We start from the raw sequence: 72,089 nt of genomic DNA, 5'->3' as shown, positions 1-72,089 counted from the left end.
TGGTCAGAGACACTGCTACCAAGGAAGAAACCTGGATGGTCTCCTCCACCATCTAAATGAAATTGGCATGCGCATATCCAGTCATATATCACAAGGATGAGTGCAAGCTCATACTTTGATGCGTGCTTTCCAATCACATCTGAGAAAGGAAATTACAAAAGTGATAAATAAGTGTGCACACACAGAGTATCTCCCATGGCAAATATAAATTCAGCAGTAAAGCTGACCTAGGTAGCTGGCACCTGGGAAAAACCTTTCCAAACTGTTTGCATGGTTTAAGGGTTTGACATGACCTAAGTTTCTACTTATAGTACTTTAGCTGTCATTTTTCTGCCTCTTAATTAGTAATGGAAGTTTTTAACAGATTGGAATGTGTAAGAACAAACACATTAATTATTGGAGGGTTATTTTATTTTAGTAGAATGTTGCATATATATGCTTAAGTAAATGTAAATCTCATGATGCAAGATGTTTTTTGTTATCATATGGGATATTAACTTTCAGCATTTTACATTTAAACACTAAAAATCAAAATTATGTATGACACCAGTGTGATCTTCAGATGGGTATTTTTATGAGATAGTCGGTTTTGCCACACCCTATGTGTTTTTGAGAAGTAAAGTTCATTGAAGCAAAGCCAAATAGGAGTAAAATATGCTGAGACAAAGGTTGTCAGGAAAGTAAACATCCTCTCCTTGAATAACTGGTAGCTGATGCAATTATAATAGCACTTACAATTACCAGAGATGTCCATTAACTTTTGCAACGAAGAGTGATCACTCCCCAAAATATTTAGGTATCCTTGTATACACAAACAAATAACCTCATGTCTCTGTTTGGATGTAGAAAATCAAATTTTTTTCAAATTTTATCTCTATATCAACCCTGACAATGTTGTTTTGGGGATGTTTGTTGTGAGAACGTAGACTCAGCTATCTGGTGAAAATGTCTGTTATTCTGAAAAACTGAGATAACTATATAGTAGTGATTTATGATTCAGGATAATTTCTTTTCCACTATGATATCAAGAAAAAAAATGCTATATATAAAGTGTAGTTGGGGAAAAGAAACATGGCTTTTTATAAAATAAGTGGTTTTGCACAACTCTTGAGCTTTCTAGAATGCATATCAAACATATGAGTAAGGATAATATGGTTTAAAAAGTCTTGGTTTCCAGGAAGATTTTGAAAAGGTATATAAATACATACCTTTAAATTATAGAAAGGTCACTAAAGGTATTTGAGAAAGCATTCAAGGCATAAGAGTAATGGCAATAGATTGCTCAAATAGTTGATTTACAAAAGGAGAATCTCATTAATGGTCAGTTTTTGCTGTGAAAGGAGATCACCCATTGAGATCTGCAGCAAACTGGGTTGCATTCTGTATCATTCAACGTGTAAATGACCAGAAAATTGAAGTGAAAAGATTGTTGATGACAGACAGGGATGAACCACTTCAGAAGGACTAAAAACTGAGTAGTTGAGGGATAGAATTGTGTCTAGACTAATATAAAGTGACACTTCCAAAAAATAATATTAACTTAAAAAATATTATGAAGGACTTTAAGTTCTGCTGTTAAGAATGAAAACCTTAGTATTATGAAACTGTTAACTAATTATGCAGTATTAGTAAAAAATTTCAAAATATTAAGAAATGCGTTCTGTAAAAAATTAAAAACACTGTGATGCAGATTAATGTATCCTTGGTTTATTCATGTCTTGAATACTGACTTTATTCCTGCCTTTGCACATTAAAAATGTATAACAGAATTAGAAAAAAATAGATAAACATAATTATGATATTCAGAGATATGAAATGTCTTATATTTAAGAAAAAAATGTGTAATATTCTTACCATAAAGTTGTCTTTAATCTGGGAAAAAAGTCAATAAAGTATGATTATTAAGAGGCCTGCATAGTCAGACATGGTAGGAAAGAATAGATATGGATTAAATATTCTCTATTTCTAACAGTGCAGGAACAAGAAGTGTTAAGTGAAGATAGTGGGACCTTGGTTTATGAAAGAAAAAAAACAGCCAATACTTCACAATATAGGTAGATGTCTGAGGAATTCTTAGCCCTCTGAGTGCTTAAGTATGGGTTAAAAGATCTCAAAGACCAGAGTTTTCCCTAGTCATCCATTTATAACTACTTTTCTTAATAGTTGTCACCTTAGACATAATTCTGTCCTTAACATAATTGAAGGATCTACCTGATGGGAGCAGGCATAAAGGTGACTTGGTTATAGTGCAAAAATCATTGACAGAAAATGTCTTCTAAAACACTGATAGGAGAAGATGTCTGCCAGCCTGGAAACTGCTAGAAAGATGTTAGACTGGGAAACTGGCCTGTGAACCAGATGCACCATTAAGAACCATAGCTCATTGCTTTGAAAACAAGGTACCATCATTAAGAGAAAATACAAAAAATTGTACCATGAAGGTATAGAATCCTAGAATACTCTGGATTGGAAAGGATATTTAAAGGCCATCTAGTCCAATTTCTTTCAAAATGAGCAGGGGCATCTTCAATAAACAGATCTGGTTATTCAGAGCCCCATCCAACATGGCTTTGACTGCTTCCAGGAATGAGGCATTCAACGCTCCTCTGAGAAACCTGTTCCTGTGTTTCGCCATCCTCATTGTGAACATTTTTTCCTTATATCTAGTTTGAATGCGTCCTTTTTGAGTTTAAAACTATTACCTCTTTCCTTATCGCCACAGACGTTGTTATCATCTGAAAAGGGGATCAATTGATAAGGTGAACAATAAAATAAAAGGTGATAAAAATAGGTGATAAAATAAAGGTGCTCAATATAATATATCAATATATCAATAGAATATAGTGACATCTCGGAATAGAACAAATGACACATACAGAAGGCAATAAAACTGATCTCTCATTGTCAGATGATATATTAGATTTTTTTTAATGCTGAGTTAATTTTTGTTTGACACAAATTTCTGGTATTGTTAAGACTTTTCACTGGAATATAATAATGATTTTAAGTGAGTTCATATGGCTCCAAAAGCCAGCAATAATACCTCTATCTAGACTGTCACTCGGCCTGTTCCTTTTGGCTGGATAATCATGAAATCTATTCTATCTCCATTCTCATGCCTACTTTCAGTTTTATCTGTTCAGTTATTTCTAATTATTTTCTTCAATGTTCTTGTAATGTCTTTTTACCCATGATCCTCCTTTCCCCTTTTCATTTTTTTTTTCATTACTGTTTTATCTATCTATCATGATTGTTTCTAGAAGCAGTACTTTGAAATGCTGATTTATCTCAGCAGATGAAAATAATGTTAACTTTTCAGATTCAATAGCACTTAAACAGTAGTATAAATTTCTTCAGGAATACTATGCTTTGTTCTTAATTCAATTTCAAGCTGCCACCTATCTTTCTGAAAATTAGATGTGTGCAATCACCCTGTCTACAAATAATTTTTGTATCTAATGGAATAAATTTGAAATTCTATGAAAAATGGTGTACCTCTATTCCTCAAAATTCAAGAAGGTAAAATATTTTATGTTAGGTTATGTGACAAAAGCTCATCCACAAAAGAGCACACAGAAACAATGACAGATGGAGGAGTTCCGATTGTAGGGCCATCAGAGGGACTCATTTAAGGCCCATCTCCACAAAACCAGGAAAGCACAGGAGCAAAAACAAAGGTAGAAAACACAAACTGAGGACTCAGACAAAAGGATATCCTACTCAGATTCCAACCAAAACAGTGTCAAAGGAAGAGTCAGGAGTATTGATTGATTTGAAAAATGCAAAGAGTGAATACTTTTATAACTGAGTAAAGAATTCATTTATTTCAGTATAAACTGGAAGAAAAAAAAATTAAGGGCTGTGTGCTTCTACTTTGAATCATATGTATATCTCATTACAAGAAAAAATCTTGTAAAATCACAGCCTCTGTTCAGCTTCTTAGACCATTAATCAATAGTTTAGACAATTCAGTGATTCAGCATTTGTGTGAAGTTTCAAGAACAGATTAATATAAGATGCACTAAAACTTGTAGAGCAAAACTTTCACTGAAAAATTATTCTAAGTCAAGAAATCCTGCAAATGACATAACTGAAACTTTAAAATAAATTTGGTTTCTCTCTGACTCAGGACAGAGAATGAAGTATAAGGTCCTTTTCAAAACTTATTGCATCTTAGTACATTTTACAAAGAAGTTGAACTATTTTCTCATTTAATTAATGAAAACAGTTATTTGTTAGTTCCTTGAAAATTATACCTGAGTTGAAGCATAAATCTGAAGAGATCATAGCACTATGAATGTTTATAAAATTATGTATGTTCTCTTTTGCTCCCCAATTTAGAATCTCCACAAAAAAGAATCATTAGCAATTCTAACCTTGTTACAAAAAGTGGGAGACAAATGATCCTTCTGCAGCCTGATTAGGTACAGCACTTCATGTACATCTTGGAAAACTCTTAATTTTCACAGGCTCTTCAACTAATTTGTCTGATGGAAATAGATTGGATATCCTTTGCTATACTTCTGCACTTCTTGTTATTTATATCATTAATCAGATGCCTATCACATTAAAATGATCATTCAAAAAAATATAAAGCTTTTTCTCCTATTTAATTTCCTTTTCTTGTGTGGTTTCAGATGCATACTTCTAAATTTCTTTAACTTTTTCTTATCAAAAGAAAATTTTAGGTTTATGACTGTTCTGACAATATTGTGTACTGTCATTATTCTGCTGTTATATATGGATAGATAGGAATAGTCCACTCTTTTTCATTAATAGAGATTTATGCTGGACTGGAACTTATTGCTAGAATAGCTAATATTCTTTATTCCTCATACAAGACTCTTCCAGGCTTCTGATGGCCTCTTATTTTAGCAAACAAACAGACAAACAAACAAACTAAAAATGACAAAACAGTCTTATTTTTTCCAGGATTTCACCATCTAAAATACTACTGAATACAACTGTGAGGGGAAAAAAAAAGGCAAGAAGGAAGCAAAGTGTTTTGATGCTTGGAATGGAACATTAAATCTGTACTTAATCAGAAATACAATTTATCTTTGTTATAACCTAGTTGAACATTAATGGCTTAATCCATATTCTATTGCTTCCACCTTCAGTATAAATGTCGTGGAGGACACAGAGGGTACATGTCTCTCTAGCAACCAGAAACGTATGATGCAGGACAGGTAGAACACCCATCTTCTTTTCTAAACACAGGAAATATATTGGATTATAAAATCCAGGATATGAAGCATTTGTAAGCTTAAAAAATATTTCCTTTTTCATATCAGTACTTCTCATTATACTATTGTAATTGTTTCTTTTAGGTTTTGAAGAAGGGTAGGTACTAATGTGCATTAGACAAATTCATTCTATCATCTCTTTTACAAAGATCTGCCCACAGCAAAACAACTGAGTTACCATTTGCATAATTCTGTAACTAGCTACTTTTTCTACTCAATGGAACACATCCCTGCCATTGTCAAAATCCCATTACTCCTGGGTCACCTAATCCATACTTTAAAAAGTCTCTCTGAAGTTGAGAGGCTTTCATTCCCATCTTATCTTCTTTTCTTCATGTCACATTCACAGGTATTGATGCATTCTCACAAAGTATTGACAGGGAAACATAGCAAACAACTATGTTCATGCCCACTTAGAATTTAAACCCTGAGGTGATACCATACTGTTTTAATGAATATGCATATGCATATGAATATTTATTTATTGTTTGTTTTCCAAAATTAAAATAAATAACAGATACTTTAAGTTAATGTATAATAAATGCCTGCTCACTGTGTTAAAATATGAGCAAGGGATATACAGCTGTAAAGTTACTTACAGGATTATAAGTAAGTTTTGTGCACTCTTCTAATCTTAATAGAATTATTAAATTTCTCACACAGTTTTTTAGCAATAAGAATATATTTTTAAAGCTATAAGATAAAGCAGCAATACTCATCAACAGAGTTGTCAAGACCAAGCTATGTTATTTTTTTTCCTGCCAGACTGGATACCATGGCAACATCTGGTTAGGAGAAGCTGAAGATATATTTGAAGGTTTGCAATTGTTAAAGTCATTGGTCTGTAACAGACATGGATTAATTGCAAGTGAATATGACAGCCCAGACCAGATTTCTGAACAGGAAGAATACATCAGCTTCATTCGATACTAAGGAACTGAACAAGAGATGAATAAAATGCTGTGGTGTCTGACTTCAAACCTGGTGTCATGCTTGTGTACTCATCATTTACAAGAGGAAAAGGTGGAATTTTATTACCATAGAAATATTTCCCGACAGAATTTTTAAGGCATTGACAAACCCCATTGCTTGACAGCTCTAAGAGGGTAAAAATTATACTTTTCAAAATATCTCTAAAACCAGTTGAGAGTTCCAATCAAGTGCAATCACAGTGGTTTCATATGAAAAAAAAAAAAAAAAAAAAAAAAAAAAAAAAAGTGGCATCATGAAAGTTTTCCTTGGATACTGCTGTCAAATTAGCTTCCAGAAATAATCATTACTTAAACCTGCTATGTACTTTTAGGGGAATTATGAGAGAAAGCTTTTTTTTTCTATGCATATGCAATCAGAAAAGCTGTTAAATATGCTCAAATGGACAGCAGACATTTTAATACAGATCTTAAATTCTGTACCTATCATAAATGCAAGCTGCAAACTACAATCTTCAGACATGTAAGAATGCTTCCTGCTGCCTTTGTGTCAGTATTTCAAAGAGAAAATGTTTTCATGCTTTATTGAAATGACAGTATGCAGGAAGCAGGCATCATTGACAACAGTTTGACTGCTTTTTCAAGTCAAAGAAAAATGCTTTTGGTTCTCAGAGCAAGCTGTTTATGCTATGCCATGCCTTCTGTTATATGAAAAATGCCAATTTTACTTCTGTTTACATAATAAACAGAATATGAACTGAATTTGATAAAGTTAATTCTGGTGAAGAGGACCTGTGAATAACTTCTATTCTCCCTAATTCTATGTTAAGGGGAAATGTGGCTGCTTGAAGGCATTGTGGTTTAACCACAGCTGTCAACTGTGCAGCACACAGCTGTCCACTCCCTCCACCCCTTCCACTGTGGTATGGGGATGAGAGCCCAAAAAAACCTGAGAAGGTAAAACCTATGGGTTGAGATAAGAGTTTAATAATTGAAATAAAATGAAAGTATAAAATTATCAATAATAGTAATAAAAAGGAAGACAAAGAAAGAGAAAATCACAAACCAAGACAGATGAATGATGAACAATACTGTGCTCACCACCCATTGACTGATGTCCAACCCTTTCCCAAGTAGGGATCAACACCTCCTAGCCAAGTCCTCCCAGTTTATACACAGAACATGCCATTCATTATATGGAATCTCCTTCTGTCCAGTTCAGGTTAGGTGTCCTAGTCATGCTCCCCCCCAGCTTCTCATGCACCTGCTTGCTGGGATAGGACAAGATACTGAAAAGTCTTTGATTGAGAGCAAGCACTACTTAGCAACAACTAAACCATCAGTGTTTTATCAACATTAATACAAAACACAGACCCATATCAGTTACCAGGAAGAAGATTAGCTCTACGCCAACCACTGTATTACAGGGCACTGTAATAGGAGAAAAGGTCAGTGTAACAGCGAAAGGGAAGCTAGGTTGGAATTTGAGAAACAGGTAGAGGTCCTGTGAGAAATGCAAAAAATTATCTAATGTTATGTTTGCTAGTGCCAAGACCTATGAGTAGGGTCCTGCCCATCACAACACAATCCACAGCCCTAGGAAGTTCAGTCCATAGACAGAGTGAGGTCTGAAGAATTTATTACAAGATATCTGAGCAGTTGTTCAGAGGATCTAAATATAATGGCTAACAATGATTCCAGATCACAGGTCCATTTTAAGTGAATTTAAATTTCTGATGCATTTTTTAAAAAAATATATTTGTATTCTTTATAAAAGCCAGACCAGAAAAAGGTTTCCTGGTATATTACTTAAGATATAACTCCTACAAATGTGATGTTTTAAAAGGCATTTCCAGTTCTGAAGTAAAATTGGGTTTTCAGGGCTAGGGATCCTAGATGCAGGCCTCATGTATTTGAATAGCCTTTACAGTGGAATTAAATGGCCAGAATAAGGTTGCATAAGAAGCATGAACTGCAAGTTTTCTGTTTCTTTAAAATGGATGTTTAATACCAGACATTTTAGGCAAAGAAAATTACAGCAAGTTTTTATTTAAATAGAAAACAAACTACTCGATTTCAAATCTAAGGAGAAAAATAAGGCAATAATAACAGTTCCAGATTATAATTAGTTCTGAAACTTTCCTGCCTAAGTGTTACATGTGTCCATTCCTTTAATAGTATTTACTACCTGATATTATAATGATATATGGATTTCTTTCTTTCCTGTTATTTCAAATGCATTCCTCCTTTCAATGTCAATGCAGTTCATCAGTATGGTAAAAACAGATGTTCAGGGACTACTTAGCAGCAGCCAGGTGCTGTTACTGATCCTCTTCTGTGGCTGCTTCTTCCGAAATCTTTACCTGGGCAAGCAGTATACATATGCATTCAGAGTATGAAGCAAGTGCCTCTTGGCCTAGGCAGACAAAAAGAAGCTGGAGCTGAGCTGCCAGGAACCTGCACAGCCACCAGTCCTGACCCTCTCTCTCAGAGAGTCATGGTTGGACAGGAAAGATGAATCAACAGGATGGGGATCAGGCTCTGTGCCCTGGCGGAGGAATCTCCACCTTGCAGAGCTGCCTTTGTGACAGCTCTATTGACACTTTTGGCTGATGCAATAACGCTGAACCAAAGAGTCAGAGTAGTATACATTGAGGATTGAGTAATTTGCAAAGGATCTGAGTCAATTAAATTGCAATTGCATCACATGAAATTGAGGTGGATAGAATTCAGATACACATCCTGGAATAGGACTTACTCATTACCCTCGAATGTCTGATGTACAGAGCTGTTTGCTTTTTTACAGAAGTAAGTGGGTATACCAAAAAACATTCTGAATATTTGATTTGCTGATGTTACAAGAAAAAGATCATTGTTGTTCTTTTAATGGCAGATATAGCTGAGGATAAGATTTCCCAGTTTCAGAGATGATAATGGGAATAATTTTGTCACAGACAAATGTAAAAAGTTTAAATTGGTTTTGGAATGCAGTACAACTTCTTTGTATTTTCATGTTATTCATCTTATTTATGAGACAAAGTTTGCTTTCCAGTGATGCTGAGTTTCCATATGCATGAAATCTAATAGGAATGCCACTTTAAATTGAAATAAATTTTTAAAAAGTGAAACAAGAATAGATATTTTAAAATGTCACTAAATCTATTTGAAACACCACAGCTGGGTTTATTTTTACCATTTTTTCAAACTATCAAACACTCACATTTGTGAATTCTTCCACTGGTCCTCTTCCATTTTATAACATTCATGTTTGTTTCAGGTACTTGTAGATTGAAATACATCTAATAATTAAAACTTCAATGAAACTTTAACTTCAAGGGAAACGAAATTATAATCTATGCCTTCTTGTAATATTGTGAAGAAAAACCCCAAAACACAACAAATCATCATGTATACCTGGTAAGAATAATATTCCAATCTCAACATCCACTAAAACCCAGCAGAGAAGGAGCAGAGAAAGTGAGAGAGTGAGAGAGCTTCGCCCTTACAGAAGAATTACCTAAAAGCTTTGTAAATGAGATAAATGAGAGCAAGATTTGGAAGGTCTTTGTGGCTTTATAAAACATTTGCCAGATGGTTTTACAACACATTTTAATAAAAATGTATATAAATTACTCTGGGAACTCCTAACCAACATATAAAAGGTCTCTGTACAATAAGCTTCCTCCTCATTATACTTTAATCTCTCCCAGATTTAACTAATAAGTGCTGCAGAAATTAAGTCCACAAAAGTGTTCTTAAGAAGGTTGATAGTTATGCCTAATGATGACCTTTATAAGTAGTGAAAACAAGTTAATAAATTAATTTATCATTGGTCCTTTAAAAACGTATTTCCACTCAAAGGTCTTTATCTCCTAAAGGATCAGAATCTTATCCCAAATGTTTCTTGAGGTTCAGGCCTACTATTTTCTGATGAATGGAATATATATCTAACTGTGCTGTACTTTCTGTTACTAAATACCCGTAAATTTCTGCCACCAGAGCTGCAATATTTATGAAATAAAGATCATAACAGAAACTGCACACCATCCAAAAAACAGGTGTATTCATACTGATCTGATTTTTTTTTCCTTCAAAAACAAAAAATATGTTATTTCAATAAATTGTTAATTCTAAAAGTAATTTTTAGTCATTAATTCACACTCCCATTTTTGGCTTTTGTGTTAGTTCTGTAACTTTAACAAACAAACAAACAAAAAACTGGTAAAGTATCAGCTTTCTCATCTGTAAGGAAAAGAAAAACAAACAAAAAAATACAACCAATTCATGACATGTATGCTCTGACCATAACTCTAAGAACCCTAAACCACATGAATATTCTCAAGGGTTTTCCTAAGCTCAGCCAGCACTCTTTGTTAATATCCTTGTAATAAGGATCTTAATGATATGCATTACATAGGTAAGCATCACAAAATAAATTAATCTGGTTTGAAAATCAAAAACAAAAGTTTTGTGAATATCTCTATTAAGACTTCATAAAAAACCTGGCCTTTCACCTGAGTTTTTCTATAGTTCCCAGTCAATCTTAGTCTAAATACCCTTTTGTATCTTGTTACTAATTATCCATGTAAACAACCACTTTAAACTAACAATATTATTTCAAATCTTACTCATACAATGAGCAAGTTCCATTTTGAGCAATGTAACACATAACTTTAAACTAAGATATATTATAAGATATATATTATATATATATATAGTATATATATATATATATATGTGCTCAAAGAAGCCACAATTGATTAAGTGTTCTGAACACAGAAAAAGAACTACAAAAATAGCATATTTGCTATGCTGATATGATTTAAGATAGATTGGAATCTTAATACAACAGAGTATTTTAAGAAAAATAATGAAGACATTTGGGACAGGAAGGGTTGACATTCAAAATCTCTGAGTAATAAATATGAAACAGTCAAAGGCAATAACTCAGAAATGTATTTAGGAAAGAGTGAGAAAAAATAGCTCCGAGTAGAGAACAATTCTAAAAAAATGTAATGCAATTCCTTTGTGTGTGTATGCATAATATACTCACATACATCTGTAATACACAACAACACAGTTTGGTACAGGATGTCTGTCTGAATGCTATGGTCCAATCTAGGATAGGCTTCAACACAGGTCTGATACCTCTCGTTGAGCAAGACAAGGAAGGTGGATATTAAGCTGGAATTCGTTGTGAGATAAATCCTGCTGAGAGGGCATCTTGCATATAATGAATTTGGTCCTTCATAGAGAAAAAAAAAAAAAAAAAAAGAATAAAGAAAACAAAAAACATCATTGTAATACATGCAGAGGAAGAGTTATCTTTTTTTTTTTTTTTTTTTTTTTTTTTTTTTTTTTTTTTTAGGAAGGCACTATAATAGGAATAAAAAGAGGAATGGAGAAAGAACAAATGGAAGTAGAAGCCAAAGCAAAATAAAAGAGACAGAGATGTCTGCAGAAGGACTTTCTTTTTCCATGGAAAATAAACTTGTCCATTAAAGTTCATCTGCTTATTCTTCAACCTGCCAGTGGAGTTACTTAGGTCAGATCCCAGTCACTAATCACAATTAAAAAACTTTATCCTTTTCTATGACTGGCAAAATGCTGCACAACCAAAGCTTTGCCTGTGGCTTACCCTGCTTTACCAACACAGCAAAGACTTGTCAGAAAAGGAATGCAGGAGACTACTTGTCAAGTTCTGTAATGGCATTGTTTCCCTAGAATATGCCATAGCATGGTTCTAGACAAATTTTAAAAATTATAAAATTATCTTAGAGAAATAATAAGAATTTTGGCAGTATATTTCATGGCTGAAATCACATCATTTTTTCCCTTCACTTACTCTGAAGATCTCTTTGCTCAGTTTTAACACGTATATAACTATACTGTCTCACAGTGATAGCACCTATATTGCCAAATATGACTCTATGACTATATGACCAATATGACTAGCAATGACCTTGCTAGTCAGAATGAAGCTGTAATATTTCTTTCTTATGTGGGAAAACAAATTAGGCCCGATTTTGAAATGACAATATATTTCTAAAGGCCTCAATATCTGCTTTCAGATGGTGCTTCCAACACATCCTTCTAACCCAATATAATTCCTGATTTGTCACTTCCTTTGGTTTGCTTTTCCTCTCCTTTTATAATGTGCTCTGGCTTTCACTTGCTTTTTTCTTGACGTATTTAAAAGTTATTTTTGCCACTTTATGTAGGAAAAAAATGTGTAGGAAGACGAAAGAGTGCAAATATTTCCACTAAATTCAAGTACAGAAGCAGTCCAGTGGAGGACAAAGTTGGTGCAAGGAAGATAGTGTTGACAAGAGACATATTGTACCTGATGATGATGAACCACAAAAGCACAAATAGGGTGCAGAATTTATTGCAATGTTTCTAATACGTAAGATTTCTATAATATTTTATAAAAACTATTTTAAATAATATTTTTTACAGAATTGTGCACTTTCATTCTTCAATATACATATCAGCTTCTTACAGATTTGGACTCGGAAGGCCACTTTTTTTCCTAATTTCTGATTTCACAGGTGTGCTCATCATTGTTTAATGGCAATTTTTTATGCTCCTTCTGAAGAAATGAGCAATGATCTTTGACAGAGTATTCATCTCATTTGACTTGCTATATGATCCATTAAAACTGCCTCTCCTTCCTTGTCTTTTTTTCCCAAATCCCAGAGGAGTTTTTCTAGATATTGAGAAAAAAACAAATGCAATTTCTGAGATGTTTCAAGGCAGACATATTTCTTCATATTTCTATTTTTTTCTCATATTAATCACATAAGTGACCATGAAATAAAAAGATTCACTTTACCTTTCTGAACACTTTTGATTTGCAGCTTCTGCAATATTTTCATAAATTGCAGTCAATCATTTTTGTCTCAATCAAAATTTATACTGAACTCAGAACAGAAAATCACTTTTATATATGGAATATATTATAAGGGAGTTATTAGTTTCTAAATATAATATTTCAAGCTCATAACCTATTTCAGCAAGCTGGCCCTTAATATTATGTTTTGAATTAAATTTAAGGAAAAATAGTGAGTTAAATGGTGTCTGGAGTTCTTCAGGTAGCATTTGCCACAGAAAAACAACAGATACATTGCATTGTTTCATTTGATGAATGCCTTCAGTACTGGATTCATCTATCATAAAGTCAGAACTGTTTCCAGTGAGCACGTATTCTGATTTTGTGTTTCATGGCTTGAATGAACTTTTCAATACAACAGTAGTTTTCTGCATTTAATCTATCAACTGTAAAATATTTCCATTAGAGGGGAGATGCCTTTAGAAATATTATATTCATAAATTATTATACAACATTTATAAACTTAGTCATATCACTTTTTGCACCCCCAGAAATGTGTTACTAAATTCCCAGACTTTTAGTGATCTGTTAACCCTAGTTCCAATGGTTACAATGAATAATTATAATATTCTATTGATCAATATTGTTTGTTTTTTTAACCAATTAGAATAAAACTAATTTTGAAATATAAATGCTAATAAAGATCAAAGAAGTGTCTTAATGCATTTGAAATTCTGGATGAATTAAATAATACTTCAAATTTAATGGAAATGAAAAAAAAAAAACATTTTATGTGCCCTAATAATGCAATGTGTTATGCACTTATTCTTATATGCCCACAGATCCACTATGCCATTTCTAAATTGCTTTTCACTTCTGGAACACAACCAATATATTAGGCTAAGCTCTTAAGAAAATCTTGGTAAATAAAAGACACAGCTCTTAGTTAGCAGGGTGGTTGTTTTATAATTTCTGGTTGTGATTCTTATCTGTTTATAAATAATACAAATAAATCAGACGTGTAAGACACTCATCTCTGCACCTTGAAAATACATCACAACCAGCTCAGTTTTATCTCTATAATGTTTACCTTACTTTAGAAATTACAGTCTGCATCTTATATCAGTGAAAATCAAATTTTTGGGTTTCAGTTTTTGTTTTGCTTGTTTGTTTAGTTTTTTGTTTTGGTTTGGTTTGGTTTTTTGTTTTTTGTTTTGTTTTTTTTTTTAAGTAAGCTAAAATCTAAAGCAACCAAAAATTAAATCAGAGAAAAACACTTTGTGTACAAATGTAAGTTGATTAAAAACCTGTAAATACCAGCAAAAAACATGAAAAATACCCATCCAGTGAATAAAATGGTGTGATACATGAGAAAATGCATTAGGAAACCATAAGATTAAGTATTTTCTTTTTGAAACATGGAACAGTAAAAAAGAGGAGAGAAATTAACAGGAAAGATACACACAGAAATCTAACACAAATACTCCAAATATGAAACTAGCATGAGGAAGAGAAATGGCAAGAAGGCATGTTGAAAAGGAATTGTTTATAATGGATATGTCTACGTCTAGATACCAACAACTAGTCTAATTAATAGAATTTATGTGTCAATTCTAGCGTGTTATGAAGTTTCAGGTACAGTGGAATATATATTTTTACAGAAAACAAAATAAAATAAAATCCCCACAGCAAAGACACTAGGTGTTATCTTCCAAAAAACGACACAGCTTTGTTTATGAGTATTTTTTCCTCAGAGTGTGGTTTGTATGTGTGCAGTTCTCAGAGAAATTCTGAATTTTCTATTCTAAAGATGAGATTTTTTTTTTTTTTCTGCACGAAGAGTAGAGAATAACAAGACTGAATGATATCACTGATAATTATTTAGGATACATTAACACAGATTCTGCCTCAAAATCGAAAGAGACTGGAACATCAACCTATACTTCTATTACATATACCAGGAAGGAACAGCAAAAATTAGGTGCTTTTGGAGACATGTTTACCAAACCCTCTAAATGTATACTTGGTCATATCTTAGTCAGTCAGAATACTCAAATATCTATATAATTCAAATGACTTAAAAATAAACAAGTGCTTAAGTGCATTGCTTAATTGAGGCTGCAGGACTAAATTTATTCCCTGGGAATTATTATTCAGGGAATTGATTTGGTAAAATATTACTAATTACTTTGAACTTCTGTAACCTGACAGACTCATGAGGTGCATTGTAATCTTTGTTAGATAGATGAGAAAATGTCTTTTACCTCAGTAAACACCAACTGCTTGACTGACCAAGATCATATCATGAATTTGCAAATATGACCTCACAAAAAAACATTAGCCCTATTCTGGATGTTAAACTTTCATCTACTGCTGCTTATTTGTTCTCACGTGGAGTTATAAACATTGTCTTGTGGGTTTTGCACTTTTAGATGATAACATGGCAACCATCACAAAGTGATATACTGTAAGATACAATGTATTAACATTAATGTTTATTTTTGTTGAACATGATTTGAATATACGAAGTTGGTTGAAAAATATTGTCTGCACAACAGCCCAAATATAGAGGCTGATTTCTTCATACATGTATCCATCTTACACTATTTGCAGTATCAGATCTTTACTTAATAGACACTGTGGTGACCTCAGCCAGTGGTCAAACATCCTGTTCACATCTCTGTCCCATGGGATGAGGACAAAAATGGAAGGCAAAGAGGCTCATGGATAGAGGTAATGACAATTTAATAAGGAGAGCAAAGGCTGTGTATACAAGTCAAAAAGAAAAATTCATTCATTGCTTCCTGTGAGCAGAGTAGATATTTCCTGATTTTAGGAAAGCAGGGCCTCAGTACATATTGCAATTTCTTGCAATGACAAACACCATAACTACAACCACTCCACTATTCCTAGAAAACAACCCCACAGCCTCTCTGGGAATCAGTTTTAGTCCTCTTTCAACTTCAAAGCAAAAAATCTTTTCCCTATTTAGATGGAATTTTCTGTGGTTTTCAGTTTATATCCATTTCCTCTTGCCCTGAGAGAGGGTATCACTGTAAGGAATCTGTTCCCACTTTCTTTCCACCTGCCCTTATGACACTAGAATGCAGTGATAAGTTTCCAGTCTGCTCATCTAATCAGGGCCACATCCCTCAGCCACTGCTCATGAGAGAGATGCTCCAGTCCCTTGATCATCTTTGTAGCCCTTTGGACCCACTCCAGCTGTCTTTTTTGATCTGGGGAGTGCAGAGGCTGCCACAGTGCTCCACATACAGCCACACCAGGGCTGAGTGGAAGGGCTGGCAATGAATGACCTGCTGGCATTAACAGATTTGGTGGCTTCGTGTACACAATGACGCTTAAAGAAAGAGACCGAGACATTTTTCTCAGAAGCTGGATTATTGAGTTTTTTTAAATATAATTGTCATTTTAGAAAAAATAGAAAATGTCCCAAACAAAGTAGTGGAATACAAACATATTTTTTAAATTTTTCATTTTAATCAAACACAATTTTTTCAAGAAACACAGAAAGGGGAAAAATATTTGGGCGTTATAGGAGTTACCTTGACAACTAAAAACAAAGGGTCAATTTTTTTTCAAAATTTTGCACTGTCTTTAGCATATATATATTTAGTACTGAGTCTTTCCACTTCTTGGTAGACAGCATCTAATCATTTTTTAACACTGTCAAATCATAGTTTAATAAATGACTTCTCTAAAATATAAAAATCATAGGTGGCATTATCAACTTTTTTTAAAATTTTTACTAGTAAGCTATTTTAAATTAAAAAAAAAAAAATCTCAGTCCATTGCAATATAAAAATCTATTTTCTGAAATGTCTGTATTTTGATAAGACATGCGTAGGGTTTTGGCTTTTCCTCATTGGATTTTATATTTTTTATATTTTTTTACTATATTAAGGTGAGATGATGGGACAGAACTAGAGGCAGAGAGAAACAAAGAAAGAGCCTAATGATCCAGAAAATGTGTATGGAATATATGTGAGTGGAGCTTTGATATTTTAAATCAAATAGGGTAGGGTACTAAATAATGCATTTATGCTCCTGATTTATTTGAGAAGGAGAAAATCCAACAAAACCAAACCACCACTGTTTCTGAAAACACCACACCCCCACAAAAAAAAGTCTAAAATCATGTTTTCTTTTTTTCTTTTAGTCAATTCAAGTAATTATTTAAAGGTGTCTAGATAAAATAAGTTAATATAGCAAATAAAGCTTCATAGTTTTCAATACAAAACATCTAAAAATGGTAAAAACTGATTTTGAATTAATTGCAATAAACCTCTTAGCTGAAACAGTTCAGTTCTTGAGTGTCACAGAACATTCTTTCTCTTGCTAGTCACCTGAGCTGATGAGATCAAAGGGGACAGACCTGTTTATTTTGGTATTTGTGAATACTCTGTGATAATGATCTACCCTACTGCTTGTCATTAGGGAATGGTTAATCTCTTCCTGTTTGCTCAGAGTTTAATGCATGCATCAGTTGTGTACACAACTCTGCAACTTCTGTGCTTTAGATCAGGAAGACCAAATGAAATAGGTTTGAATTGAATATGAGAAAATTTCTCTCCACATAATGCTCTCTATACTGTACCAACAAGGGAGTAGTAGTTGAAGCAAACATGATAAAAATTTTTCAGTACCCTAATTAGGAAGATATTTTTGTATGAAGTTTTTAAAAGTGAATTCTTCTACTTAATAAAAATAGGGATCTCGAAAGTGATATACTGACAATGTGCAGTATAAGACTAATACTGTTAATCAGTACTGAGATCACAGAATCATAGAATATGCTGAGCTGGAAGGGACCCATCAGGATCATGGGTGTAAAATTCCTGGCCCTGCATAGGGCACCTCAAGAGTCACACCATGTGCCTGAGAGTGTTGTCCAAACTCTTCTTGAACTCTGTCACTCCCATTGCTGGGGCTACCTCCCTGGGAAGCCACTTCCAGTGCCCAAGCACCCCCTGGGTAAAAAACCTTTTTGCTAATATTAAACTTCAATGTCCTCTAACTCAGCTTCACGTTATTTCCTTGAGTCCTGGCACTGGTAAAGAGAGTGAAGGGACAAGTACCTGTTCCTCCACCTCTTGATGGTGTTGAAGGCCATGAGATCTCCCTTCAGTCTCTTCTTCTGTAGGCTGAGCAGTCCAAGTGACAGTAAGAAATTTGGTCAGCAATGGCAATAAAAGATAGATAAAGAATGAATAGAGTTTAAAGTGACTCACCAGCTAAGCTAAGAAAGACAAAACATAATTCTAGGTGAAGTCATGTTAAGAGGAATCAAAGAAATGCTCAACAAAGGACAGAGCGAGGGATGTAAGTAATAACCAAAAAATTGAATAATTCATAATATTTTAACTGAAACAGTGATCACAGTGAATATATTACAGGTGATGATATGATGCACAGTAATGTTACCAGTATTTTAAAGTCACAAAATAGTGTTAGGTTCCTAAACCGATTGCAAGTGTCTGAAAATAGCAGCAATTCCTTTTGCAGAGGAGAAAAAGAAACAAAATAAAACCCCCAAACCCCAAACAAATCCCCGTATTAAGAGCAGAATGCCATGTATGACACAAGGAAACATTTTAAATGCTTGATGCTGATTTACCAACTCTATAAACATGGCTCATGAACAAGAGAATTTAAATTAATCAACACTGTTTTCACCTACTTGTAGTGTTTACACGAAATAAAGAATTATGCGTTTTGAATGTCCAATTTTAATATAAAATTCAGTGTGATCTTTGCAATTAGCAGTAGAATCAGTCTGTTTGGACACAGCAGAGACATTTCAGCCATGATCATCTTGATAAGAATAATTTATTGTCTAAGATTGTCATAATTTGGCAAATTAACAAAATCCCTTTGAGGCAACAGGACAAAATAGAGGAATAATTTTTTCTGAGGAGAAAAAGAAAGAACAGGTTAAGACCATAAAAAAAGGTTGCTGTGGTGAAGATGGCCACTAATATCCTGAGCACTGAGATTAGATAAAGGTTACCTCTTAAGGAATGGTTTGGGCTTTTTTTCCCAGTCATCTCAAACTTTTTTACCTTAGAACAACATATATGCAATATAAATCTCTGCTAAATTTGAGTATTTTGCCTTTCCATCTCTCTATACTTAAGGATTATATGAGAAAAAGTAAAATCCTATATGGATGTGAGCTCAAGAGGAAAGAGCTCCAAGAAATTTCAGCAGAAGAAACAAAACCAAAAATATATATTTTTTCTTTACAAAGCAAGGGATACTGCTAATAAAAAATATGTTCCATCTAGAAGCTGCTATGGCATTGTTCCTAATATAATCATCACTGGCAATTGTTACAAAAACTTTAAATTAAAATAATGAGGTGTCTATTGTGCTTGGACATCCAGATTATTCATATTGGTGTTCACTTACAGAAGGGTTTCGTTTAGGATGAAACACGTTCATAGCAGTAACAGTTTTGCTATAATATAGAGGGTGCAGATGATTTAAAGAATGCTGTTGTAATAAAATCAACTACAATTCTTCGAGTAAACCCAGAAGTAAGATTTTAATTTTAGGTTTATTCAGACAAAAATATTAAATTTTGTCTCCAAGAATGTACAACAGAAAGCTTTGCTGCAGGAAGAAAGCCAGAATACTGTGTAAAAATTATGGTTTTTTGGCCTGGTGGGTATTGTAGTGAGTGGGGGTCATGTTGTTTCCTCAGAATACAAATCTACTGAAAAGAATTTCAACACACAGAAAGGAACTCATAGGCTAAGTCATTTACTGTTAGAACCTGGTGGACAGATGCAAGAAAAAACCTTTAAAATATTGTTTTTATGATCCATCTTGAGAAGTAGCCATTCAATCAGAAAAGCATTAATAACTCCTGTAAAAATAATATTATTTATTTTTATTGTTTCTTAAAAACACCTGTCAAATCATAATTTTGTTATTGACCAAATATTTTCAGCTACTGTAGGTGGAAATGAAAAAGATTCTTGCCCATTCTTATCTAAGAAATTTTTTGGTTGGCATAGAAAATATGGGGCTAGAATTTAAAAGCTGGAATTTTTTTATTTTATTAATTCTCTTATTTTATTAATTCCATAATTTACAATATGAAGCCTTGAAGTGTGATTATTTATGGGATGGAAACATTTAAGTTAATGAGTTTATGGCAGTTTGCAGATATTAATGTATGTTTTTCTGCCATAAAATAATTTTATATAACTTTTTTAAATACACAGTGAACTGAATGTTATGAAGATAGAAATTTATTAATGGCTCCAATGAAATAGTGATAGTTACACTGATGGATGTTTTAAAATTATTATAAAAAACAAATTAGATGTCTGACAAATACATTTAGAAGATTTTCCAACATATTTTTTTCTATAGCATCTGATTTTTAGTTTCCCAGGACAGAGACTGGCATTATAATTAAGAGATAATAGTAGCTAGAATACTATTATAGTCATAAAAGATGTTAGTGTTATTTAATGATTTTGCTTCGGTAACTCTATGAGTTTTAATAATTTAAGTATGATTGCCTAGTGAGAAAAAGAAAACCACAACATTGCATTATTATTAAATGTTAATCTAATATCACTCTAATCTAAATATTAACAATAGTTGATATATAAAAACTGATGTTTCTGCAAATCGTAAAATGGTATACAGATACTCTTTCAAGGAGTATAGTAGAGAACATAAAAGTACCCTTAATGAACTTATGTCATTTATATTAATGAATACTGTTTTGTCTGTACTGAAAATAATTATGAATGTTGTAACTGAATTCATAGTTCAGTGTAATAAAATTTTTATATGTATTGGACTCTGGTATTACTCATAAGGTTTACATTAGATCTTAAGATATTGTTGGGAAAAGCATAAAATTTCACATGACAACAGAGTGGTATGTAGCAGGTAAAAACTAGGCTCTAACCACCTGCAATATATGGAGCTAAGAGTACAAAGCAATTGAAAAAATCCTTTAATTTAAGGAGAAACTGTTTCCATCCTGATTAAAAATGGCCAAAATATTTTGAGTTAGACAGCAATAGTTATAAGTTAATTGCAGAATGCAGATCAAATATGATCTTACTATTGAATCAAATTTTTCATATTGTTGGGGAAAAAAATAAAATAGAGATTAATGAACAATGAGACAAGAGAACATGGGCTGTTTGTGAAAAACCAAAATTAAAACTCCAAATTAATAATCAATTCAAAGTTCTTTTCTTAGCCTTAATATTCCTGAACTCAGAAATATTCTGAATTTTGCAGTTTATTTTGTGATAAATTTGAGTAAGTGTAAATATCTCATTGGCTTATTTACTAAGGAGAAGCAGTTTTTCCAGTTATTTTGACTACTAAATATATGTTTTAAACAACTTCATGAAACTCGTAGATCCTCAGGGTTTTGGGAAATTTAAAAAAAAATCCATGTTCTTAATTGGCTTGAAAAGGAAAATACACCACCCCACCCTCACTCCCCCAAAAGCAACTAATCAAACTAAAATTCCAACTAAAACCAAATAAATCCCTCCAAAAAATCAAGTTGAAAAAATACCCTCATAAAACTCCATTGTCTCTGCACACAGGCCAGTTTTGAACTGTCAGCGCTTGAATGTGTCTGTCATAAAGTATGCTAAAGATTTCCTGACTTAGATTCTCATATTCAACTCAAAAGAATTTCTTATAAGTCCTAACCCTGGCAAATGAAAATGGGCTGACTTCTCTGTCAGGATCTATGTGTGACTGAATACAACAGGACTGCATTTTTATATACAATCAGAATAACAAAACACTGTGCTGGTATTCCAAAAGGAAGAGCTTTATAGAAGTGGAGGTAAATATGATCAGAGGTAACATGTAAACATGTAAAGAATGTCAGTGCCAGATAGGAATTTATTAAACTACATTTCCACCATTGTCTTTACACAGATATTAGCCAGGGGTCTGTATCTTCCTCATTAGCAGTAGTACAAAAAGCACATATCCACACCCAAGAGAGCTCATCTCAGTTTAATTATGTTTTGAGCCCCAAACTAGCCACCTGGTTCTTCAAGACAGAAAGAATCTCCTTGGACATTTGACCAGTCTGCAACAGCTTCATCATTATCACAGCTCAAATTGCTGCTCAATGCAGTTTATAACAATAGTATCCTAAAAGAAATAGTTCTTTACAATGCCTTTCTTCTCATCTTACATATCAGCTGCAGAAGAGTCTAGAGAAGAAGTCCTATGAGGAGCATTTGAGTGAACTTGGGCTGTTTATTCTGGAGAGAACAAGGGTCAGGGGAGAGCCTTGAACTTTTTACAGCCCCCTGAAAGGAGGCTGGAGTCAGGTGGGTGTCAGGATTTTCTCCTAAGTAGAAAGTCATAGGATGAGGGGAAACAGCCCCAGCTCGTACCAGGAGAGGTTGAGATTGCATGTTAGGAAAAATCCTTCACAAAAAGGGTCCAAGCTTTGGATCTGTCCTGGGAAGCGTTGAGTCACCATCCCAGGAGGTATTTAGAAGTCATGTGGATGTGGCACTAGGGACATTTGTTAATGGTGGAGTTAACAATGTTAGATTTGAATGCAATGATTTTAAAGATCTTTTCTAACCTAAATGATTTTATGATTCTATGATCTGAAATAGTTAGGGAGACATGTAATAGTTGTTTCTCTGCAGACTGGGAAAGTAGTTGCAGGCAATTAATTTACATGTAGATAGATTTGTCTGACATTCCTGAAGTTAAGCAGAATGAACAATACTCTTCAGGGCAGTAATTAATCTCTTTCAAAATAGTTGCCTGGGAAGTAAAATGACTCTCTGAAGATACCTCTTTCTCTCCTGGTCCTTGGAATAATGTCGGTGTCTGCACAATTGCATAGTTTGATATGTTCACCTTGTAGCCGCACATGCAAATACTGCCACAGCTTCACAGTACTTAAAAGCCATCAAAGAAGTTGTAAGTTTAAATAGTAATAAAATTCAGGTAAAGAAAGAAAAAGTAAATTTTTGAATAATATGAGAAGGAAAAAGTGAGAATGTTTTGCTTGTCTATTGACTGATCAGAATTACAGTGATCTGGAAATGAAGGATTAAATCTCTAAGGAGTAGAAAGTGTTTTTTAGTGGAAGCAGATTCTTTGAAAACTTAATTCTCTAGGTTCTGGAGATGCAAATATAGCTAAAGAGCACTCAGTATCATGATTATAAAGTATCAGCTACAGTTTTCTAAAGTATTGGTCAGTGGAAATTCAGAAATTAATCTAAACATCATTGCCCATTTCAGCAGAGACAACTTCAGGAATTTTGTCTAAAGTACTTCCCTGGAAGGATTTGTTTAACAAAAATTATAGCTTCATCTCAGAAAGCTCTAGAGAAGCTAAACCCAAAATGTTTAAAGCGTGAAACACATTAATTTTTTGATATGTCAACCAGACAAGACCACTTTTGTGGCTTGTGTAAAATGCTTCAGACACTATGTTGGAAGAACTTTGGATAAGGCATTTGTGATAGTCAAGACCAAAACTACTAGCAAGGCACAAAACACATTGACAATGGAAAATAAATTATGAGAGAATATTGACTTGAATATGGCTATGTTAGAACTTAAAATCATTCTTAAAAAGCTATACAATTGCAGCACTGTCAGTGTGCAAAATTATCAGAAAATAGGGAAAGTTTCACCTATTTTAGCTCCATACCTGTCCATTTGAACTCACACTCAGAGGCATTAAAAAGAAATGGACATTCTCCAAGCATGAGTAATCTGACCTATTTTAAATGTTTGCTTTAGAATACAATGAATCAGCTTCTAAATGTACATTAATAATGAATACTTGTTCAAATTAATCTTTCATCTAGTGTCGGTGAAAAGAAGAATACGGGAACAGTCCCTTAAGAATCCATGAGTAAGATACTTCTAAATATTAATAATAAATCCAGTGTAGCAGGTGTCTCAGGAAAGCAGTTGGCATTTTTATAATTATCCCAAAGAATGAAAAGGCCTTCATGAGCTCCTGAAAAGAGGAAGCTTGTCCATCATGGGACATTTGTTGGAGAGAAAGAAAAGGAAACTTAACTAAAAGGAAAAGGAAACAGAACTGAGAAATGCTGTATCTAAAGAAATACTTCAGGAAGCACAAGGAATATTTTCATCAGATTGAGGTTGTGACGATATTATACCCTGAACACACAACAAAACCAAATGCAAGATAATGATTTTTCCACAATATTCTAAGGCAAGACAGCTGTGCTGTTGAGACAAGTTTCTCTGTGGGTTTCTGCGGTTTAGTATTTTTTGCTTAAAAATCTAATTTTTAAGAAATCAGTAATTTCATAAAAAATAATAAACAAATAACTATTTTATTTACCAAGATTCCAATAAAACTGAATTTGATTATAAATATAAATCAGAAACTGGGAATTCTCCACAATAAAATAGCAAATGGTAAAACAATCCTAGAGCTTATATTTATCTATTCATGTAAGAAAACCACATAACTATGACATTAATAATGCATAAGAAGCATAAATCTATTCATGACTTTCCTTGTAGTTAGAAAAAATCAAAGAGGTAAATTCATGTCAGGTGATGATGATGATGATGATGATGATGATGGTGATGAAATATCTCCCACTCCCACAATAACTCTGGAGGTTGTTAAGCAGCAACTACTAAAACTAGGCAGTTTAAAATTTGTCTGGCATTCAATAATTTTAAAAGAGCTGGCTGGAGAGCTCCCTAGACAATTGACATTGATTTTTCAATAAGTCTTGGAAAACTAGGGAAGCTCCAGATGACTGGAAGAAATCTAACGGGTCAATACTTCAAAAAGACAAGCAGGATGAGCTACATAATTAATTGTCCATAAACTAGCTTTGATCCCAGGAATACCTTGAAACATTTCATGAGGACTCCAAGAATAAAGGATTCAAAACAGGTAACACAGAAAATGTAAATCAATACTGATTCATTGAAAACAGAAGTTTTCAAATTTCTACACTTTTTCATCAGAATACATGACTGATATGTCACAGGTCTGAGTCAATTCTTAGCAGTATGTAAATATTCTGTTTCATATATAAAAAAAAAATTAAGAAACAAAACACTAGAAGAGATTTCCTGTGTTGCTGAAATCATTCAACACATTCTTTTATGTATGACCTCCAAGAAAGAAAGTAGTGTCAAAAGTACCTTTTTTTGCCCCTTTTTCCTAGAAGTCTACATATAATAGTACTAAACTATTTAATTTCTTCACAGAAAGTACTGGTTTTTGATTATATGAACCTTTAAAAAATTAATTTAAATGCTGTCCTTTGTATTTAAAAGGGGTTTGACTTGGGATTTTTTATGGTATTTTTTAATGAGTTTTTGATAAGGCATACAAAACCTTTATTTTTCCAAAGCTGTTACCTCATTTAACAAGTTCTTCAGTCACTTTTCCTACAGAGGGCTTACATTTTCACAAACAGCTTTAAATGACATATTTATAAACACTTTTTATTCATAATTCATGCTCTACTTGGGGGACTAGATCGACACAAAACTCATGGAATGAATAATATATACAGTAGGCATAGAAAAGCTAAAAAATAGCCCTTTATTTTAACTTGTATGTAAACCTTTCAATGTCAAATTATTGCTCAACCTTTCAAGGTCATCCAAATCTTTCCATTTGCTATTTTAGTCTTCACCATTAATAGCATCTCACATCACCATATAATTAGAATATATCTTTGAGCTAGTTGCTAATATCAGTCACCTTAAAATGATCAAAGACAAATTCTTAAGGAACTCTATAAACAAATTCTATCAAGTCTCACAGTCCTCTTTTAGAAGAATTTTCTTCTCTCTCATTTATTCATTTACACAATTTACAGTTCTCTGGCCCATCTTCTTCATCATCATTAATAATTTCCCATGTGGTGTTAAAATAAATACTTTACTGAAATCTGGGTAGATTAAATATATCACAGTTCTCTTTACTATAGAAAATTATCTGATCATCCTAGTAGAAACAGCCTTTGAAAACCATTTAAATTTATTCCTAGTGTTCCTATGTCTTTAATTGCTGTTTTCTTTAAAATTAGCATAGGATGATGTGTATTTATTGGATAAGTCTAGTAAAGAATTCTTACTCTTCTTCTCATAAGTACAATATTTTTTACTTTTCTGTGAACCGATATTTTTAATTTGAAAACTTTGTCACTTGCATGATGTCATCAAGTAAAAGTTCATTTGATGTTCTGAGCAGGAAATGTGCTTCATTAGGCTGCTAGCTTTCAGTTCTGATTCCACTAAGAGTTTTTTTGTACGGTGTGTGGGTTGATGTTTTTGCTCTGTTTGTTGCAAATTTCTTCTCATTACCTGCCTTACTTTTGCTCCATATTTACTGCAGCAGAATTATAACTTTATTCTGGGTCATATCCTAGCTACAATGTGCATTCACAGGTCTGCTTTTGATTTTGTTTGTTTGTTTGTTTGTTTGTTTGTTTTGTTGGGTTCTTATGTTGCTGTGGCTTTGGGGGAAGTTTTTTGGTTTTGTTTTTTGGGATTTTTATTTAAGAAGTTTTGATACTTTGTTTATTAATTTTGTTTTTTGAAATATAACTTGATTTATGCTTTCTGCTAATCACTAAGACAAGTTTCTCTGACAATCAACAATTTTTCCACTTTTTGTGGAATTTCTTAACTTATTTTTTACTGCGAGATTTACAGACCTTTTTTACAAGCTACTTCAGTAAAAGTACTTACATGCTCCCTTAGGAAACAGCATGAAGATTTTGCCTACTGTGAGTTATATAAATTTTGAACTTGCAAGTCTTCAGGTTATGAATAAATTGCTTCAGTAAATTGTTTTGCTAGCTTTTCAGAGTATCCTTCTTTGATAGAAGCAACAAATAAATATTTTGGTTTTCATTTAAATTTCCAGAAAGGAAAGATGTATCAGGGCTTTCTGAAATATGCAGGTGTGGTAAAGTTCCAATAGTGACATTACTTGCAGAAGTATTATCTCTGTAACTATTTAATGGGTACTGCAGAAAACTCCACAGAGCCTTTGCTTCACATAACACGAAGGAACTTCATGATATGAAACATGTTATGTCAATATATTGTAAAGAAAGAGGCAATACTTATCAGTTATGTTGTCATTATTATTACTGATTCCAATTTTCAAATCAATTTATTTGCTAAAGAAATTAATAGAAAATCAAAATCTGTATTGTACTCTTAATGGGAAATTATCTTCAAGCAGTTCTGTTTTCAGAAACTTCCAATGGACAAATCCACTTTTTAATCCTGAATCATGTTAACCATGACCTTAGGGTAAAAATACTTTTACCTGAATTTCTGGAATTCTTCATCTACTGAATTATACAAACGGGCCTGTCTTTTTGAAAATTCAAATGTATCCCAAAAAGAAAGGCACATTTAAAATATGGAGTCTTCCTTCTTTACCTACTATTTTGCCCTGAAAAACTTGGTAATCTTGATGATTAATTTACTAGGGATAAGACACTCCTTCAGTGTTGTGGTCAAAAAGGCTAAGCAAAGCTTAAGTGATGAAAACTAACCTAACAGAAACGTGGATTTCGTATTACCTCTGTAGATGTTGGTAATACTCCTTAATTTCCAGTAATTGACCTTTAGTTGCATTTCACTTACCATATAATTGTAATGCAGCATTCATTTTCAGTGGTCACTGAAACAAAAAAAAATGCTGAAATATTTAAATTATTAGAAAGAGTTTGACATGAAATAAAAAAAAAAAAAGATGTTGTGAAGTAAAATCAATCCATTTAATTTGACAAGAGAAGAATGGGAAATTATTTAAACACTATATAAAATTTGTATGTACAGTAGAATTTTTTCAGGTGGCAATGGAAATGTTTATGACTACAAGAAAAACAATGTAGGTTGTAGGTACAAAACATACTAAGCATTCCATGTGTAACTGATTTATGTATACTTTCACACTGAAATACATATATAATTTATAAAATTTCATTAAGTAAGTTTGGAGCTTGACACCTGCAAATTAATGCCAATGTAATTTAATTTCATGTGGCAACTGATTATTGGAATAATTTTTGCAGCCTAATAGAATTTTCCTGTCTCTAATGAATTTAAAAAAAATCAAATTATGATATTTTGAGGTTGTGTTTAGGAATGACATTCTTAAAATCCTCTTCCAAAGCTATATTTTTCTCAGTGGACAAATTGATTGATAGGGATTGAGATGGGCAAAATAATCCTTCAGAACAGAAATATGCCAAGCACAGCTGATTGTTACTTATTCATAAGTAAACAATCATGAAAAGCTGTACGGTGCTTCTGCAGGTCATTAAAATTTGCAGAGGAATTTCTGAGGATGAAGCTCAATTCTGTCATGGATCTGTTTGCAATATTATTGGGGGGTGGCACTCCTCTGATCTTGTATTATTGATGGTATTTTAATCTGATTATCAACTGGTGTTTACATCACATCAATGGCTCTTTCTATTCATGAGCCTAAAGAAGCTGGAATTTTTGGTTGTCTTGCTTGGTTGGTTCAGGTTTTTAGTTATGGGGTGGATGTGGCTGTGGGCGTGGGTTTAAGTGTATTAAAAGTACAGAGATTAACTGTGGAATAATATTCTGTTTGGTTTGTAAAACACCAACCAATTAATATATTTTGTATTTGCCACAGCATTCTCAATTTAGGTTTCAGTCTCCCTCTGGACAAAAAACAATTATGATTCACTCTGGTTGAGAGCAAAAGCAGTCAAGGTTAATTTTGTATATTCAGTAAACTTTATTCTTAAAAAATCACTTATCTCTGCTAAAGGCTACCAATCTGCTGTCCTCTATTTTTCTTTTAATATACAGATAAAGAAATTTCCTGTGTAGCCATTTCTTTTCATTTTCTTTCGGAGAAACAGAGGGTCCAATTCACTAACATCCTGAGGATCTTTATCCTTTATAATTAGAATTCAACTCTACTAGAAGAAATATAAAATGGGAAGAGAAAAAAGCAATGCATTGTTGAAATGTACAATAAGACAGGTATGCAAGTCAGGTGAAATGGATCGGATCAATTTTTATATTCTGGTTTTTACTGCTTCCTTTTCTCTAACAATGTACAGGTATTTTGTTGGGAAGGAAATAACCTCCACAGTATTTGTCACAAACCATTTATTTCCAAACTGATTTGTGATGTATTTCATACACTGGGAGAAAATGATATTGCTATTTCAGTTGGTGTCAGGTTATATTCTACAAGGATGTAGCTGTCTCAACTATTGATGAGAAAATTTCATTGTGGAAGATGGGAAAAAATGTGACTTTGAGTTTTTTGTTAGTAAATATTACTATTGTTATCACTACTGCTATTATTTTAAGGGGAGATTTTATTATTCTTCTTCTCATAATGAGTTCTTGGACAATTGAGTGGGCAATGTTCTGTTTTTAGGAAAAGCAAGTAAAGAGGTTTGACAGTCAACATCCTGTGTACAAAATCTACTTTCTATATATTTGGTAGATCAAAGAAATCCTAGGATAGTAATTCTCATAAGCACAGAGTCTTTTCTTCATTGACCAAAGGACAGAAATAAAGAAATTTATTAATTTCTTTGGTTAGTTCAGATCTATGACCTGGAGCTCCAAAGAAACAACTACAGCCAAAAGATTAAGTAAAATGCAATCTTGAAAAGCAGTGCTGGAGGCCAGTGGAACAGAGGAACACAGCATTTTCACCCTACTGATGGGAAAAGGTAAGATTCAATCAACATTTTGAACGTCCAATTTCATGTTTGTGGGAACAAATGGGTTGTAATCGTGGCAGTCAAAGAAGCCAGTAAAGACTAAGGGAAATCTGGAATGTCATTAAGCAGAGAGAAAGGACTCAGTTCCACAGTCACAGGTGCCTAATCCCATTTGAAATACCTTGATTCACTTGTATACATATGCACAGGAGTGGCAGATATGGCAGAGGATATTGAAAGATCTCATATGACAGTGATCATTTGAGTCCAATGTAGCAAGTGAGTCGTAGATAACTGAATTGAACTGAGCATCTGCACAGGAGCAGGCAGATACCCACACATAACACTTCAGTTTACATATCTTCACACTGATCTAGAACAGACATCCACTACCAGCTGCATTGAATTGTCTTACATCACCACCATGAATATAGCATATAAAGAACCATAAGAGTTCTCTATGCATCCAAATTAAAAAAAAAAAAAAATAGGGGAAGAAAATGCTAGCTGCAATGTGAATTTTAAACAAAAAGGTAGTAATTTGAATGTTTTAGGAATATCAAAAGCCCAAATAAAACTACTGAGATTTTGCCAGTCTTTGTAATTAAAGAACTTGGACTCTCAGCAATTCTTTGTTTATAATTTGACATCTTATGGTAACCACTTTAAATCAAATACATAATTTAGTTTTCCATAGAAAAATATTAATTACAACAGGATTAATCTTGATAGATTTAGCTGCTTAATTTAAAAAAATTGTGGAATTTGGTCATGACATGCAATGAAATAATTTAAAATTAAGCTGATTTGCTGAACACACAACCACAGGAGCAGCAGCATTATAGAAGTAATTTATCTGAATTATTGTAGACTACAAAAATATTTTGAAAATTTCTCCCTTAAGGAAACAAAAATATAATAAAAAAGGAAGATGGATTTGGCTTTCGAAACAGTTTATAGAATTGTTGCAGGGGTCCAGATTAGAAGATATTGGAAAAGGCATATTGTATATTCTGAAAGTAGTAAAGAATTATTTTGTCACAAGTTTTAGACTGTGTTTTAATTTTGGGTTCTTCATTATATATTAGAGTATATAGTACTATTTTTAGTTTTTAGTACAAGTGGGGTTTGTTAAATTTGATCCCTGTAGTAACAGACAAAACATTCCACTTGGTAAAGAACAGCCTAGAACAATGATTTCAGATATTTCTATTACTTAGATATTTCTATTTATCTATTATTTTTTCTAATATTAGAAATAATTTTCCATAATTCTAGTATGCAATTTTATTCTATTAGATTTAAATTAATTCTATATAATCATGGAAATAATAATATAACATCAATAATACATAATTCAATAATAGAGATCAGTCTTCTGTAAAATCAGATGAATGAAGAAATAGGAACAAATACTCAAGTCTAAAATGCTGTATTTTGTAGGTGTGTTTTGTGATTGGAATATGAATTACAGTAGTAGTGTTTACTCTAATATTCTTTTTCTCCTTAAACATGTTTAGAATTATTCTAAAAAAAAAATTCTTTGTAAAGAATGCCAAGTTTTTAAACTTTAGGCAGAAATAAGTTTATAATGACAAATTTCATTATAAATGCTAAAATGTTTGCATGTTTAGATGTTTAGAATATGGATGCATCTAAAATAAAGAGAAATATTTTTGAAAACAGTGTGAAATAACCTTTTCTAAATTTTTGAACTGCATAAAATGTTCAAGGTAATATTTTTAAACTACCTCTAATATTAGTCCTATAACAAATAAGTAATGCCTAGGTTGAGAAAGTTAATACAGCTTTTCATTTTTTAGGAATCTTGATATTTGAAAATATTTTCCCTGTCTTAGTTGATCATCATGGATTTGAGATCTTTTACTGTGTACAAAATTATGTTGGCAGAATGCTCTGGAATAATATCTGTTTGGATGAATTACCAAGAAGCTTTTTTTATGATATGGAAGTAGGATTTCAGAACAAACAAATTCATGACATTATGGCAATGAAAATTTCTGAAATGCTGTGGGGATATATGAAAGAAAGTTACTAATGCAACTTTTTAAGACCTTTAAACATTTTCTTTAAAAATACTGAATATGTACACAAGATTTCTTTATTTACATGAGGTCTGGTCAAGTCCTTTTACTTGATGGTTAGTCTGTAAAAACACATAATTGGCAAACCTTAAGACCCTGAATAGTATTTAATGCCTTATAACTTAGAGATGCAGGCACAGCCCCAGACATATATTCATTAACATTATTAATGATTTAATTTATACAACTTGATTCTAACTTATGGAAAAATAAAAAAAAAGCAACAAACCCAAAGAAAACCCACCAACCAAACAATTATGTTGTAAAATAAAAATAATGATTTTGTGTAATTTGCAATGAGATATGTTAGAGACTTTTCTTAAAAAGGAATTCTTTATGGATCAAGATAGCAACATGTTCCTGTCAATAATTAGCTCCTGCTGTTAGGGTCTATTTTTAATCACCTGGCAAATCTAGGATACCTTCAGGATCTAGAAGTCCAAGATGATTCTTAGTCTGTACTGTTACTGTCACAATTTGCATATTCTAGCAAAGCAGCATTTACTGCTTTGTGCAAGCTACTCATTATGAGGAAATGTCTTCCAGAGAGTTGTGTTTGGAAAAGGAGCCAGACTGGGGGGTAGGACGTGTGAAGTCTTTACTGATACTGTTTAAACATGACCAGAAATTATGTACGTGGTAATTGATTGTGTGTGTCTTTCAGAATTTCAGAATACAGACATAGGCTTTTACCTTTATAATATGCTTATCAAAAAGGTAACTAGTTATATAAATTGGCATAGAACTCGGATGCACTTAGTACTGCTTGTTCCAGAATTCTTCATTCTTTGTTTTCTGCACTTTTCTCCATTCCTTAAAATACAGAGGAGTGGATAGTTGTAAAACTTACAGTAATTAAATTAATAAATTTCTAGTTTGAAAACAAGCATTTTTAGATGATAGAGGAAACACTGTAGCCCCTTGAATGGAGTTTCTGCAGCAGTTTGGTAATCAATTAACCTCAGCAGCTTCACATCTTTCAGAGCCTATTTACATCCTTTTACAGGATTAGGAATAAAAATTAACCTCACATTTTAAATTAATTTAAAACAATATTCGATATTTAGTTATAAAACCTAGTTTGAGCTATTTAACATGCAAGGGTCAGCTTGTTCAGAGACTCAGTGGATAGCCACTTTACAATTTGAATTTTCAAGATATTAAGAAAACTTAGGGGAACATGGTAAGCATGATTAAGGACAGGACATAAAGACTGCATTTTCTGTGTTGTATCCATTTTCACAGGGTGCCATGAGTCAATATTGCAGGGTGGAGCAGGAAACACGGGGAGAGAATTATTACCTAGGAGGTAGTATTAAAGGACTAAAGGAGGAAAAAAGGAAGATTCCACATACATATCTCTTAACACAGAAATTCAAGAATTGATAATCTCTTGAGGAAACAAAAGGCCAGTTCCAAAGAATTATTTTATTTCAAATTGATAATTGGCAGCAGTAGCAAAATTTTTCACAAGCACATTAATTTATTCTGCACATAATTAAAAATATTACAGTTTCAGTTACTTCCATATTGAGTTTTTGGAATGAACCATCAGAGGCAGGAAACAGATTTAAGGCCTATAGTCATCCCAGTACAATATTGCCACTTAAAATAGTTACCTGGCAACTTGTCAAAGTTACTTGTTCCAAACAGCATAAAGCCAAGATGAACAGAGTAACTCCAATATCAGCTGCACCTTATCTGCATCTAAAAACTACTCAACTCATAACTGTCTTGGCCTGTGGAAAAGTCACTGCAAAAAAATTCTCATACTACTTTTGTTTGAAAACACCACTTTCTAAGAATAGACATTACATTTTCAAATAAATTGATCCAGAATCATCAGTGACAACTATTAGTTTCATAGTATATTATAATGTGTTTGATTTTCAGGTTATTTAAGACTATACATCATTTCCAGGCCTTAGAGATATCACAATTGGATCCATTTTCTATGTGGAACATAATCTATGGCAAGATGATACTTTGACTAGATCTCAGAAATGCTCATATGTAAGCACTATTCTAGCCATAGAGATAAAATTTCTAAATATTGTAGTATATCATATTGAAACACCTGTCCTATTTCAGAGTAGATTAGTAGAATAGAAGATGAATGTGAGTTCAAAAAAGTTATTAATAAAAAGTTAAGCATGGTCACTGGTTAAGTTTGGCCAGTCAAAGTATTGTGACTTGTTTATGTTTATGGTTAATCTTACATATTAGTCCAGCTAAATCCTTCACTTAAATCTGTATTAGCACCAGATGATTTGCTTTTAACTTCCTAGGAATAGGAATCTATTCCTAGGAATCTATCGTGATGGTATAATGTCAAGGTCCCTGTTTATAACTTCTGCTAGAACACACTCCTTACAAACAAGGATAATCCCTTATTAGATGCTTATTTACTTAGTTCCTCTTTTATCTGGAGCTTCTACACAGCGAGTTTTATAGTAAGTTGCTTTTTTTTGCAAGATAAACATATGCAATAACTGGATTTCTTAATGTACCTTACTTTACTAATCTCATTCATAAAATGCCAAAACAGATATTATTATTTTGCAATCATAATTGAATCATTTTGCAGTCATAATTGAGACATTGAAATCACCTGCATTGACTGGACATATTTTTTAAATTTTTCATATATTTTCCTAAATATCAGATTCCTTTCACTTTAAAATATCTATGCTTTGTAACTTTACTGCAAGACTATAAAATCACATAGTTTAACTTACAAATAAAGGCAAAATAATAATTTGGACCATTTTATTTTTAAATATTTTTCCCATTATTCTTCCTATAACAATTCAGCTTGTGTATTATCTCGTAATTTGGATTGCATATCTAGTGACAAGCTGCCAATGTGGATATATCTAAAATTTCTGGTTCTGAGATGGTTGTCACTTTTCATACAAAGTCAATGAAAGAGGTTGATAAGGAGTCGAGATATTTACAGCAGCCTGATTGGTGTGAAACTATGGGAGACAGTATGACATAGCTAATACACAGGAATTTTCTCTCATCTTCATCTCTTGGGATACAGATAAAATTACATCACATGTGAGTTCTGAAAAGTCTTGTTCAAGGACAAATACAGTGTAATCAATTCAGTTTCATGTTGTAGGAAGGAATCATGGCAGTCACTGGACCAAAAAAGCTATCTGTAGATGAAAACCACAGCTGAGAGTTTTGTAAAGCCAAAAAAAGTGAATCATCTTTTGACGTCTATAGAACTGCTGAGTCACCATAAAAACATTTCCTACTTTCTTTCAAATGAATGTCTCATATCACTAGATGTAAAAGTCAGGACCAATGAGGCTTTACACAAATTCAGAATACTCAGGACTTGAGACAGGACAGAACAATTTGCTGTCAGTCATTAGGCCAAGACTAGAATGCATAATATAACCAAGTAAATTAGAAGGATGAATGTAATTTTCAAATAATTGTTTTCAAATGAGACATTGACAGATAAAGTACTATATATTACTACTGTAGCTGAGAATAATTTGCATTCACAATCATGTCATTTCCCTGATTCTGCAGTTTTAAAAAGAGAACCATTCCTCTTAAATCCTCTATCAATATATACTCATGCAAAATATTGATCCTAGTTGGACAGCACCCCGCAGGCTAGAAGCAATTTCAGTGAGTGCACAGCTAAGAAAAGAGAGAGCTGTTGAAAATATTTGCAACTTACACTAAAGAGCAGAAATTTTAAGCAGCTACAGCTCTAAACACATATGGTAGGATTAGAAAAAGTGGGACAAAGCCAGTCCAGTTAATAAGCGTATCAATCTATACAGTACTGGCATCACTGCTGATAGGGAACAGGCTTTACTCAGCTTTTCAGTTTTGAGACTGGACCTGTAACTTTTGTAGCCAGAGCAGCAGCTGCCTAATGAGTAGGTATCTATGACTGGAAGCTGACAAATCTTGTCACAATTTTCAAGAAGAGGGTGAAGAATGTCCCTGGAAACTGCAGGCCTGTTAGTCTCATTTCAGTGCCTGGTAAAGTTATGGAGAAGATTGTTCTGGGAGGTATTGATAAACACCTTAAAAGACAACTCAGTCATCTGTCACAACCAGCACAGTTTCATGAGAGGAAAGGCCTGCTTATCAAATCTGATTTGTCTTTATCACTAGGTAAACCATCTAGTTGACTGAAGGAATCCAGTTGACGTCATCTTTCTGGATTTTGGTGAAGTTTTTGATACTGTCTCTCACAGCATCGTTCTGGATAAAATGCCCAGCACACAGCTGGATAAGCACATGATGTGATGGGTGAGCAGCTGTCTCATGAGTCAGCACAAGTGAGTGAGCACAAAGGGTTATAGGGAATGGGATGACTTTGGACTGGTGACATGTCACGGTAGTAGGGGCTCTGCAGGGCTCCATCCTTGGCCTTGTGCTCTTCAACAGCTTCATAAATTACTCGGATACAGGACTGGAAGGGATAAAAATTTGCAGATGATACAAAGCTGGGAGGAGCTGTTGGCAATTACCAACCATAGGAAGTTCAACAAGGGCGAGTGCCAGATCCTGCACCTGGAGTGGGGCAACCCTGGATGTACGGACAGACTGGGGAGTAAGAGGCTGGAAAGCCATGGAAAGAGACCTGAGGACCCTGGTTGATGACAAGTTGAATATGAGTCAGCAGTGCCCTGGCATCCAGGAGGGACAAAAAGTGTTCGGGGGTGCATCAAACACAACATCGCCAGCTGGGCAAGGTAGGGAATTGTTCTGCTCTGCTCTGCACTGGGGCAGCCTCACCTTGAATATTTTGTGCAATATTCAGCAAATCCTGTGTTTCTGTGGCTGAATAACCATAAGGTTGTTCTACTAGGGAAGGGAAGGCAGCAGCCAAGGTGATCACAGTACATTGCACCAACTACACACAGATAATGATCATAGCAGGTTGTCTCCACCATTTGGTGACAGCTGTACAAAGCAAAGTAACAAGTGAAGTCCATTGAGAAAACTCATGACGGTGTCCAGAAAAGCAGAAAAAACACAGCAAAATTAACTTGAATTTGTGGGATGTGGGCAGAATGAAGGAAGGTCACGGATAAGGCATTTGTAGTCCATGTTTTTATAATGATAGATATATGAATGTATAGACATATTATTTTTATTATAGATTTCTATATTGATACATTTACGTGCTGAGGCTTATTACTATTGTAAGTGAAGGGAAAATAGGAACTCATTCTATTTTAATAAAGTGAAAATTATTTCAGTTAAAATGACAATTAATTCCTGCGTCACATATAAATATATTGCCCCCTTTGTGCATAACAAATTTTTGTGTATAATGCAAGAAGGGCTGAGTTTTAGCACAAATGCATTCCTTATGATCATTCACCACCCCTCTTTTTCCATTATTTCTCACTATAGTTGCTATAATCTCAGGCACATTCACACATGAGTGTGTGCCTATCTTTTTTTTCTAATTTTTAGCATGTCTGCACTACATATGTTAGAAACAAGGTTGGAGAAGCAGTAACAATTTTCTTCAACAAGTGAAGGGGACAGGTATTCAGCTCAAAATGCTAGACCTTGAGCTACAAACAATAGCAGGAGTCTCAGCTGGTTGGGAGCATGACATAGGACCTGAAACAGTTGGTGTGGAAAAGGTTAGAAGAAATGGAAAAAGAGTTCTATGAGTTAGCATCCTGGAGAGGAAAAATATATCTGCATGAAAAAGGTAGATTGAAACAAGAATTGGATGACTAGAGAGGAAACTGGCATAGGATAGAAAACAAAAGGTTAAAGGAATCTTTGATTTCTAAGGACATCAGTTTGAGACAATTATAGTTCAAAAGAGGGAAAAGAGACAAAACCAGAAGTAAGGGTAAGGAAGAATGAGAGAAAGCAAATTTGTTACCAGCAGTAAAACTTGGCAGTTTGTGGTAAGAAGGGAACCCTGGAATTTACTCTTCAGCTCTCAGGAGAAAGTTGGAAAATCATTGGCAGGATTTTTACACGTTAGTCTTCATTTTCCAGCTTACAAACAGTTGATATCTGCTTCTATTCCTATGACCTTTATTAGCTTATGTAGTACAGACCTTTGCAATGCATCTGACCATCTTGATGAATGCCAAGAGGACAGGAAGTACATAGCTTTGTTTCTAGTTTTAAATTTAAAACCTTTTTAGGAAGACGATTATGAAGGTTTTAAAGCCAAGCACTCAGAGGTCTGAGTACTTAATGCAACACCCTTGTATATAAACATTGTCAAGACATAATTTAAATATGCAAGGTTTTTTGCATATGGCATTATTCAGTCTAGGAAATTGAGCTGCATTAGGTATCAGGGAGGATTGTGTAGGTTCTTCCTTATGCAATTTTAAAATATCAACATCTTTACCCTTCAAAACCACTGCCATTCAATTTGCACTTGTTCTTGTTTACAAACCAGTGTTGAAATTTTCTGATAATTTACTAACACACTGATCTACACATTTTTAACCCTTTCTAAAGAATTGTTGTGCTGCACACTTTGCATACATGCTGAAACACAGAATATACCATTTCTTTCTCCATTTCTGAAACTTAAAGGTACTAATTTAATATAATATATAAAATAGTTGTGTAACGAAATGGGTTAGAACTGTTTTCATAACTTCCATTGAACCATTAAATTAAATTCAGGTGTTATTTCATTATTTGATTCAGTGTTGTTTACCATGTCTAATTAAATTTAGCAGGGGCCTCCTTATACAGATAGTAATTGTCAGTTTATATCAGATCTCATAGAATTTGGTGTGCATGTACTGTGGGCTAAGTCCTGTTATGATCTTGTGATTAAAAGTATGCAGTATGAGCTCAGTTGTGGTGTAAACTGTGCCCTGTGGTGCCTCAGGCAGAGCATCACCACCTGGTGGTGGAGGGGATTGTGTTGCTCTGCTCTGGACTTGTGTGGCCTCACCTTGGGTACTGTGTGCAGTTTTGGAGGTCACAATAAAGGATACAAAGCTACTAGAGAGCATCCAAAGGAAGCTACAAAGATGGTAAAGGGACTAAAGCCTGTCCAATCTGGAGAAGACTGGAGGGAGATCTCACTGCAGTTGCAATTTCCTCATAAGGGGCAGAGGAGGGGCAGGCACTGATCTCTTCTCTCAGGTGACCAGTGACAGGATCCCAGTGAATGGTCTGAAATTGTGTTAGCAGAGGTTTAGGTCGAGTATTGAATAAAGGTTCACCCCCCAGAGGGTGATTGGGTACTGGAAAGGGCTCCCATGGTAGTCTGACTGTGTTTCAGAAATGTTTAGACAGTGGCCTCAAGCACATGATGTGACTCTTGGGGGGTCCTGTGCATGGCCAGGCATTGGACTTGATAATCCTTGTGGGCTCCTTCCAACTCAGCATATTCTGTGATCCTGTAAATTGATAAATTTGTACACTGTCTGATGTCATGTTCTCTCATTTGCAAGAATTCTTTATTTACAATAAAGTGTATAGACCTGAGAAATGCATGCAATCAAGATTGTTTCTCATTTCAATTTGTTAAGCCAATCTTTGGGGTTTTTTAAATGATGTTTTAATTTAGCTTATAAGAAGTGATGAAGGAGTAGTACCATCTGAGTTGATGCAACAGATTAGTTGGCATTTTCATGATCCCTAATCCCTAATGAGAATTTTATTATAGACATTATTGTCTGTGGAAACAAACATATTACATTCAGTCCCAGCCCCAAATGTCACAAGCATTTGATCAGTAAATCTTGGCTAAGTGTCATATTATTCTAGTGTTAGACTTAGTGTATTCTGGTAGAATTCCACTGTTTTTGTAATTATTAAATTTAAATTGGAATGTTATTATTTTTTTCTTCTTTTTTTTCACTCTTTAGCCTGCATAGCCTGGTATAGCAATATTTCCAGCATATTCCACAAAACTGGCAAAAATGGGAAAGGAAAATTTTTCATTTCTAATTCCTACCTGCCTATATATGTTTTTTTGGAGTATAAATTGTGCGTGCACTTTTGTCAGATAAATATGTATTTTCTAGATATTTGTACATATTCATATAGTTAATCATGCATACAAGTACAAATCACATACATCTTGTGTATGGAGTCTGACATATAACCTCTCTATTTATACAGTACCAGGTTTCTTGACAAGAATAAAATTAGAATACCTGTAGGAGAAATTAATCCCAATGCAAATATATGAAATAAACAAGTACTGGTGTTTCCTCAGAGGTCACAGCTTTGAAAGAAGCCTCAGAAGAGGGTTATTCAGACTAGAGAAAAAGAGGCTGAGGGGAGACTATTGGCCTCTACAACTACGTGAAAGGAAGTTGTGGCAAGGTGGGGGTTAGTCTCTTCTCCAGTTGAGAAGTGACAGAACAAGAGGAAACTTTAAATGTCCATAATAGATAGTGTATGGCACTAATTATTCTCACAAATTTGTAAAAAAATTTTCCTCTGTGTGCAGTGGTATAGAAGTTCTTTTTTTTTTTTCCACTAATAATTGTTTCCTTGGCTGTGATTTTAAGAAACCCCTTCTATTAAAATGTGCAGTTGACAGAGCTTGACACACTCTATCACAGAGGAATATATTAGCCTGAAGAACATAAGATGCATTTCAAAAGCTGTTGTTTACAAACCTGGATTGTATGCTTGTTGTGGCATTCTCTAGAGGTTTGTTAGTTGAAGACATTTGTCCAATGCTTTTAAACCTAGATTTTGCAGTGTATTGTACACACCCTATGGCACTGACTGCATTCTTCTGTTCTGCTTGTAAAAATGACTTTCATTCCTAAAATACATAAAGCTTTTTGCAACATGTTTACTGGCAATCTGACCAGGCAGGAGACCCTTTCATTCAAGTGGTTAATGTTCAGTCTTCCTATACTTGTTACTTTATTGGCAGCTTTTTTATTGTCATCTTTTATTAATAACTGACAAAGATTGTACACATACACTGTGCATTAATATCTACCAGTATAAACTTGTATCAAAAGTAATCTAAGTGATTGTTTTCATTTATAAAGAAAATCACACATTGTCTACATTTTGGACTTAGCATAGAAAAAATATTTCTCTGTCTTTGCAGTCTAAATTGTTGATGGAATGATTCAACAAAAATTTATCACTCTGAATCTGTTTTCATAGAAAATCAATTTACTACTGCATCCTTTATCCTATTTATCTTTAAAAAATCTGGTTCAGAACTCACTTGAAGACAGTTTTTTAAGTGAATCAGCCTGTTATAACAAAAACATTTCATAGTGTGCAAAATATTTTCTGGAAATCAGCATTATCACAAAAATACACATATTTGGTTACAAATGTTTTTCTCTATGATTGACAACAAACCAATGTGAGCACAAATCAGAGTGAGCTCTCATAGATGTAAAAAAAGTGTTAGATAATTTGTAGCATGTAATATACTTCGCAGGATATTAGAAAGAGAAATCAGTTGTATTCATTCAAGTAAAAATCTCATGAGATGGTTTTCTGAAGAGGTAAAAATACACATTAAAAGAATAGGAGCAAAATGAGGAGAGGATATCACACAATAAATCACAGAATAAAGTAGTTTGGAAAAGACCTTTAACATCAATAAGTCCAACCTGTGACTTTACATTACCTTATCAGCTATAAAAAAGGCAAAACACCTTTCAGCTCTTGAAATGAAGGTAGGAACATAAGATGACCTTATAAATGACTTTATTTCATGCAACCCAGGATAAGTTTGGTTTTCTGGGTGGCAAATCACATTGCTAGCTCATGTCAAGCATCACATCCACCAAAACCCCTTGGTCCTCCTCAGGGCTGCTGTCATTCCATTCTCTGTACTTGTGCTTGGAATTGACCAGACCCGGGTGCAGGACTTTGCACTTGGCCTTGTTGAAATTCATGCATTTTGCATGGTCACAAGTTTCAATGCTGTCAGGGTCTCCAGGCATGACAGCCAGAAGGGAATAATCAATTGTCAATAATGATACCTGTGAAACATTGATAACAAAATCTGTCTTCTGCTTCTGTTCTTGAAGGTTCAGCTCTCAAGTAGACTGGTAACTTTCATTGCCAGACTACCATACGAGGAGATAGAAATGACCATAGGATATCAAAACTATCAGTAGAAAAGACCCTTCTAACTGCTTAAAGTTTTTTTGACTGACATGATTAAATACTAAGGACTGAGTTAAATAACTGAAAGGGTAATAATGATTTCTTGTGGAACACATATTTTGTACTGCTATATATAGGTCTAAACAGTATAAGGAGGTGGCACATAAAATTTCATATGCAGAAGATTATTGTCTAAAACAGCCATAGAGTACTTATTTGTGATTTTTCTGTGCTGAAAGAAGAACAGACCAAGTGAAATAGAAATAAGAAAGCTACAAAAATAATTTTGAAAACATTTCTTTCTTACACAGCAAGTTGAACAAGCAGCAAATGAGGTCACAAGGGCCACATAATTGAAAATCAGGCTACTGCTGTAAGATAAACAAGGTTAAAGTTGGAAAACATGTAGGATACCATTATTATAATGTCATTAAGTTTGAAATGCTGATGGAGTTCTGTAGAGAGGTCAGCAAACACAAAGATATTGCACTGTAAGAAATGCTGACTTGAAAGAAATGTGAAAGAAGTTGAATAAAAGTGGCTAAAATTCAATAATTCATGAAAAATCAAGAGTGGAAAAGGGAGAATCTATTCTTGGTAGGTCACATTAGAGAGGGAAAAAAAAAAAGGAAGAAAAAGCAATGTAAGCGTAAATAAATGCATAAAGTTAAAAGAACAGCAAAACAATGTGGTCAACCCAAAAGTTTAAGTCCTTAAGTTTAAGTGCGTGACTGAGAACTGCATAAGAGAGAAAAAAATCTGAGAACAGTTAAAAGAGTTCTAGAACCTTAAATGATACTGAACAAAATAAGACATAGCAAGAAGAAACTGCAATATAAACTTCAAGACATATATAGAAGAAATCTCAATTAGTTTCTTTCCAATCACCATAAATATAGAATAATGTTGCTGAAGTCAATGCACTCACTCCAGATTTACACCAAGTATTAAAAGAATAAAGCTGATCCTGTCCATTATGTACAACTGATTACCATTTTAATTAGGGCCAGAAGGATATGAGAAATCACAATCTATAAAATTTTTGCTGATCAACTATCCTCCATAATTTTCATTGCAGATTTTTCTGCCTAATGGGAAGAGAAGGGAAAATAAAGAAAGAAAACAAAAAAATTTGTCATTAAATTGTTCATTGATACTTAGTTTTTTGCCTCTTTACTTCCATTAGTAGTATACAGTATTTATTTCATGGTCTATTATAAAAATGAATTTTTTTTTTTTTCTTGCTATCCCTGTATATTTTAGTCATAGGCTGAGATTGAGGTCCCTTATGTTGGTAATCACAGTATTTACTAAAATACATTGCCTCAAGAAAAAAATAAGACTGTGTTTCAAACATAAATATTAAAAAAGTGACAGATATATGGCTAACAGCCCCTCACCCTTTAATGCCACTAATGGACCACACTAAGCATCTGATATGAGAATTGTGGGGATTTTCAGGTAAGTTTGCACATAACATTATGCCAAGAGAAAGGAAAAAAAAATGGTGGTTGGTTTCTTAAATTAACTTCTCATCCTACACCTGCAATTTTGCTGCTCCCTTGAATCAGAGGGATAATAGATGGATGCATCTATTCAGTCTGATTGACCCCAAGCCTTTCACTGACAATTTATATCAATATTCACTAGAAACTTCTTATATAAGCTAAATATATGATGACTATTGCCTGTTTAATCATCCAAGGAATTAAAATAAGAGAAAATATGAAGGAAATTGTACATAAATTTTGTAGTTAGTCCTAAAACATCTGAATATAATTTTTTCTTTCCATTACAAAACCAACAAATAACGCAACAAAACCAGTTGGTACACCAACAGCTAAGAAAATCTACTGCTCATTATAGAGAGTATTGGTTGGAGTTTTGCATCCATATTTCCAGTAGCAGGAGACAAATGGTTATGGATCATGTCCTTTATTAGTAGGGTTGATCCCTGCTGTGCTGTCAAGCATGTAGGTAGCATAAATCTTTATTTGGAGGAAATCATTCTTCTCTGTAGTTCTAGATGGTATCAGCCTGTCTGATGAACTTGGATGTAATAAAAATGTTGGAGCCTCTCAAAATACTACAGATATGTCATGATGTAGATGGAGTGACACTTCTGAAAGAGAAGTAGCAATAGTTCTATTGATGTAAAGCAGAGATTTTAAAATAAAATATGAAAATAGGAGATGCAGCAATGATCTAAAGAGATTTGATGGCAGGGTACACTTGATCACCTGCTGCAAAAAGGACAGTCAGACAAAACTGTCAGGGTGAGCCTTCTGCTAAGTCATGAGGTTCAGAAAGGACCCCCTTTTGTTATAATTTCCTCAGAGAGGAGTTTAGGTGCAGCTAAATCCAGACTTAGCCTAGACATTGTCAATTGTCTAGACAATTTTATAGAACTTAGTTAAGATTTAAAAGTTTAGTATTTTATTAATCACTTATTGATAATCTGTTGCAGCAAGGAATCTCTTAACCTCAAGAGTAACTTTAAGAGGTTTTACTCAAGGTGTGCTGACTGCTGCCATATAAGAAAATTCAATGACCCTCAGCTATCCACTATTTCAAGAGTAAATTAACTGAATTATAGTGATATTTGCATATTTAATGCAGAAGCCAATTTCCTCCAAACTTAGGCAGCACCATGATTAGGTGGACACATTGCTCAAATTAGCCTTTGACTATTGTGTCTTCCTAAATGCATTTGAGTCTGCTGTAGCCATCATGAGCAGATGCCACTGGTGGTCACCACTTGAGCAGGATTACAGGAAATAAAGGTCAGATTGGTGTGGGGTAAGGGAGAGGACAGACAATGGAAATAATCACAAGTCATTGGGTCTTTATAAGGAATAAACTCTTAGAAAAAGGAAGTTAAACAGAGGAACACATTCATCACACGCATCTGTCTTCCCAAGTGACAGCTATGCGTGCTGAGGCCCAGCTTCCCAGGACACCTGCCTGGGCATCACACCAAAACTCTCTTTGCTGAGCTTGGCTACACATAAGGCAGGATACTCTTTTGGTCAGATCAGGTCAACTGTCCCAGCTATGTCCCCTCACAGCTTTTTACCTACCCTCAGTCTACTTCCAGGTAATGGGGATGAATGAGAAACAGAAAAGGCTTTGATTTTGTTCAAGCAATGTTCAGCATGAATAAAACATTGACTTGCTATCAATGCTATTTTGGTCACAAATCTAAAGCATGGCATCATGTGGACTGCAATGAAAAAATTAACTCCATTCCAGACAGACTCAGAACAAATTTTTACTCTTTTCTATACTGATCAGAGGCTCAGTGTAATGATTTCCCTATATCACAAGCAGGATTCAGTACGTTGTGTCTTTTTCTGAGATTTAGTACATGAGGCATATTCTTTTTTTAACAAACACTGTCAATTCAAGACTGAGGCTTTCATGTATTGATCTCTGAGATTCCTCTTTATTCTCAACAGGAAAAAATCCCAAGCCAAACAAACTGCACTAAATCTGTCATTTACCATGGGAAAGTGGGAACACTTATTTTCTTTATTTTTCTTTTCTTTAGTCTGCTTCATGTCTTTATGACTCTGCATAAAATGGCTCCACTTTGCATTGCACTTTTAATAGTCAATATTTGTTCAAAATACTTAAAGAAAGAAAGTTAATGTGAAAAATAAGACACTATTTTAGTATATCATGTCTGAATTTTTGGTGACTTATCAATATCAACTTAGGCATTAAAAAACTCATTACTGAAACATTTATGACAGAGAAATATAAATTTCTGATTCTCTACAATCTAAACAAATTTCAGACTTCATTTTTCTTCAATTTTTTTCTTAATTAGTTGAACATTAGAAATATTTTCATTCTGAAACAGAAAGCTATCAGCTCTTTTTTATAAATCAGAAACTGATTAATTGGGCTCAGGTGGAGACCCATGCTAAACTGTTGAGATCAGAATATGTTTCTCTCTGTCTGGGTTGCACCATTGCATGTTCAAGTTGCTTTTCAGATTATCAGTCTGACAAACAGCTCTTCATGTTTGAACAAGACAGTCTTGTGGGGTTTACAAGCATACACAAATGGGATTACAAGCATACACATTTGGAATGTTTACACTACTGTCACTTAATGTAGTCAGTCTGGCATAACTTCTATTTTGTCTGTAAAATAAAAACAGTGGCAAATAATGAAATGGCCAGGTTACAAAGAAACATAAATCTTTAGACTGTCATTTCATTATATTCTGGAGTATTCCTGATCCCACTCTATCTGTTAGATGACAAGTGACAAAAATATGGAAAAGAACACCTGTTCACTGGTTTTCTGAATATATATATATATATAAAAATCCATAATATAGTTCAAAAATTCCAGTGCTCAGAGTTCATGATACTCAGAGATCACACCTATAAATATGAACTACTGAAGGTACTTTGCATACTGATTTTGTGTCAGTCGAAGAAATATGATGAATATTTACATCAGGGATCTACCTGCTTTGCCAATCCACAGTGCTGCAAGTATAGAACCATTGTACAGAACAGTGATATCCAACACAAGCATTTTGATCTTGCAAAGGCTATATTGTCAGTGAGGGCACCTGTTGGAAAAAAAGTGTATTATATCATCACATAGTCTCTCATTTCTTTCAATCTGACATTTATAAATATCTAGGAAGTACTTGGAGACCAGAAGCAGCAGAACTAGTGACAGAAGATTGGTTAAATAATAAACCCAAGTAAAGTAATATTCTCAGTTCTATGTTTACTATCAGTGAAATTTAAGAACTCCAGTTTGGTTAAAAGTAGAAGCAGTTTAGGATAATCACATCTCTGCTATATTATTTTTTTCTTTAAATTTTGCTTAATTCATGAACTTGTTCTTTTAGGTCGGAATTGCTTTCATGTGGGTTCTAGCTGCTTTGGTCACAGCTATGAACACTAGTAAGATACAAAGCAAATTAAATCCTAAGATACAACATTTGTAAATCACATAAACTGCTACTGCAGATTTTTAAAGGAAACATCAGTAAAAGAACATCAGGCTGAATTATTTTAAAATAATTATTTATAAAAATATTATTTCTAGACTTCAAGTTCTTTGATATATCTGTTTTCTTTTTTTCTTTATCATTACTTATTTGTTGATTTCCCTTCTGTATATTACTTTTTATCTTTATTTTATTTTCCTCTTTTGCCATATGTTTGTTGTTGTTGTTGTTGCTGCTGTTTCTTTAAAAGTACTTTATCACCGTGGAAACTCCAGCATTATAAAATCTTGGCCAGCTATAATACAATTTTCAACATATTTTGTGCCAATTGCTCTCAACTTACATAAAGAACACCAATTAACAGAGAAGTCTATGCTGCTTGTCTCTTTCTTTTGAGGGTAACCATTAAATGACCCTTAGCAAGAAAATTATGATTATGAGCATATGGTGAAAATATTTAATGTCTTACTTATTTCAAAGTCTTTCTTATTACAGCTATTAGTAGATCCTGCTGGATGATCAAGCAATAAATCCTTTGACCATGTAGTATTCATAGTCCTGTAATTGATTGTTTTCATGTGTTTTCAGATAAAACTGCATAATACTTTCTAACTGAAGGTAAATGAGTAGATAAATTACAAATGTACTTGAGGGAACACAGCTGGAGAAGATTGTATTCAGGCAATATAACTTACTTTCCCATCTTTCCCCTTTTCCCTTGTATTGCTTATAAGGGTAAAGAAAAAAGAAACACACGTAGGGGAATGAAAATTATAAGGAATTGCTGTGGGTTAGACTATTTTCCATTTCCATCCACTTGACATTGGGGAAAAAGTCACCTTTTTTTATTAATATTTTTATATTTTATAAAGATGGAAATAGACTGCATGAAATAACTATACATCAGACAGTAAGATCCAAATTTGTTTTTTGTTTATTTCATTGATTTGGTTACATGAGTATTTCTAGCAAAAAAAATTGCCCCCTGGACTTCAATGTCCAGCACAATAAATCAATATCAGTTTCTGACTTCTCTGTGTATTTAGATTTTATATATTCGGAGTGTTATATGAATGCTCAATGCTGAAAATAAATTGGTTTGGCACAGTATTATGAAGGATGATTCTGTTCATTCTATCTGAAACAATTAATCTATTTGTAACTTGTGACCTAGAAGAATAATTCTTCAAAATATTATTGGTGGAGATGTTGGTGTGCTCTGGGAAGTCTTTACCCATTCAAGTTGTGAATGAGCTGCAGAAACAATAAAAATATGGAACAGGCTGAAGGGAGTTCCTACTCAAGTATATGCACATAAATGCACATAGTCTGAGAAACAGAACAAGCAATAATCAAAGCCTGACTACTTCAGAGCTTTTCAAAGAATATGGGTAAGAAAGTATGGAAGTTTCTTTTATGTGAAAGAGCAGTTCAAACAAAGTAAGCTGCCATGTAGGGTATATGAGAGGCAAGTAAGAGCCTGTGAACCAGTATCAGACAAGATGCCAGGGAAGGAACTCAGGAAAGCTGAGCTGTAAATGTCATGACTGTGAGGTGCAGCTCCTGGATACTGCTAAAAATCAAACTTGATATGTCTGAAATCTGAGTATAATGACAGGAAGACTTTCTTATTGCCCTCTATCTACTAAACAAATAAAACGTCCTGTTAAGCCAAGCAAGCACTGAAACAGATGGGTTTCTGGTTTCTTATACCCACTTAGTAGTTCCCAGATCAGGCCCCAGTTTCATGTGGACTGGGTTCAGATCACTACAATTAGAGACAATCCTGACCTCAACAGCAAAATCTTCATGGTACTAGAGAATAAGGGAGAACCTACCCCAACCTATACATTTTCTTGCTCATTTTTTTCTGCTTCATTTCTAATGTAAGAAAGTTGTTCTTAGCTAAATTCCTTACTGAAGTTAAGCAGAAGATGTTTCTGTGATATTCTGTATACATGTATTTTCTATTTCCTTCTTCTGGAACCACACATTTTATTCATTATGTGCCTTCCCTTCCACAAACAGTTTATATTGTCCAACTCTGTTCTGAAAAAAAAAATCTTTATCTGAGGGGAAATGCAGCAATAGATCCAGACTTTACTCATTTACCCCAGTGATTTCCTGTTCTCTAACAATTCAATATTATTTCCCTCCCAGGAGATGAAAAATTTCTGACAATTTTACAGTAAAACCAAAATATGAGGAATATTGGATTATGGACATGAAATACGACATAATATACACACTGCCTCCTACTAAGTTTTTGTTGCTGTATCCATAAGTTCCTGTTAAAATTTCATGCCAGAAAAGTAATCTATTTAAAATGCAACTTTTAAAAGCATTTTTTGAAGCAGCTATTACAACTGGTATAAATCAAGATACATTTTCTCATTTAAACTAAGGTTCTAGATATCCATTTGTAAAGTTGACTTCTCTAGATAAGTAACTACATTTGAAAATATAGAGAAGTCTGTGATTTTACTCAAGTAAAAATCGTATGCAAGAAGCTACATACATGCAAGTAGCAGGCTTGAACTTTTCAGAATACAGCAAAACAGAAAGAAAAATGAGAATATTGTTTAAATGCTTACAGATGCTTAACTAAGGGTATTAGTTATCAGATGGTCTCATGGCATATCTGCTTTTCTTTTTTTTTTAATTTCCACAAGGTTATCCTTGCTAATATTGCACACTAGTGAATGTGACACGATTTAATTTTCAAAGCAGTTAAAATGGACTCAATGATCTTAAAGGCCTTTTCCAAGCAAAAGAATTCTGTGGTTGACTAACCTTAAGTTATAGATATGTATCAAAATCATAGTAGCATGCTAAATTAAAAATATTATGTTTTGTCCCACCGAACATAGGTTTTAAAATACAGTTTACACTAATCATTTTTTAAATTTAAATTTAAAATTTTTAACAATGTCACTTTGCTCAAGAAAGCCAAGGGCTGTATCTTTTAGTTTCTTTATATTTAACTCTCACATATTGTTAATTTTCATCTATCAAAGGTCATAAATTCACCTAATGTATTGCTTATTCATGAAATACCTGCCATTAATTCAATCTGGAATCAACCATTAGAGAATGTTTTCCTTCTCTCAAAAGATGCTGAAACATTGATAATTTATTGATAAGTATTTCAAATTAGGATAAAACATTTGCACTTTTATTGAAATTAATTTTAGAGCAGGGCTCTGTTGTTTGGTGTGAGGTTTTTATTTCACAAAACCTGCTAATATAAATTTTTGAGGATATCTGTATACTTAGGTAGATATTTGCAGACAACTCTGTGTCAGAATCAGACAAATCTTATGTACTGAATATCTGATTTTTGGCAATTACACAGTTATCTGTCAATTTTAAAAGGCTTTGGTAAGTTTTATAAATTTGAGGACCACAGCTATGCCTTTATCTCCAAAGAAACAAAACCAAAACCAGCCAACCAATTAAACTGAATTAAGCCAAACCAAAACCAAGAAATCACAATTGCATTATTTTTCTCACTTTACAAAATGTTTTCAAGAAGCTGGAAGATCTGAGGATAAGATAATGGGAGCAGTTTCCAGAAAGAAGCATGAGACATATATGTAATTTATGCTATGCCTGAACAGCAGTCATCAAGGGAAATATGTATTTTTCACTTCAGATATGAGAAGTCCACTGACTCAAAGCTATATATAAACTTATTTTCTGCTGAAATAGCTAGTTGGAGATTCAGCTCTTGTCTTGGTGTTGTCTATGTGTCTGAATTAGTCCAATGCATATGGCGTCTCAAGACCTCTTGAAAAATTCATAGAGTGATCATATGCTACTTACTTGTTAGAGAGAACAATGACTTATGACATAATCACCATTATTTGCAGTCATTTCCCTCTTCATTCTAATGTGAAGTCAGGGCTGCCTTTAATATAGAAACTCATTAAAAGTTCTGGATGTTTCTTGTGATTTCAAAACAGCTGTAATCAGCTAAAAGTCACAAAAATCACCAACATCCTTCAATTATTTTGCTGTATTTCTGCTTCTTGCTCCAAGTCATGATTTGGTTTCAGTTAAAACACTTGGCAACGTTTGGAATTTTGACAAAGAAATATCACTTAAATGCTTTCAGGCTTCATTGTGCTCTGTCATTAAAAAATATGGAATTCAGATATTAGATCATATAGTCACCTCACATTAACAGCATGTATTTCCAAATAGATAAGAAATAGTTACTATATATAGCCATAACAAACAAACAAACAACAACAAAAAAAAAACCCTGAAATTCACTATTTATTGTAGATCCCAAAAGGGAGAAGAAGTATGGCAATAGAAAAAATAAAGCCAAAATATGGGGGCTTTTTCTTTAATTTTCCAACTTTCAAAATTCTAAAATCTAGATCACATTTGGAGGGGGTTTTCTTGGTAAATCTCTCTGACTTATTTATAGACCATGTTTATAGTTAATTATTTTAATGACTTTTTTGTCACTATCAAATATTATTAATATTATTCATTGTCCTCTTATTAAATGGTAGATTTTATTGTCTTTCAGACTCCAGATTTCCAAAACCAAGGCTTTAACTCAGCTTTGACTTTTCCTTTGCAAAGTCTCAAATAACAAGTCAATCAGGACATCAATTTGTTGCTTACTCCTTTCATAGCTGCCACTACATATGCAAAGTTCACTGAAATGAAAAAGAATTAGATTATGTGTTGTTACTCTTGTGAAATGACATTATATTTGGTAAAATAAAAACTATTTAGTCATTAGAGTCTCATACTGGCAAGAGGCCAAGAAAAATCTTTCATCAGAGGTTACCTGGTCAACTCTTTTGTATCTGCATGATGGATGCTCTTGTTGCACTTTTCCCGTGCTGGAAATAGATTATGCATTGCAAGCTTTTATTGTAAGGAGCAAGTCTTTAATTTTAACCATCCCTTTATCTTTTTCCAGTTGTTCATTTCATCTCTTGGAGTAAAGTGCAATTGTCATAGAGTGTCTTATATGTCTTTATGTCTTCTTGATCTCATTCTGTCTTCCTGATTCACCCACGAAGTGACAGCAAGAAAATAAAGTATTAGGTTAGAAATGGTCAATAAATGTCTGTGGAAGGGGAACTCCTCTTTGAATAAAATTAAATAAAGCATAATAGCAAAAAAAAAATTAGAATGCTAAAATATTCAATCCACCACAAATTCATTTTTTACTCAAATATCTTATGAAGAACTGAAGAACTTAGTGTATTTCTACATCTATATAAAAACTTCAGTATTAGAAACAAAAGTAAGAAGTTTAGTGAGAGGTATTTCATTAAACACAGTAGAAGAGAGAACACTAGAAATGCATTACACAAATCTAAGGATGCTCCTACTTGGCATGTTTTTTCGTAGGACACTTATTAAACTGACTACTGATGATGGGAACACAAATGTGTAGACATACATAAGAAAAAATTTTTTATTTAAACATTACTGTGAGATCCCAGGCACGTGCCTCTGATTCTTCAAATTCCTCTAGTGTATCAATATGCCAGATCTTAAAAGAATCATTTACAGACTCAGATTCTGGGCTACTGTAGAACAGGAGAACAGTTAAGGAAAACAAACCTCACTGTTCAATATTTGGTCATATATATGAAGACAAATGGTATTTTATTAAGGAAATGCAGACACAGCTACTCTATGAGGGGTTTCCAAGTGGTCTCCATCAGTCTGGAGAGAAGGAGGCTGAGGAAAGACCTCATTGCAGTCTGCAAATTCCTTGTGAAGGGAAAAGGAGGGGCAGGCAGTGATCTCTCTGGTGAACAGCATCAGGACCTGAGGGAATGGTACGAAGTTGTGCTGGGTGAGGCTAGGCTGCATATTAGAAAAGCACCCAGAGGGTGGTTGGCACTGGGTTGATACAGGAATGTGGTCACAGCAGCAAGAGCCTCTGAGTTCAAAAAGTGTTTGGACAATGCTCCAAGGCACAAGGTGTGACTTTGGGGATGGTGCTGTGCAGGCCTGGGAGCTGGACTCAATGATCCTTGTGAGTCCCTGACAGCTCAGCTTATTCTATGATTCTGTGATTCTGAGATTCTGAGTAGTTTGTGCAAGTTAATCACTTTGATTCCAAAGTAAAAGAATATTAACTTTACCTCTTGATTGCTCCTTCATTAATTGTAATATTGTCTTTATATGATTATTCTGAATGAGTTCTAGTAAAAGACGTGTCAGTCTGGCTTCAAGCTTAATCTAACCAACATTTATCATTATAAGATAGATTTCTACTGATCATAATTTTGGAAATACTTGGAATTTGAGAAAAATTAATCTATCATCAATGCATATTTTAATAATTTCTTGTAAATAGCAATAAACAATATTTTCTAGAACAGAGGGAAAAATGCAGAATCTTCAGGATATGAAAAAAGATTTTTAGACATTGTCTCTATGTAAAACTCTAGTTTTGGCCTGTTTCTACTTTAACTTCTGTGGAGCTTCCTTTCAATAAAATCACCTTTGCTGTCCTTCCAAAAATGTATACAATGTAGTAAAAGAAGAGATTCTTTGGAAAATTGTAATGAATATATCCCCTCAGGAGAGATTTCCTAGATGTTAGAAATTATTATCTCTGAATTCTATCCCAGTGAATTTTTCAAGGCTTTTATTTCAGAACAAAGTGTGAAAATATCTGATTCAAAGAACCACTGAACTGGGTTCTTCTGGGAAGTAATACAAGTATTTGCATAAATATGCATCTAGTGAATATACACATACTGGAAGTTAATTTTCTAATTTTTAAGACATTTTTGCATGACCTTAAAATATCCTCTCTAGTATAAGTTTTCAAGGTGTATGTCTAGAACAACTCTATAGAAAACCTGTCCCTTGCTGATAGTCTGCTTTCCCAGTCATTTTATTTGGTCTCAAAATACAGTCAGGTTATTTTATTCAACTTACCTAACAGACTTTAAGACTTTTGTGTTTTGATCCCTTCAGATGAGTCAAACTGCTGATGATTGAAATTTCTGTTCTGTTCAACTGTGAAGGAATAGCATGCTGCATGTTGCTAAATTCACTAAAATTTTCATGTCTGGTAGCACACACTTTATTTAATGCAGCTGAATTCTTACTTAAGAATTTCCTTTAAAGTGAGAAAGCAAAAAATATTGTTATTTGAGAATTACATATTTAACATATTTAAATTCTGCAAGGAAGTGATTCTGTATCAGAATAAAATTTATTTTGAAAAAAACGTATATGTAAATAGCAAAATACTAAAACATCAGGTGAACTTTGTAACAGATCCTCTAATATAGAAGATGTTGAAAAGAAATACAAATATAGATATGCAATACTCTTTGATGTTTGTAGTTAGCTTAAAAGTATTTGTTCTATATACAAACACTATACTGCCCTGTGAATTGTGACCTCACTTTAATTGTAAGAGAGGGAAATGAGGAAGGGAAGAAAAAAAGAGAGTGAATGAAAGACAAAAGGAAGGTATGAGGGAAAGAAAAGGGGAAGAGGAAAAAAGAGGAGAAGAAGAAAGAACAAGAAAAACTATAGCCTCACTAACAAAGATTTTATGACACTTTCATTATTTAAACCAATGTTACATCTGATAAACAATTTTAAAAATATCACCTTTATGATCTTTTATTTTTATATACTAAGCAACATACTTTCATTATGAATCAAAGACTGCTTGTTGTAGAGTATTAGGCCTCATACAAAGCACTCATGGAACATTTCAAGCATGTAGCCATCAAGCATTGCAAAACAGCTGTTAAAACTTTGGGAAAAAACTTATATTAAACTCTCATATTGATGGTTATTTCTAAGAGTATAGGGACAGAAAAAGAAAAGGAGTAAACCTGTTACTACGTACCTCACAAACTCAATCCTGCTAAACACTGCAGCTGAACACTTACTTAAATATCAGAAGAAAATACATATTTGGGATGTTTTGTTGGTCGTTTTGGGTTTGGTTTTTTTTTATGGGAGGAGTTTTAAATAGCTAAAATTAAAAATTTAATATATTTAATTATCTTTACTTCCAATTTTTAATGGAGATTTTCTCAGCAGGCTACAGTCTTACATGCAAACAGAATTGCAAGGTATGAGAGATTGAGATTTATTTAATACTTTTTTTTAGCTCAAATTTCTGTTAACACAAGTTTATGAATCAATGGTAAAACCTTTATTTATAGCACTGGGGCTTCGGGTTTGAAGTGTCCTAGGATAAGGTTTCTTTTTGTTTGTTTATTTTGTTCTAAACCAGAGCAAACTGTAGGTCATAAATAAACACTAATAGACACTGAAAAGCATTTTTTGGAAGAGAACTTTAAAGAAGTGTATGTCAGAAATCAAAAATAATCAGTGTCTTTCATTAATCCACTTTTCTAGCATCTGTCTAGAGCACTCAGCACGGAAGGTAGAGATAAATTACTTAAGGGCTTTTGATTAAGGAGTTTTGATAAGGACATTAGAAAGCTGTAAATCCCCTAAGCTCATTTTATTTGCTTGCAAAGCTGAGCAACTCTGGTGAATGTGGTTTTGTAAATATGTGTCTCTGAATTACACCAGGGATTCTTTACTTAAATTCCAGATATTTATTCTGAATTTTCATTTCAGCCCTGGAGCTCTTTCAAATCTAATGATAAAATCTGTACCTTTCTTATTGTTTTCATTTTCCACCTATATATATATATATATATATATATATATATATATATATACATATATATATATATATGTATATATACATATATATATGTATAGATATATTAAATAATATATTCTTTGATTAATTTTCCTGAGTTAGAAGGAGAAACACATATCTATTTATTTTCAGCTTTTTAATGGAATTTTACAGGAGGCAATATAGTTCTCTGTATCAAGGGCAATTCTACATCCCCTTGAAATCAACCTTTTTCCTTACAAGAATAACTTTGTCTGATTAGACCATTTGAGTTCCAAAGGTGCTCTAGCCACAACTCTACTTAAGTATGGAATTGTCACTGAATTCTATATTGTAAAGTTAGATGATACAATGCTCTGTGTGTGAGAGCAAGCATCTTCTAATTTTTTTTTTTTAAATGTAGCCTAAAGGGTTTGTATTTTAAGAGGCAGAAAATACATTAAGGAAAAAACCAACTGAGCTGCAGGGCCAACTGACATTTTATCTATTTTTTTTTTTTCATTGTTCACTGTAGCCCATCAATTATGTTTACTCAAAAGTTAAAAACGTTTGTGACTTCAGGCTGTCTATAATCTCATGCAGGCAACATTAATCAGATACACAAGCTTGAAAAAAGCCTGAGACTTTTATAGTTACCAGACTATCATAAGAGTTAGTTCTGTGGTCTCTCAATATGTTACAGAGTGTGTATACATATCTGAAGTGGTATAGATTTTCTTAGCAGGAAAATAACTTATCTGTTCTTTAAGTGTAGGTGGTCTTCAGAGGCACTTGGTTTTGCCCTTAATGCTAATATATATATTAATATTTTTTTCTTCTCTCTTGGTAGTCTAATTACTGCTAAGGGTAATCTCTGTGACAAAGATTGTTTTAATAAATCAAAGAAAAGTGATTTGCACCTGCAAAGGTGTTGATTAAGAGTTAGTGAGGTAGTAAAAGTCATATACTGTCTCTAGTAATTTACTAATTTAGAAACCTATAAATATTAAAACTGCCAGTTACAGAAAGAATAGAAAATAAATAAAGAATAGAAAACATCACTGTTATATTTACATTCAGAGGTTTAGTAAATGAGTCTGCCTTCTTAAAATTCTTAAATTTTTGAAGCTCAAATAAATATGCCCCAATCTTTGAAATAGTCTTTCTTGGGTGAATGAAGTTCAGAGGTCTTTCCTGAAACCAACCCTTCATGGAGAAGCTGTTGGTATATTCAAAATTATTTTCTCTGGTTTTGTTTTGCCTTTTTCAAAGATCCTCATGAGTTCAACCACAGGTTCATAAACCAACATATTATAAGCTAGAAGAAATACTCAGTCTTCTAGTCTGATCTCTATATAGCAGGCCTTGGCATCTAAGTCAATTTGCCTTACTCTAGAAGTTATTGACTGAGAAATTAAACAGTCTGTATTATATAAATCATCATAATATTTTTTTTTTCTTTTGTTTTAAAAGACTTTTAAAAGTCAGTATTGTAATGATTACCATTATGTTTCTTATCTATACTGTGGGACAAATGGGTCAATTATATTCTATAATTGTAGATCACTAGAAGAATATGACAAAAATATGAAAATAGTCAGAAATCTTATTTTCTTTTCACATTTTTTTTAATTTTATATTGATTAAACGTAACAATGTAGATGTTTTTAATAATGTTTCTATAACCACAGGTAGGGATCCTCTTTAGGATATTCCCATGAAGTAACCTTGTTTGTTGTTATAGGAGCAGTACACTAGCAGATTTAGTGGTGCTGCTCTGGGACTAAAGAAATCTTAATGAGCTGTTTACTATTTTAATCTTAATAAAGGCCATGTTGTAAGTCATATCAACGACAGATGAAGTTGCATTTAGTGATTTTTTAGATCTGGACATTAATTTTATTAGTCACTTGGGTTGTTTTTTTTTTTTTTGTCACTACCAATTTTCTCTCCTTTTGATTTTTTCACACTTTTCTTATATACCTAAAATATATATTAAAAGTGCTTCTTAAAACTTGATTCAAGGAATATAAGCTAGGGGAGGTCAATCACACATGAATTTTACTTCAAAAATGTCACATATGAGTTGCTTATTGTATGTAGAATTCTTTTTTCTGTGTCTTGTGATGCACTTCAATATTCTAACAAAACATATCCTAATCTCCAGGGGAAAAAGAAGTTCATTGCTATTTTTCCTTCAATAAAAATGTTGTATTCAGCTTAGGAGTAATAATTTTTTTTTCTAGCATGTTAATAAAAAGGCAAGCCATATATTCAACATTAAAACCTTTGAGCTGAAGCCTATGATATGCTTCTCAGGGTATCAGGTACATCTCTCAGGTATTTAGGATATCAGTACGTCACTATATTAGAAACATATGCAAGTATTAACTGGGGAAATGGTTCATAACATTGTGGAATTTGAATTCTATATATGTATTAAGGTCCAGCATAGGAAATATATTGTATTTCATATATTTATGAACTGTTGGAGATGTCTACTATGTCTATGTCTACTTAGGAGTATTTATCAGGGCTGCAATGCCATCAAGACACAACTCCTCACTTATTGACACTTTAGTCTTGTCATTGGTCAGGATTATGACTAAGAAAAATACCTAAATTTAAAACAAAATTAATTGTTTAGAATTAGGCAATTTTTAAGTATATTTGAAATCCTTCTTCTCCCTGTCTTTCTCCAGTGCCATCTGCACAGCTAATACAGGACTATCATCCCATTGCACTGCTTAAAATATTCTTTAATCATTTTTCTCCTGTAAAACTATAATTTAAAAGTACTCTTTTACCACATTCTAATTATCTTGTCCATTAAATATTTTTTCTTTTCTACAACAGGTATGCATTTTCTTACAAAATGTATTTATTGCAATACCTCTTCTGCAATACCTCAGAATCTGTTTGATAAATCCTTTTTGTCTTTAGAATATTAACACATTTTTTTATGTCTCTACAATTGTTTCATCAAAGATACAGAAAACAAACAAATGTTAAAATATTCAGAAACAAGTGCATCTTCTGTCTAACAAATTAAATGTTATTTAACACGACATGTTTCTAAGGGAAAATATTAGCCAGCCAAAATATTTTTGCATACTTCCACTATTTTTTTTTACTCCATTCTGTTTTTTAGAGTTATGTTTCCATGTTTGCTTGTTTGCATATGTGTTTTCAAAACCCAGGGTTATTTCAGTGAAACTAAATATTTCGTTGCAAACACTTTGAGCCTCAAGTTAGAAATATGACTTTTTGCTTAAAATCCAACTGTTCTTTTTGAAATATAAATCATATAAATTAAAGAAAAAATAAAAGAACCACAGAAGATTCTGAACTATTAAAACTTTTAAAAACCAGGAGTATTGAAAACTTATGACTAAAATTGAAAATATAGTAAGCATATGAATATTATATCTAAAATCAAAATAAAATATTTAAATCTACTTAGCAAAAAATATTTTCCCCTAAAGCATTTCTAAAAAATATGAAAACATTTAATCTTAAGAAGAAGAGATAAGATGGATTTTTTAACTTTGGGGTTGATTCCTGAATTAATAAAACCTGACCTTTAGAACAAAATAAATTTTGCTTTATCATTCTGTTTGTATTGCATGTCTGAAAGGATTCAGAAGAGAAATAGACATTTAAGTTAAGATTCAGACATTCACACAATCTATTATTTTATCAACCAAAAAAGAGCATCAGAAATGTCCTCCACCACATAGGAGCTTCTGTTTGATGGTTGTATGAATTTGAGAGTTTCAAGCCATGTTTTTATATTTTTTCAATGGAAAATACTTAATTCTCTTTGGGTGAGGAGGAAAAGGTAGTAAATAATAGGAATAATTTAGATAGTGATTCCAGGAGATGCACAAAGTCTTTTTCTTATTTTGTTTAACATTATAAAAAGCCCCTATATTTTCACCTACATTAACAATAATAAGAGTATACCTATTTTTAGAACTAAAGTATCAGAAATATATGCATGACAATTTTTGAAATTGAAATCAAAATAGTAACTTTATTGAACAGAGCTGGTCATGCATGAAAGGACAGTTTGGAATGTAGGAAGTGTTGTAAACCAAACTGCTTTTCACATTGATGCTACTATTAAAAGCCTTTACAGAAATGTAATTTAATTATACAATCTTTTCAATTACGTGCATTCAAATTTTTTTAACAAAATGAGACTTCTTCTTTGAAATAATGTAAAGTAAATGAAAAAAACCTCACAAACCTGTTTTGATCTTTATCACCTCAAATTGTAGGCCTTTTGGACACAAATAATGACTCAAGTAATGCCAACATTTCAGGCATTTGATCTATTTGACATCAAAGCTTGTCCCTAAACCTAGAGTTAAATATTTCCTATTAGTGAAGGAACACATTGGATGATACGAGCAAATTTTCTTTTAGTTTCATGATTTTACTGCCAGGAAGAATTTCAAATCTTTGCAAGCATGAGTAACATGCTTACTTTTACTCATTAATTGTCCATTTACAAGTATACCACTTTTGGTCCTTTTCATAAAATTAAAAGTTACAAAGTTTATAAAATGTATAAAAGAGAGAGTAATTAAGATTAGAGATTAATTGCTATTTGTTGATATTCAGTCTGTGTATTTCATATTGTATATTTCCCTATTTATTCTTCCTGATACCAGTATTACTGGCTGGTTGTATTATAGCTGCCCTGCAAATTTGTTTATTCTACCACAGTTGATTTCATAAAGCTATAGCATATCAAACTTTACATGCATGGATAATATCTATGATCTATGCTTAATGATTAAAAAAAAAAAAACAAAACTAATTTTCAAATGTTTTATCAAAGATATTCTATTTAAGAAGTAAATTATGCTACAATGACATAAGAAATTTTATTTAATTACTCTGCTTCTGAAAAGACTTACTTTAATTTAGTGATATTAAATAGCTTAAGGGACTAATATTAGCTATACATTCTACATTTCTGAATTTAAATGTGTCTCATATTACAGAAAGATAGAAGATAATGTTTGTATATAATTTTGATGACCTATCCAAAATAAAACTTGCAATGTTTAGTTAAGATAGTGATATAGCTTCCTGTGGCAATTAAATGTTTCAGAACTTTATTTTTTTTTTTACCACACATATTATCTAAGAACTCATACACATTACTGGTGAAGAATTGACATATACAGCATCTAAAAGAAGAATTTGAAATTTAGGCATAAAATTTGCATGCAGAGGTCAAGAGGTAAATTTGTTTAGACTGATAAAAGGATGAGACTTAGGAGGAAATAATCTACAGTGTCTTATCTCAGTTTTTCCACCATTCTTATGTCTGCAGAAATGCAGTCTTCAATGATCCATCAACACCAACTCTATTGAGTTTACCAATAATGGCAAATTACAGTTTTTTAAATCATACTTATATTAGCTATTAGCAATTATTAGTCCTTAAATTATTAGTCCAACAGGGTTCCACAGAAGGAGGGGAGGAAAAAATTATTTAAATCTGGCAGTTTTAATCTTTAGGCATGATATCCTCATAACATAGGATTTCATGGTTCAGAAATGCTACGATGTCACCATTTACTAAAGCAGAAATAATTAATACCATTCAGAAACAGGGAGGACCATGACCAAAATCTTATCCATAAGATCTTGCATGTTATGCATTAATATGCTTACAGAACCCAGAAAAACCTATGCTTTGTGAGATTGTTGAGACATGAAACTTCAAGTGGTATCCTCAATTGAATAGTAATTTTAAAATATCAAGTTTATTATACGTTTAAGTATCAACTTTGACACAATGTTTTCAAATTAAAAAAAAAAAAAACAACAAAAAAACCAACCCAAAAAAGAAAAAAAATCACAAGAAAACCTGGACTCAATTTATAAATTTTTGCAATATATAATCTTTTAAAAAAGTCTTACAAACAGAAAGAGTTATCTCAAGTTCAGAAGCTTTTAGAAGATGTACAACCAGACCTTTCTCCATTTAAAGGCTATTAATGTGTCGGTTGTGAAATCTATTCACTATTGAAAATGTCAGTGCATCATTTCACTACTGAGAAGTAAAAGCTCTTTGTAAGGCTTTCCTATTATACTGAGTATTATTCATTCCAAATAACAGGGGAAGTGGGCATTAAATTGCATTATCCAGTTCAAAGTAATTGTTACAGAGGAAATAAAAAGCCATAGGAACATAGGAATTGCAATAATGGATCAGACCAGTAGTTTATCTAGCCAAATATCTTAACTTTGACAGAGACTAAGATAGAAAAAGATGCTTTTTAGCAGATGATTATTGAACAATGCTGCCCACAGGAGAAATTTAATGCCTTTTTCGTTCAAGTCTGGCATATACTTAAAGTTATTTATTACACTAAAATAAAAGAAATATCAAACCTTTTTCCCTTTCTTTATCAAAAGAAATATAAGGGGATTTTTAATAGATTTTATATATATAGCCCTCATTGCTATTTCATATGGATATTATTCTAGTATGCAGAAATTACTGCCTGGATTATGATCATTTCTCATGATACATTTCTCCATATTTTATGGTCTAATTTTTAATTTCTATCTTCTTTTGCAATACTTTACAATCTATCACTGCTAAGCAGATTTTAGATGTATAGTCAGGTGCTTCATGGTGTTACTTAAATCAGAAAGTATTATTCTTCCTCTGTATTTTCTAGGTTTCATTACTAAACAGGAATGTGATTTGAGTCAGTGTTTTCTGGAAAAATACTAAATTCTCCATCTCACTGAACACAGGACACAATAGCATAAAGGTTGTCTCTTGTGCATTGCCTAGAGATGAGAAATATCCAAGCTAAATTATGGACTCAGGAGCTGGGAAAGTGTTCTTTTGGGAGGAAATGAAATGGTTTATATGTAGATATCTGACAAGGCTGTTACATGGAACAACCAGCCTATTCAAAGCACAGCTGGGTACCTAGAAACTGGAGGCATCCTGAGATAATACCAATAAGTGTGAAGGCATGCATGTGTAATGGTAACTTATCACCTGAAAAGGTAAAAAGTAGTCTGGAAAAAGCTGAAAATATCCTCAGAAAGCAAGAATTGATATCTGTCACTAGCTATTCTAACTGAAAGAACAGGAAAGTAATCTGGAAAAATAAGAATTGGTGAAAAAAACAAAATAAAATTCATCACCATTTATTGTTAAAAAATAGAAATTAAGAGTAGAAGTTGGCTGCTGTCCTATAACCCCTTATGTCTCTATAAGTTAAAAATGATATTTTTAATCCAAAATGGAGCCTTTAACTGAGAACTCCCCATTCTCCCTATGTTTCCTAATTCCAGTTATGTTCTTGGCACAGTGATGAAATCCTGTCCAGCACAGAGCAGAATGAGAAGGATTAACATGGTTTAAAACATCTATAAGAATGTGTACAGAGCAAAACATTGCAGACTACTTCCATTCACTTAAGTTTGATGTTGAACAGATGTTATGCAGAGATTTGAATACTCCTAGTTTTGTAGTCATGTCAATGTTCAGAAAATTAAATTATGTGAGATACTACCTCAGTGACAGAGAAAAAGAGAGGATCACAATCTGAAACTGATCTTTCTCTGGTCTTTCTGACTTTAATTCTATTTCAAGAGACTTCTTAATGGGCTCATGCTGACACATTGACACTTCTACAAAAAATGCTTTGCTTTCATATAGCCACAAATAAAATTTCCTATAAGCTGTACTTCAAGATGTAGATAAAGTCAGATCAATTTTTATTTTTATTTTTGTTTTTAAGAATAGACTATAAAATTTGAGGCTTGATACACAAGAAAATTGCATACTTCTGTCTTCTCTATAGATGGATACATATATTATATGAATGGTGTAGGACTGTCTAGGAAAAAGGGCAAAATTACATAATGTTCGAAAAATAGCATTTAAGTAATTTATAATACACATAAAAAATATTTCAACTTGCCAGATCAATCTGTGCTCTCAGAAATACATTCTGAAAGAATGTTTGTTTTACACTTTATTTTTCCTGCAGTTGTACTTCTTTCATACATTTGACAGTAGAAGTGAATAAGGTGTGTTAGACCACTAAATGTCTTAGCATTACAATAATCATAATAAACTTTCTGGAAAGAGAAAATCTATATGTTTCTCTTCTGGATTTTATCCTCTAGCTCATTCATTAATGCTTTTGATTGGAATGTATCAAACATTCCGCAAAATGACAGAGAGACATAATTTTCATCATTGTGACAACAATGATGAAAATCACATATGGATCTTTTGTTAATTTTCATAATAAGACTATCTGAAACGCAGAGTGAAAATCCATGAATGCATGATTGTTATCTGTGATCATTTACACGAAAAACTGGAAAAATTAAGGTAATTTGTAGTGTGTTTGAGTTTCAGAAAAATTGTTACAAGCAGACTGAGTGTAGCAATAATTACCCTTCAATGATCACTAGCTGTCCAGAAAATTAGGTTGTGTATGCAAGAGTAAGTGTACATCAGTTTCAATAGAAAATATGTTGTCAAAATGTACTGCACCACATATCTTTAAATATGCAAAGGATAATCTTAGCAAAAGCTACATGGAAGCAGATACCAGAAGACTAAGCAATGAGGAAATTGGGGCATTCAGTTTCTAATCATATTTCTTTTTTTTATTTTTTTAATGTAACAGGATAAAGAAGAGAGAGACAAAAAAACATATTCAAAGATAAACCAAAAAGTGCTACACCTGTAAAAGAAAATACACATGGCCACCAAATGAGGGAAAGTGAAGGCAAAATCAAAGAGTTGTTAATTTTTCACCATGGTTATTAATTTTCTGTCCAAAGTTTTAAGATGGAAGTAGTATCTTAGAGTACTCCTCAAGCAAAAACTTTTTTCTTAGTTTTCCTTCACAACTGTTATTTCAAAAGTTTTTCACTGAAGTGACCTGGAATTCAAGATAAATAAAACTCTTTCAATTCAATAGAAATTTTACATTTTGCATCATTGAGAATAGACTCTTAGGTAAGGTAACTACTTTATGAATCCTCTGTAAAAAAATAGTGATCAATATAAATATCAATAAACTTGTTTATGATATTAATAATCTTTTTCCCCTACCTGATGAAGATATTTCCCCTGAAACATTTTTTACAAACCTCTGGCCACCTTACTCATCATTCATTTTTCTAGTATTATGTTTTTTTACTACACCTTTTCAGTTCTTTTTCAACTGTGAATGGCACATTGCAATAAATGTTGTTGCTTCAAGCAGAAGATGTTTAAACATGACAATAAAACTGTGACTCAACATCTATCATCCCATTTATATTCATTGCAGTTTTTATGGCCCTATCTGTTGCATATCACTTTACTTCTTTATAGATCATTAGGATATTTTAAATCTTTTTCTATTTTGTTACATATTCCACAGTAGTCCAGGAAGGTCTAGCTAGTCTTCATCAGGCTTATCTTTCTGCTTCTGGAAATGATTAAGTAACTAATGAAGGAAAAAGTTAAAATAAACATTAAAAAGCATTCAGGATAAACTTATGTAATTCCACATGTCATTCTCAAAATCATACTCTTGTTATTAAGAGGAGGTACTGGTGCCAAAACCATTTTCTTTTGGCTGTACAATTCAATATATGGGGGAAAAAATGGAGGTAATTGGAAAAATTAAATATTAAAATGAGGAATGCAACAATGAGATCTGGAAACAAAAGCATTGGGATATAAGAACATTCTCACATAAGGAACAGGGAAGAAGGGATTTTTCTTAAAAAAGAAACACAAAAAAAGTGTTTTATACACTTATATAAAATAATAAATGCTGTAGAAAAAAAGGTAACTCGGAATTTTAGTCTCCTTTTGAGAATCTCCTTTACTAATGCCATATAAAGAAAGGAACAATAAATTAAATTAAATTAAATTAAGTTAAATTAAATTAAATTAAATTATTCCCAAACAGATTCAAGGAACTACTTTTGCCCCATGTAGAATAACTTTAGTTCAGAACTTATTTTTTGCAGGACTCTTTTGAGGCTGCACATTCAGTAAGTGGGAAAAAAGGTATCACTTTATACACGGATACCTGTGATAAATAGAATGACAACAGTTAATGCTAAAATCAATTTTTGGAACACAGTCCAGACTTAATGCTTTCAGTCTTATACTAATCCCTAAATATAAAGTTCAAGAAGTGTCTACATGCTGAAACAGACCCCTGTGTAACCACCTAGTGTTGGTTTTGCACCTTGACCTTGAAATGCGGATATGAGCTTTTGTCAGTCACCAGTCTAGATATTGCCCCTACTTTGGGGATTACTCTTAAGTGGTACCTACTGTTTAATCTACAGATTTTCATGAACTGTGTGTTCTGCTTTGTTACCAGGCCACAAGTGAGCATCAGGATTCAATGTGTTCTCTGCTGCTTGCCTTGTCCCAGCCCCTGCACTCTGCATGGAGCAAAGAGAAAGGAGAATATTCCTGACTTAAAGGCAAGACAGATGTGTCCATCTAGAGAAAAAAAAAAAAATTATAGTGAATTTTAGGTGGGAAAATAAAATCAGAAGACAAGGATATACTAAGGAACTTACAGAACAGCAAAATCTATGAAAGATTATCTACAGAAATTATGAAGCAATACTTTCTTAGAAGCCTGTAAATGTCTGAAAAGATCTTGTGGCCAACAAACAACTCATTGGAAGATGAAATGATCACTGACTATTTGAGGTAAAGACTCACCTTAGAGAAGTTTTGTACTTGTTGCATCTAGCCTGCTCACTTTTACACAAAATAGTTACACACAGATCAAATTGAGTACCTGATGGATTGGGGATGTTAAAATAGCTTTGTTGGTGCTCTTTATGTTTATTTTGTTTTATTTTCCTAAGCTCTACACTTTCCATACTAATCATTAAAAAAAGAAGAAGAAAGGAAAAGAAAATAAAATACTAAAATTGGAGCATCAACTATCCTTCCATGATTTTACCTTTAAAATACATTTTTTTCTTATCTGAACTAATGTCCTTGATGACAAGATGGTACGTACCCTGCTTACAGTTGATTAACTTCATTATAATTTCCTCTTCTTGCTTTTCTTACAACAGAGTTGGGGGTGTCTTATGATTCAAAAAGTAACAATAATTGCAATTTTCCATCTTAGTCTCTGACTTCTACAAACAACAAAAGTTAAGGTTATATTTTTCATAGTCTGACTAGTGGGATAAGGAAAATAACTAGTCCTGAGGGCCATGGAAATCAGCTAGATGAATTCCTGTGAAATAAATACTATCATACTCTTTATATAATTAAGTTGGAAAGTTCAAGCTTTTCCACACTCTTAGCTTCAGTGCTACCAAACTTCATTGGTTTCAGCTTCATCTCAGTCACGAGACCAGCCCTTAAGCAGTATTTACTAATTCCCAAACACTCAGCATCAAAGAAAAGTTACAGATGTAATTCTAAATAGCCTTAACACCCTTGCTTGCTGTCTGAATAGCTGAAATAAACAGGCAGACTGCCAAATATTTCTCCAAAGTAGTTATTTCCCTTTCAGCTATATAATTTTAATTTACATGGAAATCATTGATACTTTAAAGTGGTGCTTGTCAATCAAGTTTGTTTATTTCCTGGCTCCCTAATGTGTTTTAATATAAATCCAAGTCATTGATTGGTTGAACAAATGTAATTGACTCAAACAAATGTTTATCAGATTGAGGGGCTCAATTCTTTCTGAACGTCCATGCCATGAAGACAGACCCATGCCAGGCATAAATATGCTCCACTGAGCAGTACTTCACTGATTTCACATTATACTCTTATGAATAACTTAGTATGAGTTGTGTGCAATTATATTTCATGAATGTTTTTTCATTCATTTGGATATTCCTAGGCTTTTAAGATGTCAGTGTTTAAAAACAGATAGAACCCACTCAAATTGCATTGGTGAGACTCATATGTCAAATGGCTAACAGATTTAAGGTGTGAGAATTTTACTGCAGTTTATTGCCCTTGGCTTTTAAACTTTCCTTTTTTTTCTATTCTTTTTTTAGATACTAGATACAGGATGAAGCTCATGAAATACCCCTGAATGAGTAATTCAACATTACTTTGGTTGTCAACAGGGAGAAATATGCACCTTGCAGCATAATTCATGCTACCTTAAAGTGGCGACCCATGGTATATTTTATTAATTGCTCTTTTAAATTCTTTCTCTTTCTCTATCTACAGTAGGGAAGGTGATGACAAGCACAGATGTCTGCATTATAGGCATCTAAATGTAGCTTGTTCACTTTCTGCCTCAAATGCTTTCAAAAAGGTAATGGGCATTTTAAATTCCAGCTGATTATGAAGAAGCCAAGGAGATCAAAACTTTCTGATCAGCATGATTAGATACCATCTTAAAAACATAAACAGACAGATTTTTTAAATTTTCTTTTTATCTCAATACAATGAAAACAAAATAATCTGGATTCTGCAAAGGACAACAATGATTTTTATATAATGTAATATTTTTATTGGTACTGCTAGTGGTGCTGGAGAGTCAGCATGGTAGTAACTGGGGATAAAAAAAGCAGAAAAAAATGCACACTGTTGCCATGAACAAAGTCTTTATCTAAAACCCTGATGATTTTCTTTTTTTCTATAAGGTTACAGACGTGTTTATATACACAAATGTAGATTGCATACTCATACAACTTATTAAAATGCATGGTGTAGTTCCAGATATGTAAAACTGGAAGTCCTCATACCTCAAACAACATATCTCTTACTTTCCCCCCCCCACCCCCAGTTTTTATTTTAGGTTCCAGAAGGACAATCTTTTAAAATTCCTAACTACCAGGGGCAAGAATTTAATAGGTACGATCATTTCTTGTTTTCTTGTGTCAGTATTTCTGGAGATTTTTTACAACGTTCCCAATATCTAAAGTTATTTTATTATTTTTTATTAATAAATGACAGGCAGTATGATATATTGGAATACTGAAAAACATCTTTAAAAAGCTGTAAAATTTTAACCATACATCTTAGGGAATAAGACTAATATTTATTAACTCTACTCTGTTTCTTTCAGATGTTGCCAGTCTGATTTCACTGGCAGTAATACTTACAAGGATAAACAAAGGGTGTGTTTCTACAAGGAGAAATAAAATCTGAGCATATTTTTGCTATTTACTCTGCATCTTTAAAGGCAAAATTATCTCATTTATGAAATATTTTCCAGTACTGCACTGTGACATGAGTTCTTACTTTACCTCTACAATCCATATTTTTATGTAGTACTTTTGTTGAAGCTGCAAAAAGTATGCTGCTCAAACTACTATTGTTGATGCATTATATTCAAATGCTGAAGAGAATGATAAACCATTCTAAAAAACCCACATCTAAAATTCCACAAGTGCCAAAGTCTATCTTCTTTAATATTTAAATGGAGATATAACATAAAATATTAATGACATTCACTGACAGGAACACCTGCTTGGATGTTTGTTTTCCCTCGGTTGCAATAACCTAATCTCATCCTGCTGTGCAGGCAGAGTTCATTTTACTGAAAGGCTTGCTTACATTTACAGAGACAGCAAGTAGAGCTGTGAATGTTGGATTATCAGATTTTATATTTCAGAACTTAGATGTCTGTAGTGGCACCTTAAAATATGAAATGGTTGATGTTAAAATATTTTAATTTCTCTAATAACATACAATTTAACATTGCAGGACTTAACTCAGTCTAGCCTAGATCTGTATTACAGTAATCAGCCTCATTCAAAAACTTTCATAGGCTTTCTGATATGGCTATGCAGTGTTTTAGTACTCCCAGGAGTGCACTAATTATGCACTAACCCATATTTAAAGACATTTACTTCCACTCCCTGATCATATAAATGTTTTTATATGAGTTTAGGTTGGCCATATTAAAGAACACAGACATAAACACCATTAATTTAAAGCTTAGCTGAGGATTTTTTTCTCCTCTAACACTGGAAGTTGGTGTATATATACATAACTGCAAAATGCTTTGAGGTTAGATATTACAGCATAGACAGGTCCTCTACAGTCAAAGTCTGTAGCTACCTTAAATAATGTACTTTCCTTTTTGTAGGGAATGCAAGTATTTTTCAAATACTTGAAAAATAGCATAAATCTACTATGCATTTGCCTCTATGGTATCCATTGTCAGATGATAACAAAATGTTTTGTAATTAATTTTTCCCAGTGACAACAGAAATCACAAAAATAAATACAAATTAATTACATTCTTTAAATAAAATAATATTAACTATAGACCTACTCAGAGAAGGAGAAAAAAATAATGTACACGTGATTCAGCAAAAATATTGTATTTTAGAGCCAAAATTTTCTGTCTGCAGAATTAAATCTTCAGCTGTGTTATGTCTCCCCAGTGTTCAGCAGACCAATACCAAGACTTACTTGCTATAGATCGACTACACTGACTTTAAATACAAAGCTTCAAAGACAAATTTCTAATTCCTCATCCAAATCATGACAATATGAAAGCTTATTCCCACAGGTCTCTTGTTTTAAAATGTACCATTGTGATGAGTTCTGAGGGGTAGGTACCCTTCTGAGGTAGGTGAAGAAATTCTACATGCTCTTATAATTCGATGATATAACTAGATTTGAAAAATTAATGTTATTATAATAATGTTCATATATATCTTATGGAAAAATATTGAAATAAATACATGCATGCAAAATTCTTGAAGAAATAAATTCTACATGCCTAAAAAAATGTCTCTGTCTGTATTCCCCAAGATTTAAATTTTTATTTTCAATTCCTTATTTTATAAGAGAGATCCACTGATATATCTCACAATCACTGGAAAACATTTTCTTCTTCCCTTGACCCTGTAAGTGCAATCTTCTCTTGTGCCATACAGCAAAGAGGTACATCCAGTCAACTAATATTTTAATGAAAATTAAGATTTGCTGAGAGCTTCAGCTCTTTTGTAGTGTCCCAGATATCTAGAATATATAAATTTTCCGCAGACTACAGAGCAGATTAAAAAAAAAAAAAAAAATTATTTATGTATTTCCAGTTTTGTAAGATGGAAAATTAACTGTTATTTCTGGCACCTAAAATAAACATATATTTACAATAAAAGAAAAAGTAGTCCTAACTTGCACTGAGGATACATTTGAAAGCTCACTTCCTCTAATACAGTTATCTGTTTCTTTTCCCAAAAACAAGAAGCCAGCATTTAAAACTTTTTGGTGACCTTTTGTTTAAAGAATACAATGGCTATTATGGGCAAACTACACATTGTATAATATCTGGAGTGGCTAGAAGACTCTATTTTATTCCTAAGTCCTAGATGTCAATGTCATCTTCTGAATTCATGTAAATTTCTGTATTAAAATAAAGGTTGTTTTCTGGCTGTGGATGGTACCATAGCTATTTAGCTATGAAGCATTTTCTGTGTTTACCTATCTAGTGAACAACTCTGCAGCAGAAAGTTGAAAAATTCTCCTTCTTCCCCTAGATCTGTTCCCATAAGGAATGTCTTGAACTAGGCTTTGCATGTTATATAAATATTTTCTATTCATGTTTGCTGCAAACCTATGAAAAACCTAATTCATAGAACCTCAGAAAAGTTTGTATTGGAAGAGACCTTATAGATCATTTAATTCCAACCTCACTGACACTGGGTAGGTGCACTTTTCACTAGACCAGACTGCTCAAAGACCCATCCAACCTGGACATTTCCAGGAACAGGCCACCCACAACTCCTCTGGGCAACCTGTTTCCATGTCTCACCAGCCTCCCAGTAAAGAATTTGTTTATTATATCAAATCCAAACCTACTGACTTTCTGTTTGAAGCCATTCCCCCTCCAGCACATCAACTGCACCACAAGGCTTGGGTGTTGCTGGCTGTTGTTTATATTGTAGTTTTTTATTTGTAATTCTTAATTGTTTGTATTTTGAGATTAACTCTGTTTTGAAAGTTGGAGTTATTAACCAATTGGATTGACAAGGGTTGATTATTTTGACTCAGCCTCCTCTTCTTTTGTATATCAGAACTGTGACCTTTATGGAAGGAATATTAAACCTAATTTTCATAGGTTTTCATAGGTTTCAAGGTACATTGCCTTGAAAGCCTCAGGTTTGCAAATATTCATTCAATGCAATAACAACTAAACTAATTATTAGGTACAAAATGCTTTTCATGGATACTTATAATTTTATTTACCTTACAATTAAAATAAGGTGGGACCACCTCTACATTTTCTACCATTCTGAATATTTCATCACAGATAGCTGATCATTTCAAATTAAAGCATAAGTTTCAATGCTTCAATTACATAGATGTATGAAATTGCTCAGAATTATTTAATTGAATAAGATGACACAGAATTCTGAGGCCTGTAAAGCTGTCTGAATGTTGAAACAAAATGTAAATGGACAAACATTAGTTTTGTAGTGGTTCAGGACAGCATGGAAAAAAATCTTTCCTCAGAGCAATCCCTGTCAC

The sequence above is a fragment of the Erithacus rubecula genome, assembly GCF_903797595.1.
Source record: "Erithacus rubecula genome assembly, chromosome: 2".
Lineage (NCBI taxonomy): Eukaryota > Metazoa > Chordata > Aves > Passeriformes > Muscicapidae > Erithacus > Erithacus rubecula.
Note: the sequence above shows the minus strand (reverse complement) of the source record.